At 31.7% G+C, this 51861-nt stretch overlaps 1 protein-coding gene across 2 annotated transcripts; it reads right to left on the bottom strand.

The window, feature by feature from the left end:
* Positions 1-12591: 12591 nt before the first annotated feature.
* On the bottom strand, positions 12592-51418 carry LOC144854069 (acetylcholine receptor subunit alpha-like 1). 2 transcript variants are annotated; one of them, XM_078711953.1, is made up of 7 exons: positions 51298-51418; positions 18528-18656; positions 16691-16830; positions 16368-16412; positions 15939-16048; positions 14390-15380; positions 12592-13291 (listed from the first exon to the last, which is right to left on the bottom strand). In XM_078711953.1, exons 2-7 carry the CDS (start codon positions 18571-18573, stop codon positions 13145-13147), a joined length of 1479 nt encoding a protein of 492 aa, XP_078568079.1. In that variant the 5' UTR covers positions 18574-18656; positions 51298-51418; the 3' UTR covers positions 12592-13144. The 2 variants fall into 2 exon arrangements, with proteins under 2 accessions (XP_078568079.1, XP_078568078.1); XM_078711952.1 differs by lacking the exon at positions 51298-51418 and adding an exon at positions 38411-38769.
* Between the last annotated feature and the right edge of the window lie 443 nt (positions 51419-51861).

The raw sequence follows: 51861 nt of genomic DNA, 5'->3' as shown, positions 1-51861 counted from the left end.
TCTACCAAAAGCAAATGTACGCACTACGGTTACAATGATCAGAGTCGGTTGATGAAATCACCGAACGCTTGGCTAACGCATACATCTTTAAGTGAAAAAGATAATTTAATTTCTTGGAACTTCCCAATAAATCGATAGTATTTTGTAACTAAAGATGACCATTGTGGTATACGTGTTACAATTAATTTGTTCAAATTACTTTAAGGACATTTAGGAACAATACACACGCCACCAATAGTTTTATTTATCTCATTATTGACTGAGCTTGCAGCGGCCAAGAAACTGAGATTTGAAGGGCCGTGGAAGATCCAAGGGGCTGTTTACTTACACTTCTTATCAAATTTATATAATGAACTATGAATCTCACCAAATTCTACTCGCTGGGGTGTCTCATTTTCTGGAATCAGAAAAGGTCAGACACAAAATGGAAATACATTATTTATCAAAACCTACAGCTAGCATGACCAGGTACGATATTACAATCCAGAACTTAAACTATGCCAAATGTTGGATATTTATGAAGAGAATTTAAATTATCGATAAACAATACCGGTAGTGTAAAGCAAATTTAATTTCTTTTTTATATAATCAATATTAGACATTATTAGCATACTGAATAATTCATAACTAAAGTATGCCTTGAAGGTGGATTCTGTGATTTTCCAAATATTTAATTTTTTGCAGTGTAATTTCAACTATTTCTTGACACACTCTGAAGAAATATGTAGCATAGTCTGATAAATTATTTTTCTAAAATGTTTTTATGTTTCATGCTCATGTGAGGATTTAAGAATGTTACAACTGCAAATATATTTAAAGTTAAGCAACTAAGCTTCAAAGAGATAGTTGTATACAACATCAAGTAAATGAATCGACAATGACGTCAGATATTTCAAGTTAACATGACTGCAACAGAACTGTGTCTCAAACAGCCATTTCTATTCTATAAATACATCCAAAGGTATATATTTCTAGAATTGATTTTAGACGTACAGTACCTACAACAGGCCTCCTACCAAATGATGTTTTAAAGTAAAACAAAATCAATAAAATTAGTCGGAAGAAATATTTGTATGAAATAAATTATTTAAACTGTTATTACTCTAAAACTATTTTACAGTAAAGTGATTCAGAATGTTTTCCAAAGGGTTTTCACGTTTATACATTTCAGAAAATGTTCAGAAATATGTTCACTTTAAATATTTTCTCTAGTAGGCCTATGTTTAATGCTACGTTAAAATCATTTAAAGAAAAAGCACTGTGTCGAGACAACAAATTTACAAATAAAATTAATAGTAAATACCAAAAAAAATGTGCATTTTGAGAACATACATCTACACCAACTGTCACTAATTGCATGATCGCACTAAAATCAATTTGTTTTAACTTAAATTACCCCCATGCTACCTTTAAGAAGAACATATGTCGCTTTAGCCATCGTTTTTTCAATAATACCCAATTTGCTGTACGTACCCAATCATATCATAAGAATTATCGAGTTAGGCTACAATATGAAAATGAGAAAATGGACGAAAAAATCGGTATGTTAGCTTTTTGAAATGATTACACCAATTAATTTTATTTTAAATTTTTGCAATAAACAAATAAATAAAAAAGAAAAAAAGTAACTTAGTGAAGTGAACGACAGTTATCTTATATCACAACATTTTAATTAAAGTTAACCATTACGTTTATTTCCGTAAACGTGTTCTTCGAGCTATTAAACTCACATTATTTTAAAAAAAATGTTGTGTGATAAATAATTTTTAACTAGGTATAATTTAAGTTACACATTGAATGTCCGGGCCGAGGTCTTTTGTTTAGTTTCTGTCATGCCTCCAGTACCATACCAAATACCTTTCTAACGCCATTACTTATCCTGATGATCAATGTAAAACAAAAAAACAGTTCCTTACCTCTGTTAATTTAAATAACTATATTATTATCACGGATGTTTGTGACCTGATCAAATTCATATTTTTTAATAACCAAATCCAAATCAAGTGCATTTGCATATTTGCTGGTATAAAACAATGTTTACTAAGTTAGCTAAGCATCATATCATATTTTGCCAGTGGTGTTTTAGCGAAAGATAATAATGTTTCTGTTAACAATTAATTGCCTGATGGTATTGATAGATTGAATATTTACATTAGTTGGGATTTTGTAAAGATTCTAGTGTAGACCTTTCCAAAATTAATAGATTAAAATGGGTACTGTGTAAAATAAAAACAAAATTAGGCCGTAACTTTTTCTTCAATAAGCTATATCTAATCAATCAATACACATTCAAATTATCGACACAAATTGTTGATAAAATGAATGACCTAATGTATAAAGAAAAATGTAAACTAAATACCTGCCACTGCTTTAACTGGTGTAAAACGCGAAGGTGTGCGTGTTAGCACGAACAAGTTGAGGTAACGCTACAAAATCAGTCTCTCCACGCGTGTGGCATTAAACCTCTCGGATTCGAACAACTCTGATGTTAGGCGACAAGTTTACCAGAAGTGTGAACATAACGCTCTGCGTTTTATACTTAACAGGCAATCATAACATCTAAGATAAACTGTCGATGCAGTATATCTTTTTTATATAAGAATATCCATTTTGGAGAAGATTGCATCACGGTTATCTCTAGCCTCCGGATGAAGATCTTTCAAATATGCCCCTAAACAGTCATTAAGATGACACAATTGAACATACAATTAACAGGCTTCTAAATGACCTTACCTTTTGAATGTCTTGATGGTAGTCGGTGATACTAAGAATTAGTGGGTACAAGAAATATATCAGAATTTAGAAATGACCAATCCGATAGAAACAAAACATACTTTTATCTATTCTGTGGATGCGGTTCTCTCGATGAGATTTTGGAAATGCCTTGCGCAGAATTGAGTGTTTGTGCTAGAGTAGTGTATTTGAGTTGGTGTTATTAGCGAAGTGATGAGGTAATCGATATAATTCCATTTTCTGCATGTACCTAGTGAGATCCCAGAGGATTTCCTTGTCATTGATCCTAGTTGATATTGTAATCGTTTATTTAGGCTGCTACATAAACGTGTTGATAGAATTTATCTTCATTAGAAGTGTTAAAATCAATTATGGATAAATCGTACCACAAATGTTTGTCCAGTGTTTGTCAAATCTAGGTACGCAACAAATCTTATCGAAATGTTGACACTCACCGTAAATATGTTTTCTTGGTAAGTTATGAGATTAATAAAGAAGAAAGCTACATAATAGTTTTCCGATCATCAAAAACCACAGTAAATATATTTCATCTCGTAAACGCGAACAAAATAAATGCTAAAAAGGCTGTAATTAATTCTTAAATAAAAGTGTAGAGAAATTGTATTGATTGAAACAACATGTTTATTTACTATATTGATTCTGATCTGTATCATGGCATAAAAACATTCGCTGTTAACTTCTCAACTCCTTGAAAAAAAAAGTTAACATGTTTTCCCGGAAATGATTATTTTGTTTGGGTTTGAATATTTCAAGTTAAATCCTCTGCTGGACAATTCATATCATAACTGTATTAAATAAAAAAAAACCTTATCCAAAAGCATTCACTTTGTTTTTCTTTTACACAAACATCCGCGGTAATGTGCATATGGGAGCTTATGTTTGCTGGTATTAAGTAGGTAACGTTTGTGACCACACTTAACAACATTTATAGGCATAACTTAAGCACATTGAGGTGTTAACTACTGCAATTTCCTCGGCGATATTCTTAAAGTAGGGTAAATCTTAAAAGCATATTACAAAAATAAATCACATTAAGTTTGTACTGTATGAATTGTATTAGTTATACTGAAGTAACAAACCATGTAAACAAACATTTTAGCATACACATGTATCACTAAACACTTATATAACACATATTGTCGATGTTATAGTAGGGCTACCTAAAGTTCAAAGTTCACATGTCTGCTAACTAAAAAAATGTCTAGACAATTATCATAATTAACTTAGGTAACCATTTTTTTTTATTACACAAAAATGTTCGCTATATTTGGTAGGTCTATCCTAAAATATTACTATAAGCTAATTAAAATGTAGAGGCCAACAATGTTTTATTGGTTAAGGCATGGATTGATGAATAGATCAATGGTTAAGGACAAATAATTATTTTCGACTCATTATTCTCTATTCACAGCTACGAATAAGAATGACTATTGCGTTTTTACATTCTTATACTCTATCAGAGGAATAACAATATGATAAGTATATAACAATATCTTCAAATGTAAGACATTTTGTTTGGCATCATTTCAACTATAATAAACATACCTTTTGACTAATCTTTTTTGAATTGTAGACATTTATATTATGATTTGTAAAAAATAAGTATGGCATCCATTTTGAAAAACAATACTGTGGACCTTAACTAGGATATTGCAATCGATAGATTTAAATTTCCTGACCTTGAAAATATACACAACGTTTGAAATTGAATATGGCGACTGGCTACAGAATATTGCATATGAAACATTTGGATTTGTCTACCTTAAAATCTACACTTTGCTACTTGAACGATCGAAATAATTATCAACAAATCTGGTAGACTCCTTGCTTTGAAATGTAAAACATTCGATGTAGAAATAATTTGTAACTCAATACATGTATCAAACTCTCCATTTCGAAGATGTTTGTTTGTGTGAATTCAAAGAAGTTTATTTGTCTGAATTCGTAGATGTTTTATAAGTAAATATTTACCTTACATTGTACATTATCAGTGTCAGGAAATTCAATTGTGGTAATTACAAGAATTAACTTTTAAAATTGTATATCTATTTTTATAAGTTAAAATTCACAGCATCGACATTTTTTGGTTGAATACAGACCCAATGTTATAAACAAACATGAGTTAGATTATTACAAATGTTTTCACAGTTCTTGGATTTAAAAAGTGGTTATTAAAATTTAAAAAACGAGATTTCAAAGATATTTATTATTATTGAAGAGTGATTGGAAGAAAAATACGGTACTTGATTTTGTTAATTTATTTAGCATATGATGCTCTACATACTTGATATTCATAAATCATAGTCACTGAATATAGATTTAACTCATCTGATCCCAGGGGAAGTGTTCCTACGTATTCAACTAATTCATTACTAGCAGATCAATTTGATTTCATTTCCAAATAATTATCAATTTATTCACGTAAAGCAAATGAATGAATCTTAACAGAAACATTAATACTACACATTCGTAATCTCTCTGTTAATATTACTACACGAATGGGGGTGGGTAGTGTTTTAAATTAAGGAGAGTACACTCGCGATTATGTTCAGATCTATGTTTACTGTATTTCTTCACTCGAAGGTATCGTGCACATTTGAAGCTTATGATTCTAAAAATACGCAATCGTCACGCATGAATGCATAGAGAAGAGAATTCTTTGGCCACATTGCTAAACATAATAAAATTAAATAAACTATAAACAAGTATGTGGATTAATACCAAAACAAGTGAAATAATTATAACAGTAAGCCCCGTCTGTCGGTCATGGAGTTATAATTTCTCCACAATTAGGCCTACACTCTCACAGATTTTCTCATCTTTGCCTTTTGATATTACAGTAGTATCTACTTCAAGATTATTGCTTGGTATAGATAAACATTTAGGTTGATAAAGATAAATATTGATCACAAAATTCCAAAATAAATTTGGATAGTAAATTTAATAAATTCCGGGTCTCAAGTTCTTACATAATCATCTCCTGAACTTTCTACTGCTAGAAACATTACAAGTATGAACAATTTAGGCGCGAAAACGTTAATGAAGCGGACGGAATGAAATTAGCAGAAAATAATTGGTGTTAAACGCGGAGTGTACAGCTGTTAGCACGAATCGTCTTGCATCAAGCATTTCAAGATTCTTGCAAAACAAACAAGACAGTATTTCTGTACGGAATGAAATTAATATCAAGACGATAGTATAAAAATGTATCGTGGAATGGTACTTAATTCGAAAAGTTTACTTTTGCTTAATACGTGTAACTTTAATAGTTTACTGTATTGAACTGCCAAAATGATTATGACGATGATGATAACAAAATATTAGTTACAAAAATTCCTAAATATAATAAACTGATTAGAATTTTACCAGAAAGTTGCTAATTAACAAGATCGAGGGCGCTTTTCTGAATGTTGCAAATATATAATTATTATCGATACAGGAAAACGAAAATATCTCCTAGCTGAGAACAAACGTTGCTGCCAAATCTAACCTACTATGTAAAAACAATAGTTTATATCCCCTGTAAAATGTTGTCAAACTTTCTAAAATTAAAATAAGGGATCAATTTCTCGGTTGTCAGCGACTCTGTGATAGCCTAAATTCATTGTAAACGGCGTTTACACTGCATCCAAGTCGCGAAATAGTTACGTTATTATTAGCGTACTATTTAAACTAATTTTAGCTTATTAAGTATAAGTCATTATCTCAGTTGAAACTATGTTTTGATAACTTTTACACCTAACATCATAATACCGACCTAGTTAATAACATTATGGCACATTTACGCAATATTGTTTTTCCATTTATAGTGAAAAATAATATGTGTTTACACGTTTTGTACTAAGTGAAATATAGAATTTTACATTTGGCTAAAATAATCACAAAAGGGTAATTGCTAGGAAGATATTGTATTTGCTAAATCTCACGAGAAACGGGCTCCAAACCACAAGAGAAAACATGTTCTAATTTTGAACTGATATATAATATCAAACTGGTAAACCATATTGGAACACACAATTATATTATAATAATATGTAGTTGGCTGATGACGAGAAATAAATTGTAGTTCCGAAATACAATTATTAGTACCGGATACAAGTTCACCAAGCTATAATTTCTAAAACTTAAGAACGCAACTGACTGCTTTAGAGAACTATCATCAAAACTAAATACATTTTTGCAGACATATGGTATCTATAGGCCCTACCAGTGTTAGCAAAACCACCATTCAAACTTGACATCGTTTGTATTATTTCGCTTCAGCAGTAGGTAGGTAGGTAAACGATACAGGAAGTGAACAAAGAACGAGTGGGGAAATAATAGATTTAAACCCACTTTCGGGACGACCCAATTTACAGAGGGGTGCACTATGTTGTTGATTGGTTTCCAGTACATGCTTAGGTAAAACGAAAACATCGTGCTCCAGTCACAATGATTAAAGTTCTTAAAATGTAGTATACAAAATATTATCTGCGTACTGTACATCATACATCACAGGGACGGTTCTTTATCACTTTCTAGGCTTACTGTATTATAAGGTCTGTTTTTTAAGATAATTAATATTATATTTATACTATTTGGTACGGCTGCAATGATACTATTGTTCGTATTACGGATCACCGTGGTAGGCCTGTTTCTTACAGTTCCATTTTATCGCAATGTATTATTATGGTAATCATTTCATTGAAGTCTTAATTATAAAATCAGTACACTATCTTACAATACCTGTCTAGCGCCCTCATCATATCCTGACGATGTCATCCAGCCGTGGTATCTTGTTTGTTTTGTTGACCCTATGGATATGAGATAATCACAAATAACAAATAAACGAAACATAATTTCACTGAATTTTGAGAATTAAATTGTTAAAGATAATTATATGCTGATAATTAGCATGAAAAGTATTAGCCGCCATCCAAGCAGGGCCATCCGAGCATACGGTAGGCCTACCGTACCACACAAGGCCGAAAGTGGCCTTTGCCAGGCTTGAATACAGTTAGCCGGCTACTAGCTGCTACACTACAACTTGGGGCTAAAATGGATAGTTTTCAAACAGAGTGTAAACATATAATATCCAATTTCTGGCTAGTATTAGTTATCTAATTCATTAATATCTTTATTTACATAAACCATGCAGCTACAAATGTCACATTCTGAAATACTATTAAGGAACAAAAAACTAACTTTAGAGAGGAGTACCGTACAGTATGTTAATCATAATTCACCGCGAGACACTAGAAGTTAATACGCATCACTTCACATGGCTATGTAGAGACACAGGTGTAAAAATTGCCTGTTTACCATGAAGGTATTTTACAAAAAGTTTGGAATTTGTGTAAAACTTTATTTACGTTTGACTACTTTTCATTTTAAGGATTCTACAATTTTAATTAAAATGTGCTTGGTTTTATGATTGCTAATTTAAGTTTTAAGCAATAACATTTTTTGTTCAAATTATACACATTTATTAATATACAATATGTGAAACATGTCTATGTAATTTGCAATATTGATTTACTTACAGCAATGGTATGACGATTTCCGTGTCACGCCATGTCACGTGAGTGGCATAGAGTCTGTTTGATTGGCTCACCTGTTTGTTATTTACAGTTGCAGCATTGAATTAATCAATCGATATACTTTAATACAACCAACTAGCCTAAATATTTGTTTTCTATTAAAATCCACAATACCATAAATTAACGGGACATAGCTAAAGCATGATTGCTATGCATTTGGTAAACCTGAAAAAAATGTCTCCGACCTTGTTTTCTGTGTGTAATGTGTCGCTATGTGAGAAATGATGCTAGATGTTATATTAAGTTGCATCGAACTTAAAGTATTATAAACTTACGTATTCCATTATTTACTTTATAGGCCTAGTCAGTGATCTTGTAAAATCAAATTCATACCGATAATGATGCAAAAATAAAACTTCTTATTGACATAGGCATGACTAGTAGGCCTATTTGTAATCAAATATTCATATTTTGTATTGTATAGGCCTATAAAATATAAATCTTAAAACTGCTCGTTCAATGCTATTATAATTAATATGAAGCTTTATATATTGTTTGTGAAAAGTTGGACGTTTATATCTTTTCCTCGAAGTTAGAATAATAGTTCTAATTAAGCCTATTGTGACTGTATTGGACAATTTTTAGATGATGTTGAATAAATAAATTGAATTGATTATTTGCTGTATGGTACGATACGAACAAAATACATACTAGGTTCAATACAATTAATATACGATCAACATTCGCCCAGTTCTGGGCATGCAACTATTTTATTTATTTAGGTAAACATGGAAAACTGTCTGTTTATAAACAACGCATACTTGTTTTCACCTTAAAAACTATAAACATAACGAAATAATTGAAAACACAGTAATCCAGTACTTAAATATACAGTATTTTACAATATAACAAGAAAATACATTATAATCGGTATTCTTGTATCTATATACCACTATGTAAAACAAAAATGGATTGCGTATAGCCGATTCTCGGTAAATTTATTTTATCAAAGAAAATACAGTAGGGCCTAATACAGCATCACATGTGTTCCAGATGTATTATAGACCATAATATTATCATTAACATAACCTTTCATGATACAGGCATCACTTGAGATGTACAGTATATTACGGAATTTTCCTATGATCTGTCATATGTGGAGATACAACACTAATAATCAGGTATAATTATGTTAACTATTGTGAAACAACATTGAACAATTTTTCAATGCAATGCTAAGGTTTGCCTATCAGTTGTAATACTTCACTTAACAGGCTATACTTGTATTGTCCAGTAATTAAAGTCGTATGTTTTTAAATTCATTCTCGTCTAATCCAATAATTATTAAATCATGTTTAACACAATATTTGATACGGTAGCAGTCTTAAATTTGTATATTAGCAAATAAATAAAAAATGAGCTATTGACTTGGTTATACCAAAGATCATCAACTTTCGAAAACCAGTTGAATAAAAAAAACATTTATTCATTGTTTTTTACATTAAAAATTCTAAAATTTGTCCCACCGTATTCCAAGTCTACTTATAAGGTATGTTTGGACACGTTCTATTGATTATCAATTTAAATTTGCATTAAACGTCTTTCAATACGATTAATTCAAATTTACTTTATTCAATCAAGTTTTACAGTTAATCAGTTTACGTATTAGTTGAGAATATATTTAAAATGGGATCTACGATTGGTCAATTTACTCTTTATAAACGAAACCGTATTGAATCTGGGGTAAAAACGCGTCATATGTTCCAAAATTTGATTCTATATAATGGTCACGATTTTCAACAATACAGAAAAAGATCGAGGTATTACTATACTCCGAAACGACCAAATATATTATATAACTAAATCAAAATAAATAGTAAATGTTTCGATCACTTAGCGCCACCAATGTCAATATGAGTGGCACATTTTTCTTCTATTTCAGTACAAAATGTATCCAAGCTAAATTTCCCGTTACCACAAATATTAGGAAAAACGCCTCCTGTCATTTCAACGTATTGAGTGCTCTGTCGGATATGAATCCACACAACAAGATGCATAAATGATCTAATGTCAAATGTATTTGATCTTAGGCATTCTACTATTGGTATATTTGCAACACCATGGCGACTTATATATATTATCGAATTATAGATTACAGATGATATCACTGGAAGCCAATGGAATACCTACTTAAACTATTTATAAACTTATACATTTTTATGTATCATTATAAATGAATAAATATTCTTAATTCTAAGAAGAAAACAATTTTATTTACACAATGAAATACATGTTAAGAACAATAGATGATAATTATAAAGCGATTAATTCACTTTATTCAGTCATATTGTTTCCAAAAAACTGTAATATGACCAGCATATTGTAACTTAAATAACTATGATCTGTTGAATCGTTCTGTTTATACACGAATTGTAGATACAATTACTTTGTACATTTACAACTTTGATTAATCTAACCAGCTATTATTAAAAAATTATGATATTAAAAGCTTATTATGTACACAAGATACAAATTTTAATTCTGAACTGAAATTATGAATTTTCCAAAATTGAAAAAAAATCTCCAAACTTTTTTTTTATTTAGAAAGGCGACACAAATTGTAGTCAAATTAAATTCCTAGCTTTCAAATTGTCTAAACTTATTCAACGATTTGCTTTATCTATTTAATGTTAAAACGTTATTATTATTATTATTTTTATATTATTGGACGCGAAGTATGGGAACTGTGTCGATTCAACATATATCTCTTTATTGTCAAAATGTAAAATAATAATAATAATAATTACATTGCTCAACTTATTTGACAAAAAGACCAAATAAAAACTGGATTTGGCCTTGTAAATGAAATATAAAGTAAACGACGCTAGATATTTAAGTTATTAGTTATTTTGTACTACAAAAATAATGTTATGAAATTATAATATCTTGATGTTATATGATAGATGTGAGAATTAAATACATTATTATACAAATAATCAATGGGAAGAATATGTTCATGAGTTTAAAGATGGATTGTTCTACTTAACTCGGCTCCAATTTAAATCGTAGCTCGAGAAGGTCATGAAGACCACTTAAAACGGTACAATCCATTTTAAGAATTCTATAAACGGGATTCATAATATTTGCTTGAATATATACAAATAAACAAGTAAATAAGAAATAAATAAACAAGGATACTAAATACTTATCAGAGCTATAATAACTTTGGTTGTATCTATTATAGTAAACGGTGAGGTTTAAACTCGAAATATTCTGTGGATTGCAGACTCAATCATTACTAACAACAATACAACCGTCATGATACAGAAACAAATCCGATTGGATTGAACTCCTCTTCATTCATTATTGATTAAGTTTAGGGTGGCTCAATTTATATTAGTCCAATGACAATTCAATTTAGATTAAAAGTTGATATGAGATTGATAAAATGAATTAATATTGAAATTGGAAGATAAGCCAATGCTTCATTCATTTGAGAATACTCTCATAATATGTTTTTTTTTATAGATGTATATTCCAAAAATAACAGTGACGTAAGCCTAGAAACACGAAGACAATATTCGCTAATTTGAATAAGAAAGAAGGCTACTACTGTAATGAATATGCGCAGGCGTTATTGTAATTATATTAGTACTGATTGCTAGCTTATTAATATCCAGGCTATTGGACTGGGAATTGTTCAAAACATACTAATGGATAAATACATAAATAGCATTTTTACAAGGATATACTTGTTTTCATTATTATGTACATTATGTATCAGAGTGATACGCTAATAATGTTTAAAGAATTTAATATACATATATACTTATATACAAATATCGTATTATAAATATATAATGAACGATATAAAGTACATTTTTAGGCTAGTGTCGTATCTGCATCGAGGGCCAAAAGAGTTACTGTTTAAACTAGCTTTCTACCTCTTTATGTAAAGTAATCTCTCTACAGATATGTATGTTGTTCTTGGTTGTAGATTTACTATAAACAAGGAAAACTGAAAAGTAACGGACAACCTCACATAACTCAATATTTATGCGCAGGACAACCAAATTAAGATTGAAAGGAGTGACTATCCAATCGGACTGGTACCATGCGGTCAAAATGGCAAATGTGAGTTACGCTTTTAACGCTAACTTATTGTATACATAATGCAAGTCTCCCTTAATGTAAAAGAATACAATCTATTCTTTAGAGTTTTTTTTTCACCCATCTTTTTAAAGTCAGTCTGTAGCGACTTTTATTTCATTCATTCCAGATACTTAGGCGATTACACCATTTACGATAATTGTAACCACTCATATAGAGTGAAAACTCGTCCTAGTCAGGGAAGAGTGAAATTTGACTTTTCCCTGCTCTAATAGAGGGAAAACAGTTTCACTCTAAACAACGAGTGGAATTTCACTCGTTTACAAAAAGAGAGTAAAATATACATTAATTAAAACTATATAATTAGTAGATTTGTTCTATTTTCTTTTACATCACGAATCATCTAATAAATTGTTCACTCTTATTCGTGATTGTTAAATCGATTGAATAGCTTTATGTTCATGACGTTGTTGGTAAGAGGTTATAATTATAAAGATAATAGGTGATACAATAATATGTTAATAACCTGAACCTAATGTTTGCTACAACTGTATAACACACAAGCCAATTCAGTATCCTTCTCTAACTTGCACATGTAGTTTGGTTAACAATTCGCTTACTATCTTTGTTTTAATTCAAAAATACAAAGTTATTGCAAGAAAGTGACGTCACATGTAGCCTAGTCTCAATTTCCTAGTTTACACTAAGAAATACCGTCGTTATATTATTATTACACAGTAGAAAGTGCTGAGTGACTTTATTCAACTTTTTGCTTGAGGTTCGTACGATTGAAACAATAGTGGTGCAGATAGGATTATTCCACTTGTTCCGCAAATAACAGAAATCAGAAAAACCCACAGGAATATTCTGTCGATTACCATTGCAACGTATTTCCAATCTTCACTCACCTAAAAGTAGATATAAGAAACAAAACAATCAGTTTTTGTTGTCACGAAAATGTATATTGTATTACTGCACAAAACACAAAACAGCTACTAAACAACATATTAAATCAGATCGTAAAATTAGGGGAAGGTGTAACGATGAGGGAGGAAAGAAAGGTAGAGAGGTGGAGAGGAGGAAAAAGAGGTGGAGAGGACGAAAGGGAGGTAGAGAGGACGAAAAGGAGGTGGAGAGGAGGAAAGAGAGGTGGAGAGGAGGAAAAAGAGGTGGAGAGGACGAAAGGGAGGTAGAGAGGACGAAAAGGAGGTGGAGAGGAGGAAAGAGAGGTGGAGAGGAGGAAAGAGAGGTGGAGAGGAGGAAAGAGAGGTGGAGAGGATGAAAGAGAGGTGGAGAGGAGAAAAGGGAGGTGGAGAGGAGGAAATAGAGGTGGAGAGCAGGAAAGGGAGGTGGAGAGGAGGAAAGGGAGGTGGAGAGGGGGAAACGGAGGTGGAGAGGAGGAAGAGAGGTGGAGAGGAGGAAAGGGAGGTGGAGAGGAGGAAAGGGAGGTGGAGAGGAGGAAAGGGAGGTGGAGAGGAGGAAAGGGAGGTGGAGAGGAGGAAAGGGAGGTGGAGAGGAGGAAGAGAGGTGGAGAGGAGGAAGAGAGGTGGAGAGGAGGAAAGAGAGGTGGAGAAGAGGAAATGGAGGTGTAGAGGAGGAAAGGGAGGTGGAGAGGAGGAAGAGAGGTGGGGAGGAGTACAGAGAGGTGGAGAGGAGGAAAGAGAGGTGGAGAGGAGGAAAGAGATGTGGAGAGGAGGAAAGGGAGGTGAAGAGGAGGAAAAAGATGTGGAGAGGAGGAATGGGAGGTGGAGAGGAGGAAAGGGAGGTGGAGAGGAGGAAAAAGAGGTGGAGAGGAGGAAAAAGAGGTGGAGAGGAGGAAAGAGATCTGGAGAGGAGAAAAGAGAGGTGGAGAGGAGGAAAGATTGGTGGAGAGGAGAAAAGAGAAGTAGAGAGGAGGAAAGAGACGATGGAGAGGAGGAAAGAGAGGGGTAGAGGAGGAAGAAAGTTAAACATGCTAAAATGGTGAGGCTATAGATCAATTTAGTAGTTTAGCAAGAAAATCTTACATTTTCATATATTTCTTCGTTCTTTAAGTGATTAGCAATGAACTTAACGCCCTCTACAGCTTGTTGAAATTCATGTGAGCATTGACGCGGTCCTGTTGTGCCTGGGACATCCTTTCCACCAGACAACAAATCTTCCATCCTCATACGACTGAACCCGCCAGAGTGATGATTTTCAAATAAATCTCTTCCATTTGATTTCTTAATATCAATGTCTTTATGTATTATTTCATTCATTTCAAATTGTTTGAAATTGATTTTTTCTAGCTTCTCTCTCCTGCTAAGATATTTTTTGGGTCTTGACATACAAAGCAATGGAGGTAAAGTTTCTAAAAATAGTTTTTTCACCCACGGTTTCATTGTGTGTGTGCTTGGCGCTCTGTAGTGAATATTTAAAACAACCACTGTAATCACAATTGATAACGTTACAAGAACCATCGTAAACAGAAGATAACGACCGATTAGGGGGATCAGAAGTGACGTTGGCGGGATGATATCCGCTATAAGTAAAAGAAACACAGTAAGCGCCAAGAGAATAGATATACATAAAGTGATTTTTTCACCTGAATCCGATGGTAAGTAAAACACTAAGACGGTCAGGAATGAAATCAACACGCATGGGATGATTAGGTTTACTGTATAAAATAACGGTTTTCTTCGTATTTGTAAGTCAAACGTAATGTCGACGTAAACCTGATCGCAACAAGGATAACGTATGACTTGACGTTTGGCTGGTGAGCTGATAATGTCCCATTCACCGCTTTCCCAGTAGTCCTCTAGGTCAACTTGCTTTTTCCCTGGGTTAAGATCGATTAGAGATCCATCGTAAGTCCACGATCCGAATTTCATAATACATTTCTGTTCATCAAACGGGAAGTAGCGAACATTTATTTGGCATGAACTCTTATAGATTGCAGGTGGTAGCCAGTATATCAATCCATTGCTATACACTAAGCATTTTGTCATCAGTGTCACTTCATACTGACCGTCTGCACTAAAAATAAAAATAAGTTCAATGTTTAGTTCTGAGAGGAAATCATAATGATATTGATATGATGCTTGTTACATTGTAGCATGATATTTTAACAGCTTAAGCAGCTTTGCTTTAGGGTTTGATGTACGCACAGTACATAAGTACAATTAACGTTATAGATATGATAACGAATAAAATGTGATTAACACTATCACAGCCATTATCATCCTCTATCATCATTTTCACATGATGCATGTACATATTAGCATTATTTTATACATATTTCTAATAATAATAATGTTATTGTTGTCGAATTTATATAGCACTTATCCTGCTTCTCTATGTATTCATTAATTGTGATTAATTTTAATTTTGATCACATATTATTCAATAAACCGTGTCAATTGTCAAAATGTTTACAAAAGTGTATTAGTACCATCTTACCGTGCAATAGAACTAAATAATGCCCGACATTAACGAAATCAATGATACGAAATCAACCAATCAATAGGCAAGGCTACATTTAAGCGCCATCAAACATAATAATTATTTATCATGATAATACAATGAAGTATTTACTTATTATACAAAACCAGATCTGGAAGCCATAACATTTCAGAAGGAACTCGAAGAATGGAGATTCCATTATAATCTGCAGGGTCCCATGTTAACTTGTAGTCATACCATTGCTGAAAAAAAGAGAGAAAATACTTGTAAGCACCCTCTAATCATTATTCTGTCATCAGAAATATAAGTTAACCTCACTGGGCTAGACTGAAATGTTTCCCCTCTTCAAAGATGGTTAAAATAAAATAAATTAAAAAAACGGCAAAAAAAAAAACCCCCTCCGTTGTTCTAGTCACTGACGAATAATTGTCTGCTATAATCAGCTTTCAATATGCTTATTATAAATGGTAATGTTCTGCATGGTAATATGGTATATATTTACACTATTGTCTTTATTTTCTGTAAGTTATTAACCCAATGATACCTAAAGCAATACTTTACCTGTTTAAGCCACACGTTTGTCGTCATGATTTGGTTCTTTTCATCCTTGAATTAATAAAAATATATCAGAAATTAGCCACAAAATTGTATTATGATAGAACTTGAGTAATTAGTAGCTCCATCAGTTTTCTGATCTAGAAAAGTTGGATGACAATTTGTCGGTTGACATTCTGCTGCCGAACACTTTTTTAAATGTTTACTGATGCGCGCCCTCATGATTACCAAAGTGTTGCCTACTTGCAACTATCGTTTTAAAAATATTTTATCCCATTAAATACATGAATTACACAATATGGTTATGTTGGTAATGATTTTCAACTTACCACATCAATTAACTGTGACATAGTGAGACTGAACTCCACTTCTAGTTTTTCGGAATTATTCCTGACTGGACGAATTAGCCGATTGTAACCTGTGAATAATTTATTGAACAGCCGCTCCTCAGATTCTGCTCCCGAAGAACCTAAAAAAAGATATATCACAGATCAATGTTGTGATTACAAATGCATTGTTTTTTGCATTAACAACCATAAACCATGTCTGAAAATTCACGTACAATGTATATGTTAGATGAACTAGACAATCCCCGCATCTGCCAATACCGAACAAAATAATTATATGCCGTTCACTGTGATAGACTACTAACATTTTCTTTTATCTTTTCATATTTTATTGATCAGATATATGCCTACTATTAGTCGTATTTTTTTTCTAGCAAATTGTTTAAATTCTAAACGCCCCTCCATGTTTTTATTATAGTTATTAAACTCCCACTCTTATGTTTTTTATAATTATAAATACCCCACCATGTTTTTATAATATTTATAAATACCTCCCTCTATGTTTTTTATAATATCATAAATACCTCCCTCTCTGTTTTTATAATATTATAAATACCTCCCTCTATGTTTTAATAAAGACCCATTTAGTACCGTTATCTGCTGTCCGCCTGGATTACCAGGATACGCAGCTGCAGCACGTGATTTGTATTTGATGTTCACTCTCAAATAATGAAAATGTTATAACAAATCAATAAGTACAAGCAGAATATGTACTTATAATTAATGAGACGATAGTGATTAGGATGTAGAGTCGATCTAATTGACTTTTCATCCCCATGGAACGCAAGCTTCATGCATCGGTCAGTCCCAACGGTGAGCAATTCAAAGTAATTGATTGTAATAAGTTGGATCTTTCTACGCCCATCATGCAAACCAGGCTGGCATGAGACGAAGTTGTCTGGTTCGAATAATGTTTTTTAAATGATAAATTATGTAGGCGTATTATACTAATATTTTCTCGTGTCTTTCAAATCGTTACTAATGATTATACCAAGGAAAAAATGAGATTAGGTCTACACTCTTCCTGATTATACTCTATAATTTCAATATGCAATACTGAGGTATTCACTTGCCATAACTGATTTGTTTAGAAAGGATTTACCCATAAGATATTTTATTACAAATTGTTTCTGTGTGCAGGCAAATTACTAGTATTGTCAACAAGATATCATAGACAAGGACAAATATCAGTATCTCTACATTAAATAATGATCTTGGGCACCATACTTCAACATACGAACTGTCATACATAATTACAATATCAACATTGTAATAATAGAAGGAACAGAACACATTTGTCTGTATTAACATTACCCAGTAACAGATGCATTATCATATTTCGTGTGTGCCAATATATCAGATTTAATAATGTGACTGCTTCCACATTTTGCATTGTAACAAAGTTTATACAATGATACATTTAACAAATATTATATGTAATGGGGTCGGTCAAACCACGTCCGAGTAAGCTTATTTCTGTTTCACTAATGTATATTCGTGTGTTTTAAATTTTAACTCGTAGTTGGATACTTTTTCAATTATGGAATCTAAAATGCCCGACGTATTGTTGAATATACGTATTATGAACTACCACAGAACAATTCGATAGTTTTGTCTGGACCTGACCTTTAGACACGATTTGTGATATGTACCAATGTTTTAAAGAAATTATTAGCGCCCTCTATGTTGACATCGTTAATAATGTTCATTAGAAAACATTGTGTGGTTATTAACTTGGTTATTTAGCCAATTAATGTGAAGTAAATGTGCCAATTTAAATTAAGTAAAATTGGAAATAGAAAGACAAAAAGTAACTTACCTTTTCCGAAAGACAGAAGGCAGACAAGTAAAATTAGCGAATCCATTGTGTAGAAAAACGTAGGCCTAACTTGGTAATTAATATCAAAAGGACTACGTCTTCTCAGTTAACAACACAACGGGTTATCATCTGTAAGATAAACACAAAATGAATTGATCACCGGATAATCATCATCGCCATGTTTCAAAATGTACTCCTCTTTTCTTCCTTGTTCTTTTCACTTACTCTCGTTATATTTTCTGTATACAGTACAACAAATTCAAGTTAATATTCAAAGCCTCACAACACTGCCTTTCTTTCATTTTCTACTACAACATGAATAAAGAAGGCAAACATTTCTAAAGTGAAAATGCACATTAATTATGTTTCTCATTTCAATATGTCTATATAATAGTTATTTATCATATATTTTGAAACACGAGTGCCCATGAAATACGTAGATTATGAGTCCCCGTAACCAGCAACATTGTATTCGCTTACACAGTTTGATATAAATCTCATTTATACTGTAACACACACTATAATGCTAGACTATTATACGTCAGATACATTACAAACATTAACGATACATTGTTTACAAGGAAATCAGTCTATGGTGCTAAACTAGATATTATAACTTACCGTTGTATGATGAGACAAGCATATTTTATGCCTACATGTTATTTTCCGTTATTATTTCCCTACCGTTCATTAGATACAATAATAAAGTGTGTTTAATTAGGCTAAGATTAGTCTCAAAGGATCATGGACAATTCACCATTATCATTCAAATTTAGCTCAGGCCTTGTTATGTGTACATAGAAAAGCACAGAGCGTTCGATACATTGACAACAGCATACCTTGTATAAAACATAAAAGGAGCTATTCAATTTATCGGGTGATTTGTAATGGACGTAAAAGCATAACCTTATTATGTCAAGGTCATGATGGTATTGTGAAGAAAACATTATTGCGACCGTTAAATAATAATAACACGCCTTGTTATCAAATGAAATAGGTTGGTTTGCATCTTTTCTTTAGAGAGATAATTATTAGCAATAAAGTCACAAAAGGCCTTAAAAAAAAGGTGTAATATAGGCCTTGAAAATATGTAGGCCTATCGTGCATTTTTAGGTAGGATACATCATGTATATTCACCCCATTATTCACATTGTAATACGGCCTTATTCACGAGCTTATATCTTTATATTATACAGTATAGGTCCAAAATTTCTACTAAAATATTCTAAGCATTTCAAGCATCCAGGGCAATGTTACATTTTATCACTTTACGAATTGTTTCGCTTCCCATAAATTCTCAACTTTAAATGCTATTTGGTAATAATGTGTTGTAACATTTAATAGTGAAAAACTTTAAAATGTCACTCATTACCCTCATAAAAAAAACAATCTTCTAGTAATAGGCTACTGTTTTAGTCTGAATTTGTATACATACATTGAAGTCTCAAGTTCAAAGGTTAGATTTTGTTTTAAAGACAGTACAGTGCATTGTTAGCTGTAAGATAATGCCAAACATGATATATGACGAGTTATAAGACAAATGTTGATGTTAAATGATGATTGTGTTAATGACATAAGAACCGATGATATGACACGCCGTTAATGATCTCTTACGATAAAGACAGCCAAGATAAGATTTAACAAATTATAAATAAAACTGTAACAATATTATTGAGCAGGCTTCATAATAAACCAACCATCATTTGGACTGAGGCGAGAAAAATCGAAATAATTGGTTAGTAATTTAAATTTTGTAATTTTAGGGAGATTTTCGATTGGTAAATCTATAACTTTCCTACAACTGCTATTTTTAAATGTGACATTTCTACTCAATCCAACAGTTGTACTATTGAAGTTTGTTCTCCAAGAATAATAGTGTTTTTATGGTGAAGATGGTACTGTAATATGACCTGATGGCACCTAGATGGATTATTTCTGTTGTTTGAAATCCATTAAAGTAATCATTCAAGACATTGCTGAAGATGCAACGTTAATGGTTAATGTCTAACCACTTACGATTCTCCGTTCCCCCTGTCTTGTTAAGTATTAACTTTCCATATTCGTTAATATTTTTTAATAGCAGAAACTTGTGTTCAACTTGAATACTCGGTCTAGTAAAATTAACAAATGCTACAGAAAAGGTTAAAATGTCAGAGTTATCAGACCAAATGTACAAAAACAATGAACAAAGCGGAAATGAAAATCTTGAGAAAAGTAGTTTAAGATGGTTATTTAAAAAAAATTAGCATAAGACATGCAAATAACACATCTTCTCTGACGTCATTGATCATTGAGTACGACATTACTATTGTATTGGCAAATAACATCATGCAAGACATTACTGTTGATTAGTTTTCTGTCTAAGTTCCAAATTAATAATTGTAATAAAATAATACTTTATGACTTAAGAAACATACTTTGACAAATAGCCAACGATTCAGAATTCACATTAAGCTCATAGCCAGGGTCGAGGGGTCAACGAACGAACCCCTTCCTTTTTGCTGAAGTGGCCCTTTTTAATGAGACCAGCAACAGCAAAAGATAGTTCTGACATGCCTAACTTATGACACCATTTGCCTTATATGGAAAACACTCTGTATATATAACACATGATGAAAAAAAAAAAATAAAGAATGAATGATATTATTCAACTAATTACAATTCTTGACTCTATGAATTCAGCAGACTGAGAACAGATACCTGAATGAATTTGAGAAACGGTATCTCTACAGGATACTTAGACAATGTCTTGATTAATGACACACAGCCAAAGAAACAACGTTAATAAAACGTGTGTATATGCACATGTTGAAGAATACTAACGTCTCATCCTAGACTATAAACAATTCGTAGTGCTTTAAATTATATCTTTATTGCAGTATGGTAGGTCTAGGTATGTGCAGCTCCAAATAATCCACGGATCATTACAAGGTATTTGAAGTTGATTCGAAGTTGGAAGAGCGTGAATAAAGGTAAATATCATAAGCAGATTCATAGGGTATTACACGATGGTTGCCCCATTGAGTTTGTTTAATTTAAGAACATGTGTTGAGTCTAACTTTCTCTTCCTGAAAAAAACCCCACGAATATCTAGACACTATAGAGTGACTGATTTCAACCGATATAACAAGAGCTGACTCTTCGATTAAAAAAATGGTAAAGTGAATAACTATTATGTGACATTAAAATGGCCTATTCAACAACCAAAATGTAAACAATTATTTTTTCAGGACAATATTTAAAGATGTATTGTCCCCCTAAAAAATGTTGTTTTACATTTTTTTTTTTTGAATATGCCATTTTAATGTAACATAATAGTTATTCACTTTGACCTAAAATTAGATCGGGAAAAAAAATATTTACCTGAAAAAACTGTAATTTAAAGCAAAAAATAGACAAATCGGCTGCCAGCCAATAGGTTTTTGGTTGAATTTAACCGTTTATTTTGTCATTTTATAATATAATATATAATATAATATATTATAGTTTTGTTAAAACTACAAAATGGCCTATTCAAAGTTTGATTTTATTAATCTTCATTTCATTAATCATTAATTTTCATGTTTTTTGGGGGATAATAAGTTTGACAGCCAATAGAATGATTCAACACCAATGATCAGTATGCCTATATTATTAAGCAGTACAACTACTTCACCAAGATTGATGTGCTTGTAAAAGTATTAATCAGTAATAGATGACGTCACATGGTACAGTGACACAACATGTATAAATGTCAGATTTATTGTACAAGATATTATTATTGAAATGGATCGATAATGAACTCTAAACATAATGCATTTTGGTGTATTGTTTGGATTGGTTTACATCGTGGTAATAATGGCCAACTACTCAGCTCAGTGTGTCAAACAAAGAACGTAGCTTGTCTGAAATTGTTATTTTATATTTAGATGAACAATAAAAATGCTTAATTTCTGCCATTATCCAAATGTCACAACAAAGCCCATTCTCAAATAAATAGGCCTACAGATATTTTCTTCACACATTTTTTATTCTAGCTAAGCCCAACCAAGCAATCATAATCCTTTTACACTCTTTTAAAGCAAAAAGTATAGGCCTAATCTTTCTCTACTATCTGCGCAAAACACGTTCGTTACGATTCGCCTCTAAGACACCAACATCGCCCTTCCAATATTAAATTTACAAATAGATTTGATTAATTTAGACCATTTCAGCAAATTACTAATTCTCGGTGTGCGTGTTCATTACTGTACGCATCTAAATTGATTCATATTTATCGATTACAACACGCAGCCCATTATAATGATGTGAGAAGGACAACAGTGGTTAAAAAACAATCGTTGACATTTTCATATAGGAATGCATGTACTTTATTAACAATCTTTTAAATAAACAAACGCATTCTCTGTGATTTAAGATATACTGGTATTTAAAATGAAGGGTATGTTGATATTATAAGTTTCAAACTAAGTATTTTATCTTTCACTTGAGGAATTTCCAAATTGATGGTGCCTGTATACGTTGTTGGACATTTCTTAACTACTTCTAAATTAAATCAGCTATGACATATGGATGAGTTATAATAGTTTTATTCAAAAACGTTGTACCAGAAGTATTGAGGTTCTCTGATATAGTCGCCCTTAAATTTAACATTTTTGTAGCAAAGCCAATATTTTAAGGCAAGATATTGTTGGTAGCTGAATATAACCATGGTTGGGTTTACATGCACGAGAACATATATTTAGACGTACCTTGATGAATTTTATCGGTATTGTCGAATGCAATGCTTTAAGACAACTTTAAATTAAGTAGGTCTTCAACTTTTTAAAACTAATTCATCAATCAATTGAACATATTGATGTCTGAACATTCTCCGAAAAGAGTCACTATGAAACGCCACAAGGGCAAACGGAGTCATAGAAAAATCAATAATAGGCCTTAATTGAAATACAGTATTATAAATCCAAAGTTTCGTCAAAAAACCTTCGCGGTTTCTTTTTATACGTATAGGCCTATCCATATTTATTACTTACAAATTCAAAATTTTGTTTTGAAATTGTGAAAAAAAATAAATTTATTAGATATTTATGGATATAGCGCGGCGTCTGAGAAATAATGACGAAAGTTAAAATATTGTTTGTAGATGTATTTCTAATATGCAAATGCGAGACAGTGCGAGACAGTCTAAGACTCGCCGGGCAGAAACAAAACATATTGTATAATGGCATATGTTATTCATGCTACTCCGGTACTAAATTAATCTTTCAATAGTAATTTCAAGTAGTTTTACATAACACTCTAAAACAAGTACCCAGTAAATCATGAAATTGCTCTTGTCATTGATACGGCATAGCATAAACAGTAGACGATACTTGCTGCTTTTATTTGAAGCATATCATTTAGGGTATATGACTCGTTGCGTAATCTGTATTCTGTCATATTGTTCTTGCTAATTTCCTTGTCTGAATGGAAAGGTTGGACATTATTTTTAGCAGTGGCGTAGACAGTAAAAGAGTAGATTTGCCTAGTTTAATTTAAAGCCGAATTGACGTCCAGATCGTATTTTAAAGAGACACACGTAGATATTTAAGTTATTATAAGATTTAAAGCATTTTCTTATCGTCCCAATATCATTGGATAATTGTAAAATTCTTTCAAAATACAACAAGTTGTAAGCCACAAGCCCGGATTTTTATTACATTGATTTCTTTTTTAACTTTATGTCTATTTTTCTTTAGCTTCATCATTCAATAATTGAAACGCGTTCAATATTAGAATTAAGGTGAAACGTAATTGAAACTTCTACATTATTCCCCTTCTCTCAATCATAATTATAAACCAACCGTTTATAAGTAGGTTGTAAGAGACAACAGAATACACAGAGAGAGGTACCGCAGCAAAGGAACAGATATACATGTATCTACGAGCTCTATTTGGCAGTAGCAAGAAATCAATGGCAGAGCTATAACTTATAATCAAGAATATAAACATTTATAATATAATTGATGTATGCTCTAGTTCTATCTTGGAGAGCATAATTACCAAACTCAGCGATATACATGAGATTAGAGCATCTCAATTACCTAGTTTACTTTGTGTTATTGAGACCCGACTAAATGCTTCAATAATTAACTCGGAAATCATCCATAACTCCAACAGTATTATCACTCAAAAATTAAAGACATTTTGAAAAACAAGCTGATGGCGTTGCTTAAAAGATCTTTAACTACTGTGGTTGGTAAGAGGACCAAGTGAGGTCAAACGGCGAAGTATGGAAGATGGGTTTGATAATATCCATGATATTCTGCCATCATTCTAACTTTTTCTTATTCTTTTTCTTGTTTTTCTTGTTTTAAAATGTTTAAATGTTTTTTTAACTGTATATTGATTTTTAATTTTATGTAGTTAAGTTTTTCTGGGGCAACAGACATTTCATGGTGACTCTGTTGCTTTTGGGGTCTCAGGACATGATGTCGAATATATAAATAAAATGAAACTAAATCAGTTTACGATCAAATTGTTTGAACCATTAGCCTCTTTCATCACTATTTTGTATCATCATTATTATTATAACTGCTGATTCTGTTTCTAAAAAGTTAGAAATTGATTTTAAAAACTATTAGTAATTTAATAAGTAATATGAATATTATTATTAAATATTTACATTTTTAACCCATTCAAAAATTGGCAACTGGGCTAAACATGTTTGGAATAGCAATTTATCGTATTTGCTGCACGGAACTCTTTCACGGGAGAAAACAGCTCTAAGTAGTCTCTAAATTTGAAGGCGTCTTTAATCTTAAGCCTAGGCTAATACAACGGGCTGTGGACAAATGGGAAAACGCAATTACAAGCACTTTATTTTCGATTTAGGAAAACACATTTCAGCATCATATTAACCAAATGTCTATAGCATAAATCTAGAAAAAAAACCACGATTCTCTCGCCCTATATCCCTATTTTCTTAATACACTATACTATATATTCCAAAGGACTTTACTTGCGTCTGTGTACATTTGTTATACGAGACATATTTATTAAGACGATATGCATATCTTAAGAAACATTATATTTGTTGAAGGTCGATAAAAATGTTGATATCATACTTAGAATTCAAATATTATAATTTATTACCATTATTATCAAAATTGTCTGTATAATTTACTTCGGTTGGTAACCCCCATCCCCATGGCGATTATTGTGTTGTTTAATTTATCTTTATCCGTACATTTCACATTTATTATTGTGTTTTATTACCTATTCTCCAGAAAATTCATTTCTTTATTATGAGTATTTCTTTATTACAAGCATTTGTTTTTGATTAAATATTATACGATGTTATATATTGTTACTCATTATTAATATTATATCCAAAGCACTAACACAATTTGAAAATACTATATGAAAATTATGTATTATTTTTTTATTCGATGTCTTACATAGAGGTACCTCAAAAGATAAATCATAGCACTCATAGGCACCTCATTGGACAAGCAACTACAATATGCCTACTTCTACTCATTGAAAAAAAAGTAATAAATAAATAAAATAAATAAATAAATAGCTGTGTTATAAAAAATAATCGGTAGCCGAGCATGGGTACTAAATCTATATTTGGTACAGTATCATGGAAAATTATGTGGTGCATGTCACATGTGACGCCTGTATCATAGGCTATAGCTTGACACATCCTTTGAATCGAATTATTGCGACTAACCGTAATACACATATGAAGAAAAACACGAAGCAGTCAGTTCCCTTTATCGTTGCAAAAATGCATAGTTAATTTTTAACAATTAGACGGTCAGTATAGAGTAGATGAGTACATACTGGAGAATCGTAAAATGTATGAGTACACATAAAGATACATATATTAAAATTATATGTATGGCGACTAGATTTATCATAATGAAAACTGCCCACTAGAAATCGGATACACACTTTGCATGTATACATGATAATATAAAAAAAAATATGTGATATGTTTTTCTTTGACCTTTTCTATAAATCACAAAAATGTTCGGAAATTTAAATTATCTTTATAAATTAGGGCAATATATATGAACACAGTTTAAAGGAAAAATATTAAGACACAATGTATTCGTATTTACTTAGCATTTAGCTCAGCTAATATTTATACTGGTCATAGAAATAATGCAAACGTTTATATCCCCATTGCTTTAGGCCTATAATACTAAGAGTCTTAAAATGCATGTTTTAATTGTTATTTTGCCTTTTAAACTAACGTCTAGTTTTCGCGGTTCTTTTAAACTGAAATTGGACCACGTGTAAAAGAAACTGTACTGCCAACAATCGAAACAGATCGAAACGCGATGAGATACGAGTAGTTAACGCTTCATTTTTCACAACGAGTCGCGCGACTACTACGTAGCTATGCTATTGATTCCAACAATCATTATGCGAATGCTCAAATGTTTCTGAGCGTGCGCAGAATTAAGTAAATAGATGCATGGCCTAGTGGTCCGCCATGAAAACAAATGATTCCTAATACTCAATTATTGATACAAATATTCATGTTTACTTGACGCAATTAAATTATTATTATTATTACCAAATCATATTTGAAAAATAAGGACATTCTGTTTTTGTATCATAATTCTCATCCCTTGTTGTATGATTTAACAGTAGTAAAGTGACACTAGTATTTATATATATTTTATTGAATAAATTCTGACTGACTTAATGAATGATTTACGACAGTTAGTTTTATGTACGGGCGTATAACAAAATCGTTGAAATTCGGTAGCTGATGAACAAACATGATGATTGAAATGACAACGTTTGTAATATTGATTTAATCAACTAAAATGTTTGACAAGTTATTGTTAATCATATTTGTTCATCAATTGCACTATATGGTGGTACCCGCAATACAAATCAATGGTACATTGCACAGCCGGCAATGACAGCAGCTCAAGTGAACGCGACCTGATTTTCATTCGAACAACCACAAAAAAAAACCACACTGCTTATTGATTAAGGATCATTAGAAAGAGCAAGTATTTCTATCGATTGCTTGTTAACTGCAAACGTGCCGGAAACTCGACAAATTTACATCTAACGTTCAAACAAAATGTTAACATACTTTGGTGTACGATGAAAATGCTAGGCGGTAATGAATGTGAGTTACAAATTACATTCATATAACTTATAAAAGTTGGTTGGTCTTTTTCCTAATACTTCACTCGGATTAAATTAGTTAAATAAATGACGAATGCCGAGATACACAAGTTGAATTATTTTCATTACAGCCTCGTTATTTATTATATTACAGCAATTTTAAGTATCAAAGAACGCGTATTTTCTAAGTAATATAGTGCAGTAAATAAAGAATAATATATATGATCCTCCTGTTTGGACTAGCGTTTCATTATTAAAGTGAGTGAGAAAATGAAAAGACAAAACATGACAGAGACAAAACACGTCATGTCATATCAAAATATATCAAGATAGATAATGAACCCTCAGTAGGCCTAACAATGTACACATTGTAAACACCAACGTAGACAGCAAATACTAAATTAAGATAATTTTAAATCTCTGGACGACGTGAACCTATCCTAAGGCATATTTAACAGAGTGTGACTTTCTACAGCTGGGCGCTTAAGCATGGCAAAATAATGGAAAGTAAAAGGAAAATTGTCCTTCAGAGAAAGCTGGACAGACGTGTGAAATGAAAATGAAACAAATCTATAGAGTACTATAGAGAGATTTTATTTAATTGTTAAGGTTTGGAGCAAAAAAGAATCTTTAAGTCCCACATTTACGAAAGCTAAATTGCAGAAACAACCATGCACTAACTGTGTGATGTTTATTTGATGTTTTCCTATAAATAAAACGTTGCTGCAATCACATTAATACAATCTCATGTAGGCCTACTCATAATAGGCCTATCCATTGTAGGGTGTAAACTGTAAGCCTACCCATTGTAGGGTGTAAACTGTATGTAAATCACGGGAAGGGGCTTGAAATCTGTAGTTTAATTAAAACGCATTATTAAGCTGACTGGATTAATTAATTAAACTTTAATCGATTGAGATGGCAATCTTGTTACAAGCTATCAAAACACTAATTCTGAAGACAACCCATTACAACGTTGTGATTTCAGTAAATGAAGCATTGCCACATAACATAATGTTAAATACTACATCGATGTACGACTCATTTTCATATTGATTGTGACTACAAAATAAGCCTAAGATACGTCAGTTTCTGATAATGGTAACACCTTTATGGAGACTGTAATCTGTAAAAATTATCATCTTTAACCTGATCGCGTTCAACCATAAATCGAGTGGATATGTATTTTTACTACAGTACATCAATAATATATTATTTCGAAGAATTAATCATTAAAAAAAAATACTGCAGTATTTGATTCCTTGGCACAATGTGACACTGTCATACAGTAGTTCGGATATCGTTACATAACAGTTTCTATATCTATACACTGTAATACGTTGATTAACGCCTCTGATCTGAACCTCACTCTCATAATACACTTTCCAAGAACATATTACTAATCCTTTAAAGAACATAAATAAATCGTAACAATAAAAAGGTAAAATAATCGAATCAGACACAGCGTGCTAATATTTCGCTGTAGTCTGTATAATTCAACTGGACTAGTTGGAAGAAAAAAAGAAGAGAAATAAATGTTCTGAAAAAAAAAATAACGCTGTTAGCTCAAGTAAAGCTGACGCACTCTGACGTCAACATTAGCCCTATGTTTAGTATTATTCATACTATTGCTAACAATTGATATAACCTACATTCGCTTTTTTCTGATTTTACAGACAGCCTGTATATTAATGCTCTACATTTTTGTTGAACATCCTAAGATTGGTGGGCACAAGGCAACGACTAGGCGTTGGCCAACTCTCACTTACATTTTGCTTAAGCCGCGTAAGCAACAGCTGGGGTGATCCATCGCGTCATGGTTCGCGGCGCGCTTACGTTGCGTCGCGTCCATGTGGGAACCAAACTTTAATTCCATGTATAGGTAGATCTATCATAAGCGTTATTTTATGACTGTCAATTAAAATATTTATTGATTTCATGAACTAGATTTTGGAAATTAATTTGGCCATTTTAGGTGACAAAATGGTTCTGTAAATATGAGAAACGATCCAGTCTATTAGGAAATAATCTTTTGATAAGTACTATTAAAATTGTTACAATTGCCATATGTAATTAGGTAAACAGTTGATTGAATTTATCAAAAGTGACTATAGTATTACTTTTTGGGATCGTCTCTTGTCGTCTACATACCGTTATAGAATGTTTCAAATGTTTGGGTTAAGGAGACTATGCTACAAGATGTATGTAAACTGTATAGAATAACTTTTTAAGTGAAATATATGACGAATATATAGTTCATTCCATTTGTTAAACAAATAGTCTGTTATTAAATTATTCTTAATACCCTGTCTATATCACAAAATAGTCGGTTATTAAATTATCCCTAACACCCTGTCTCTGTCGGGTTCTGATTGATCATACATTAGCGCATTTTAGTTGTCAGTACTCAACCAATTTGTTTGTCCAATCCAATTTGTGGTATAGAGTTACTTTTTATTCTGATAATTTGTCTACAGGATAACGTATTATTATAGAGTCCCGTTTACATTATGCTGAAATTAATCGCAGGCAGTTCGACTCCAAGATACATTCATTACAAACTAGCATGTGACCACTTTGATATCACTGGAAAGCGCCACTGACGGTTAACAAAGCACGCCCTCTATAACATGAAATCATTGCAACTTCACGCCATGCCATTTAAAAAAAATTTTTTTTTTTTATAAAACATATTTTTACAGGATAAAAACATTGTACAATTTAAGTTTAAGATTAAATCAAATGCACATTTTTGGATATAAAAGAATGTGTTTCATAACCAATAAAGAATATTTATAATTTTCATCAAATTGGCCTACTCATTGTGCTGCACAGTACTGTATAGTAACTATTGTTACAAGGTTTCAAAATAACTGTCGTGGATATGTTGCCGATCAATAATTACCTATTATGATAGCCATTCATTTTTCAGAACTAATACATTTATCAGGTTGAAGAGTCCAAGCAATTTATAAGCGTTACTTATTAAATCGTAATTTGCGTTTGAGTGATTCACACAAGTGGGATACAAGCATACAAACTTAATTACGGATGACTGATTATTGAACATGACATCGGGTCACAATATTGTATGACAGTCATAAACTGATGTTAATACGTCATATTGTTACAGACACTGTGCATTACATATACAATAGTAATATTAAGTATAGGCCTTTTACTATATTTCAGGGCGTCTAAACTTAAGCATGATCCAGAGGTCATATGGAGTGTTAGAAAGGTCAAAATTCATAGCAACAAACGTTGCATATGCAGTTACCAGCCACACCCATTGGTCGATTTAGATATTTCATGCTTTCGTGTGACACAAATAGTATTTATAATCTATGATGAAATAGATCGAACCATCGATTTCTTATTATTTGGGTTAATCTGTATCTTCATTTACCATTGCTTTGTCATATGTATACTCATACTGGATATTTTGCAGATACAATTATTTTTCTTAAGGCTAATAAGACTTCAATAATGTGTTAAACAATTAAGCTTGAATTTATTATACAAATAATATGAAATTAAACATTTATTTGTGACATAAAATATGCATAAACTCCACAGCCATGCTTAACATATTATTTTTTTGTTGCTATCCATAACACAAATTAACCTTGGAACATTTTTGTTCATATTGATTGTCAGGCTAGAACGAACAAATGATATTGGTCATCTAGATAAACAGAATCTAAAGTTGCATTGTTTTTCAGACCTAGTTTTGTTTTCACACTGCACGAGTTTTGATTAAAAACAAGTATTCTATTGTTGTTATGTGCATAATTCATTATTAAATATGGAGTACCGTATACGAAGGAGACGGTGATGTTATACAACAGACGGAATACAATATAGAAAATATTTTTCTCTCCGTCTGGAACACTGCTTGCTAATAAAATGTGGCACCATCAATTGTTATACAATTAAAATAATTCAGAGAAAACTTAATTCAGTATACGATACTCACAAAATAAGCATTAAATCTAACCGAAAATATTAAATTATTTCACATTCGTTATGTACTACCATTGTATGACCATGTACATTACCATCATCAGCATAATTGAGACAGACCATTCAATACATGTTAAAAGAACTAATAGAAATACTAGACATATTTACTGAAATAATAACTGCAAGGGTGGCATAATCATAATTAAAATACAACCATTTTAAAGCCTCAGATTCCTCACCGATGAAGGTTATGCTCTATAAAATATTATGAAGAGACACCTGGTGAAAATGGACAGTTAGGTAAAACAGCCATCAAGGTAAAGTAAAACACCTGTCTAAAGTACACATAGGTATAGGAATACACTTGTAATATTGAGTGAGGTTGAAAGAGGATAAAACCCCCCAGTGTGCCGTTACTGATAATGGTAAAGGCAAACGTAGGATGTTGCCCCGTCTTTTTCATTTGCATGTACAACATTCCACAAAAACATATGTTTCAAACAACCAGGTAAGATTAGGATTTCAAAAAACTTTCCCTCAAAACATGTAATGACGTGTCCAGACAGAAATGTCAACTTCAACCCAAATGCTTTATAATTTGTAAAAAATATCAAACGAATACTATGGCAAACTTATGAATACTTAATAATAATATTATTAAGTATCTTAAAGATTTGTTTTTGTTAGGAGTAGGTTCTGAGATCCAAATACCACACTCCAATACCAATTTAAAACTTAAATAAGAGAAAATAAAGAATTATTATTATTAACAGACTTTGGAGAAAACTCGAAAGAAAGTACTAAAGAATGTGAGTGATTTTAGAAATTCTGAAATCTACTTGATGATGGCAATAACTTCTTACAAGAATATACGACAATAATAAACAACAATACAATGCCTACATGCTTCATACTATGAAGCAATGTATATGTAAAACTAAACGGACTGAGTGTATTGAATATATATTGTTAAAAGGGATACTTTTCAATGTAGAATATTAGCATCTACCATCAAACAACGCCGCTAATTCAATTTCAACTATTTCACAAGAACATTCTAAACATAAGTGACAACCGTTGACTGATTTGGAATTTCTAATTCTGTTCACATACATTTAAGATATATTTTGTGTTTTTTGATTACGTTCTTAGAAAATTGTTATTTAGTTTTCATCAAATTAACAGTATTAAGACGTTGAGGTGTTTGAAGAATTCAAGAAAATGTTGAATTCGGTATGTCTTTAGAGTTTATAGTTGATAACGAGGCTACACTTTATGACAAATCAAATTACAAAACTCAGGTAGGCCTATACATCTTTTTCAAAATTAAAATGGAAATTCTAATTTGGGATAAATGTTCACATTCTGAACCCCTTCCCATCTCACGGATGGAAAGAAAACTATTTCTGTATAATAATCTTCTTATGTATGTATTGTAGGTATATTGCCACCAAATGCAAGAATCTAAGGTAAATGATGATTTTAGGAAAAGCAAATTTAACAAATTTAAACCTCGTAGAACCAGTGATTAACACAAGATTTGTTTAAATAAAGGTCCAGAAAGACAACCCTGGTTAGGTCCTACAGCTTGGGAAACAACTGATTTATTTTTGGACCACTAATGTAAATAAAAATTGGCAAAATGTAGGTCTACACGGAATACCTCTTTTAACATAACGAAAAGTGAGAAAAACATACTCATATTCATAGATGCCATTGATTACCTTATTAATTATCTTAGTTATTGGTTACTTGATTGATTATTACATTATTATTAGTTATTATTTGTTATTTTATTAAAGGATTGTAATTCCAAACGATTGATAGAATCTCAATCTTTTGTTTTGGTCGCTTGCTAAAGAAAGCTTTGTAACCTAGAAACAAATCACATCGGGATGTTATTATAATGGAAACATTGATAGCGAAAATTAGATGATACAAAATGGGAATTAACTACATGTTTTATAACCTTTTACTAAAATAACACTGAAACGTTACAATACAAAAATTGCAGTTAATTCCGCGCCTTGAAAGGGCAAATTCACCGTGCAATGATCCGTAAACTACTAAAAGAAAACCACCACTATGGGAACTATTTAGATTCAAGCGTAACAAAAAGTAGTGGTTAAAGGGTTTAAGTATGATTAACCAACGATAAAATATGTGTACACAGAGAGGGAAGACTCGGGTTGTCTTGGATGGAATGCCTCTCAAGGGTGACATGAAGATGCAGGATTTCAATGATCTTATGTCACTGTAATGTAAAAATATGCAAATAATCTCTAGCCAACCGTTAATGTGCGGAGAATGGATAAAATATAAAACGTATACATTGATGTACAGTGGGGTGTCTTCAACCTGAATATACAATGTCATCTGGTCTATTTATTCAGCTTCAAATTCAGCTTATATACGTGTAAATACTAAATGAATTGGCTTACAAAACAAACAATTGATAAGCTTTCATACATTATGTGAAACAAATAATAATTTGGTAGTAATAATATGAAACATTAAAACAAGCAAACATTTCGTCTGTTCATCAGAACAGACATTTTTACATAACACATATTATGTTTACATAACACATATATTTACATAACACATATTTTAACATAGGCCTACCATATATTATTTTTACATAACACAATTTAACAATTTTAAGGAATACAGAACAAAACTTCTAGTTTTACAAATGATTATAATCAAATACAAACTAAACAAACAGTTAATTTAAAAAATAACAAATTATTTATGGATTAAAAAAAAATTAATATTGATTTGTAATGTTAACTAACATAAACATTTGTTGTTGTTATGATGATGGTTATTGTTATTATTAGACGAAGATGCTACATTATTATTTAGCATTCGACGTAAATAAGGAAAATATGATCAAACATTTTAAAGTATGTTTGAAATGCTTGAGAACGTAGACAATTTCCGTAAAATCTAAAATTACAATCTAAATCAGTGGAGATATTATCCTCTTCCTATTCAGTACGAAAATGAGTTTGCTAGGCTTAATTATATTACATTGTACTACAGAATAACATTGTTACATTACTGGTGATTATATCAATGTCATAGATCGACGATTATACAAGAAAAGACCAGGTCAGATATTAATAGGCATATTTCCATAATCAAATCTTTTCTAACTATTATTACTAAATCTACATAAAAAAACCTATTTATCTATATTCCTCTACTTTTAAAATTTGCGTTTAAAATTGGCTTATTCGTTTTATTTTCATTATTTATTTTCTGTTTGTTTTTTTGTCTCTTAAATTACTTTATTACACAAGTTTCTTGTGTCAGAAATGATAATTAGCATAATTAATTAACTGAAGTATAGTGTTTAACTAAGATAATGTTGGTCTTTCTGCTGAAAGCATTTATACCCTAATTAGAAAATGCTTTCTATCACTCCATGAACTAAAATCACGACGTCATTATAAGTAAACTCATCGTGTTCAATAATTTGCAATATTATATCATACGACGTACTAACAATGTGTGCTCACCAATCTCGACATAAATAGATATTGATCCACTATTATTTATTTTGGGGCATACGAGTAAGCCAGCTGTATTTTGAACGCGTTACGTTTGTGTTGAATAAATCTACAAATTATAACACATTTATTAAGCGTATAATAATTGACGTGGATAATTCTTTACATATGAAACTAATTTGTACGAATAAATCTTCTGAACATTGTTCAGAAATGTTATATTTATTAACCTATCACAGTATCTACTTAATTTTATTTTTTTTTATAATTAAGTTTTAATTTAAAAAACAACTGTTTGAATTTCTGGTATTTTGGCAAAATGCTCAAAACATTTTCCAAGAATATTTCTTGCTCTGTATATTGTATGTTTTATTGCACGATGACATCCAAACGATAGATAGATAGATATATACCAAAAGACAATGCCTATAGATTTTCAAAATCTTTTATTCATCACAAAAGCTTGTTCAAATCTCGAGTTATCTGTATCTTTAACACAGGCCAAAATATTAAATAGCACGCCCTCTGTCGCTTTATGAATTTTGAAAAGTATTCTGTTCAGTTTCTCTTATTTGGGTATAAAACAAAATACAGCTAAAGGCTAAACGTAATGCATTACAAAAATATAAATGTGTGTAATTCATACGTCATAATATCGATTCGGCCTACGTACGTCGACACGGCTATGGTTTTACTATTTTATTAACGTTAAATTTGAAACCGAAAGACCAACTAAGAAAATCTTTTTTTTTATCATAATATCACACACCGTAACGCGTAAAACCTTTCATATTGAATCGAATGTGAGTAGACAAATAGATCGCGGGAGGAAAATGTCTTTTTCGTAATTTGATTAATTTGATTCAAACTGACCAAGTTTAAAAAAATATCAATCAACCAAAGACACAAGCAAAATGATTAATACGTTTGTTCTTTTTATTGTGGCTCCTATTAAGAACTCACGTACATTGGTTCTGGACAATATTTTAGTATAATAATGTTTGTAAAAAGCATAATAAATCACTTTGAAACAGGCTGGAATGTGGCTTGTACATTTTATGTGCTACTTTTCTCCCCAAAACATTGTGATTTATTTATAAACTGCATACTATAGCAGTGATTACATTAAGATCGGTTGAGGAATGGTGTAGCCGACTTCTATAACAGTCCACCTTTTCACGGGAAAGACTATTGGCTCTTCAGCCAACCTTTATCAAAAGTGTGTTCTAGTTATGAGCAAAAATGAAACAAAATAACGTTTAACAGAGTCAAAGAAGGAGATAAATGATGGGGTGCGAATCAAGTCTTCACAAGAAAATTGGGAGTGTTAAAAATGGACAAATATTTGACACAGTAAACAACCCGAAGCACCCGTCGAATTATTTGTCGCATCTGAATAAAAAAAATGGAACATATCAAATGGTTTTACTTTGTAGTTCATATTAATATTATGCCGCTGCTAATGACAGGTATCGTCACCTGGCATCAAACATTTTTGTAATCACAAGATCATCATTTAATAAAAGATTTCGTGGGAAAAAATTTAGAAAGATTAAGTAAGTAGGCCTAATTCACTTTTTTTGGAACTAAATAAAATATACATATATTAACATTTAAAAAAAGTTATAATTTGTTCCAAATTAAATAATTAATCTACTAAATATCCTGCTGTTTATATTATGCATTATTTAAAAATAAATAATGCCATATTTTTTATAATTCTGACCGAAATTGGTTTTCTCCTCAGAAAAAAATATAATTATGATTTGATTTATTATTAAAGCAAAAAGGAAAAATGATAATTTGCCAGGATAAAACATGTATTGCTGCAGTTGATTGGAAGATGAATTGTGGTGTCCCTTAGGAATCACTCAATTGATGAAGAAAACTGATCCATCACAAAAAAAAAGAAATATAAATATTATAATTTGAAAAATAGAGGTAGCCGATCTTCAGTACTGTATCAACATTTTTACATTTTGTCACATGTGTATCAATAAGACCCTTACCTAACCTGTCTTAACACACGCTTTTATGATACAGGCATCACATGTGATACACATGAGATGCTGTATTATGGAATTTGCCTATGATACTGGCCGAATAATGTTTATATGTGGGAGATACAAAACTAAGAGAATCGGTTGGATAAAAGCGTTCAACCGTTTTCGCCCAATGTGGATCACTGACTATGTTATGTTAACTCAGAATTCAATTAAATCAAAACAATACAGATTAGCAAACGCGTGCGTTGTTTTGGCTGTGACGTTTTTATCACTAGCTATTAAATCTGTCATCTTCACATCAGGTGCTTATCTATTTTATAATTACATGACCCGTATTGGCAAAATAATAATCGAAATTAACCAAATCAGCAATTTTAATATTTAAGTCTAATTATATCAGCAATAATTATTATTATGATAAAATAATAAAAGTATATGAATGACAGTGTAACACCGTGATTATTAATGTATTATTGCAATAATACGGTATGACTGTAAATAATAATAATACAAAAAAAATTAAACAAAATCAAAACTATTTAAGTTACTCTTATTTTAATAAATTTATTTTGATAAAAATCGTATTGAGAACAAGATAATTATAATATATACAATTATGATAATAATATTATTCATAGTCATTACCATTATTATCATGATTAAATAATGTTTGATTATACACAAAGCATACTGACTGAAGAACATTGATTATTCAAGAAAATTACATTCGCACTCATGGGTTGTTACAATTGCGATATTCGGACACATGGGCTTTATGTTATGTTCACTAATTTGATAACGATATTATTATGAGATACATTTAGCAGGTGTCATGAGATGGATCTAAATTCGCTTAACTAATTATGGAAATTTAATAAAGCATGAAAATTAAAATAATTAAAGTATATGTGGGGTAAATAAATTGCACAGCTGTGAGGACCAAAGCTAAGATTTGTCAATTTTGGTAGGCCTATAATAATAGAGTTCTGACGATTTACAGAAAACGTTATAATACAAAGGCTGATGACAGACGGATTCTTTGCTCAAAGGCAATTGATTAAATCACAGAATATTCAATTATTTCACAGCTTAATGAATTAGGCCCGGTCGGCCATGATTGATCGACTTGTATTCACGTTGTGTTAAACAATTACATCATACACCACAAATTCCTTTTTATATATTTTTAAAATAATTCAAATTAATTAACGTTCATTATTTAAACATTTTGACGTAACGAAGATTAGTAAAATACGAATGTTCGATGACTTACCTGTATGAAATAGAACGAGTTTACGAATACATTCCTTAGAGATGGGTACACTTGTATGTAAATCAATGTATTTATCACAATTGAGAAATTAAAAATGCGAACAAAAATCCCTAAAATACGTCACAATAAATCACCTCTAGAGATTTACTTCCAAGTTAAATTTTCTTCTGTTATAAAACAATTTTTGTCGTCTTCAATTGCTCAAAATAGTTTAATAACCTTCAGAAAAATGTCCCGTGACTAGATATCCAGTGAGAACTACTTAACTAGCCCCTTCAAGCATGTCTATAACAGCAGCTGGGTCGGGCCGACAATAGTGAACGTGCGTATCCTACACAGCATGAACGGGTTTACGCCACAATCGCATTGGACTTGTAATCGGGTCTCAGACCGATGGCGCATGCCGAGAGCGAGAGAGCTGCAAACGATTGGACGAGACTATTTCTTTTGCAGGTTGGTTCACTTCTAAACGATAATTAAACTGGACCAAATGTTAAAAAATCCCCAAAAACAAAACAACAACAAATAAAATGTGTTAATACTAGGGATATTTATCGCACAAAATGAGTGTTCCGGGAGAAAAAATATAGAAATAATAATGTTCATTCATAATAGAGAATATTATTAACGCACTTAACATGTACTATTTCTAACCTTCATACAAAATAGAAGTTTCTTTTACTTACAGAAAGTGTCCAATGCGAAAATAATGTAAAGATAAGGTCCATTCACACTTGTTCCGTTTCACGGAACGGAAGACGACATTTGGTAATGGAAATTCATAGAATGCCGTTTTCTGTTCCGTGAAACGAAGCAAGTGTGAATGTGGTCACTAGATACACCGTCATTTTGAAGGATTGTGAGGTTATTAATAAATTAATATAATTCTAAACGGTATATTTAGGACATCTTGATTTGATTTATTCAATTTCGGCATAACAATTTTAGAAAAAACCACAATAAAATATAAAACAGAATGTTACGGATTGCCAAAAGTGAGCCCAATGCTACAAGACTTTCTTTTAACAGAAATGCATAATTTTAAATATATTAAAACAATTTATAAATTAAAATTATAGAAAGAGCAAATGCAAGCATTCCTTCTCCATGGTTTGTTTATTTAGTATTATTCTAGTGTTGCACATGAAACAATGATGAGAAATGTATGGTATTATTTACTTATTGATTACCTAGTCATCTTTTTTAAATCTCACGAAAGGAGTGGGGATTTATTGATGAGGAGAAGCTAATAGCCAAAAGGATATATAGCGGATTAGAAAAGTAATGGATAGGACATAGAGAAAGAGAACTATGAACATTGTGATAAAGGAAATATGATGGGAAAACAAGAAGAAGGAAAAGGATTGCTTATTTGGCAGAAAGATTAAAATAAATAAAATACATTTTCCCAGCTAATTATGGAGGAAGAAGACTGTCATGAACCTGTCAAATGGCGGATGACAAGAGTAGTATTTATTTGGGATGTTGGTCTGTTTTTGCTCGGAATACTCAATTAATGATGATAGCTTTATTCAGTGACTACATTAAAGGCATACCTACGATACCTAATTATTAAAATATTATTAGGATAAACAATATATCAATATAATTATACCATGTATATATTTTAAATTAGAGTGAACACTGTGTACGTATAACTCAATTTCGATTGATACGTCTACATTATCAATCTAGTTTGACCAAAAAGTGTGATGTGCCCAAATATGATATTGATAGATGTACCCAAATATGCTAGTGATATTACATCATCATGGCCATATATGGTCACATCACACAGAGTTTTAATTTGATTTAAATTTGTAATGGTTAATTGTGATTTCTGACAACGATTGTTTTTCCACGGTGTTGTATTGATATTAAAAAAACCCGTAGACTTTGACTTTAACACGAATAAGAGAGAGAGACGAGAGGACGAAAAACAGAGAAAAAAAGATAATCTTTTAAAAATGTCACAAAAGACAATAAATACAAGACAATGACAAATTTGCCAGGAAAATGAATTCATTTTTCCTGGAAGCTAATTGACTCATTTTCTTAGTTCCCATTTCCCATTAAGTTATTATCCTAACTTTGCTACTAAAGTTGTCATTATACGAACGATAATTATTATTCACACACATCAAGAATAAGGCACTGATCGCTATCGTATCTAGCGATTCACCGATCCATTGTTGACGAATCGAGTACTGTTCTTTATAGTAGATATTTTATGCTAATAATTATTATAAACACATTAAATTAGAAATCGAATTGAACACACACCGTCCTCCGCACACGGTGTTAATGACATTTGAAACGCCATAACCACAAAACAATCACATCGTATTTGAATTAATTTTTCCTTGATTTTCTTTTTGTAATAATGGTAATTTGTTACAATACATATCTATGTTAGAACATTGTTACCCATCTCGCCAGGAAAATTTACGGAAGCGTAGATTCAGGATATCGAAATAAGTTGACATTAAATGATGATTGATGATTCAAATTGTATACGAATAATGAAGTGGCATATAGAATGTATCCGATGACAGTTGACAATTGTTTATTAGAAAACTTCAGTGTCAGACGCATTTATACAGTTCGATTGTCAAATTAATATACAAAATAAAAATGATTAATTATCGCTAATGATTTAAATTGTTGGTGGCGCTGTATCAATTGTTTTTAGAGTTCTACTCTACATAATTTTATCTGGCTGCATTTTCAAAAATAAAAATTGCATAACCACATCATTAAAAAAATCATAACAAAAATTATGTGGTAAGTTGTTGCTTGAACTTTGTGTCAACTGTTGTACCAATTTCTGGTGATAATCATCGGGATTAAACCAATATTATTGTATTCCAATGTAACTTACATTACAGGCTTATAATAATAAATAATAATTGTATAATAAAGTATGGTCTGTATTGGTTATTTTACATTATGGTGCATCGCTTGCGCTTTTGTATCATGTGGAGTACATAATAATCTGATTTATGATATAAAAATCATTTTATTGCTTTTGCATTATGACATATTTCAGTAGCACTAAAGTTGATTAAAATCATATTTCGCCCTGGTGAGATGATTTTCTTTATCGAGATATAGGTCATATCAATCAAACACTGTCAAATATTGCGTATCGCGTGTTCGTCACACATCGATACTTTTCTCGGCTTATACCAACCGACAGCTGGCCAATAATACGCTCAGTTTAATGGTGTTGGGACATTAGGTATAGAATCGAATTAAGTCCTACCCGTTTCCAAGGCAGCTTACGAGATTAAATCACCTAATTTAGACCTTAATGATGTGCTTCAGAATATTATGTTCATTTGCGAATATGATACAGGAGAGACGGTATCAGAATACTATTATCATTTTGATAAATGCAGATAAAATTCATCACAAATTGGAAGCTATGGTAAACTATAATACAATACTTAAATTGCATCAGGGGCTAACTTACTATATTAAAGTTATACATTATAAAAACCCACGAAGAACATTTTATTATTACGTATTAATCGTTGATTCGATATCTAGGCCTAAACCATTTATTTAGTTATGTTTGATTTCCAATTAAATATTTTAATTACTAAAAAAGTTGTTGAATAATTATGCTATTCTATTCATTAATTTTGATCAACAAATGGGTCTAAAAAATTATTTGCCTAAAAAATTTAAAGCAAAAAGTAGTCAAATTGGCTAGGTTTCAATGGGTGTGTTGAATTTAACCGTTTATTTTGTCTTTGGAGACATTTTTGTTTTTTTAACGGAAGTGATTAACTGATTTAACTTAAATTAAAACTACAAAATGGCCTATTTAAAGTATGATTTCAAATTAAGTTTCATTTTCCATGTTTTTTTTGTTGGGGGGGAGATACATCTTTATACTATGTTATTCTGCCTACAATGTCTTTGACGTTGTTTTCATCAACTGCACCGTATTGCGTAGGAACAAAATACTTATATATGCTTAGGCCTAACCTTTTTGTGATCTCTATACAATTATGTTTAGCATAACTGGTACTAAACGCCTTGGTTACTTAGAATGTTTCAACCAAGGGTTTGCGTATACTTTTGTTGATAGGCCTATACAATATGATAAAGGTGCCAGTGACAAAACATAATCAATCTATAACCATATATCATACACACTTTCGTCCACGGTCTTCTACGCGTGAAATATTTCATCCGTGGACCGACACGCGCAGCTGTCGTGACAAGAACTACGAGTTCCGATTACCTTCCTCCCCGTGACGAGTATTTCAATGATGTGATATATTTGATTTAATTGAAGCCGTGCTTGTATCTAACCATAGACATTTCGCTTCTATTATCATCTAATTGGGCCTGCAGCTCTCTCTCATAGATAAAGTTTTACTGCCAATGTAAGGTATGCTGAACATTTTATATAATGTGTATTCTAGTTTAGTACTACCAATAAAAGGGTGGTTTCAAATTTACGAACCGAACAAATATGAATACTTGCTTAAAACTAATCTGATTTTCCACCATTGAATATAAATGAAATTAAACGGGCCTAACCAAGTAAAGTAAACCAACAGAAACAATTAGTATATATGCAGTCTGGTCTTAAATGTTCGATGGAGTTTCAAACACAAAATGTTCTCATAGTGTTAACACCACTAACACACTAAACTAATATAGTAACTTACATTCAAATATTTCGGTAAAAATGTTCAAACATTTTAGGCGCCTCTCGTATTTACCTAGGCAGGCCTACGGTGCATGAGGGTCTTGATCGTCCTCATGTCCACTCGATATATTATGTATTTCACCATATTTCAAGCGAGTGACCCTGTTTTATGGGCTCAAAAACAAGATAAAATATAAACATATAAAAAAGTACTTATTGGAAAGCAAATGATAAAAGATTAAAATGTTTAATCATCAAAATATAAGCACGTGCAGCAAGACTTTTAGACGCAACAGCTTCGTACTCGCATAACGCGTTGTTGCAACGAACTATCGCTGAAAATGTCAGCATGCGCAGAAAGCTGTTTAGACTCAATAGCTTTGTAGTCGCGTTAGGCGTCGTGGAAACGAAAGTTCACTAAAAAATATGATCATACACAGAAAGACTTTTAGACTCAATAGCTTTGTAGTCGCGTTAGGCGTCGTGGAAACGAAAGGTCGTTATTATTGTTACAGAGAAGGTAGACTTTTATAGATACAGCCATTACTAGGTGTTATATTATCAATAATCTGCCAAAGTTAACTCTGAAATTCGCATTTGGACTGTTTTACGAGTGACAGTGACATATTTATTTGACATCTTATTGCCTGCTATTTCTAATGGCACTAGGAACGAACAAGCACTATCTTGTAAAATATGTTTGGTATTGCAAGTTAAGTACATACATTCTTCTGTAAGCAGACCCAAAGGAACTGATAATATCATGTAATAGTGTGAATGAATTACATTCTAATGTCTTGGGCAACAAAGTGCAGCGTTCATGCCTGGGGTCGGTTACATACATTTCTATAGACAGAGATGTGTTGTAGACTACATACATTATAAAGTACCGTCCTGTCAAAGTCGATTCATGAAACATTTCTGTTGCAAAATTTCTGTTAGAAATAATAATTTGGCTAATCAAAATTCAAGAGACGGATCATCACAATTGTGACTTTTGATTGGGTCAAATTACTTGTGTTGCGCACCGCTCCGAATAGACAACGTAAAGCTCTGTCTACACTATCAAACTTTATGTGACAAAAAAATGTGATGTACCCAAATATGGACACGATGATATCATATCACTACTATATACTATATATATACTATATTTGGGCATATCACTACCATATTTGGGCACATCACATTTTTTTTTGTCGAACTAGACTGTAGACAGAACTTAATATCAGTGAAGAGTATGCTTCCCTGGTAATATGTAGGCGTACCAAGGTAAATTATGAGACGCTCCTAAAATCAACTCAAGACAGGTATGAGGTGCTGACAAAGATTGGCTCTGCTTGCAAATTGTTACAGAAATATTTGAATGTTATTTACTGTTGGTTTAGAATACCATAGGCCCTAATTGACACCATGTAGCATTAATTAACAAGAAAGGTTAACGGACTGTTGGCTTATTTGTTATTACCTATCATTCCGCCTCTTAATTAGTTGTCTAATTTCACAATTAGCCAGACAAGATAGAGTGCTGGTCATTTTTCAACTACTTGCGCGAACGCGTCATGCGGTTATGTTTAAATCAGTCGATTAATGAGATTTTGATGGCCAAGGGAAAAAAGTAAAATATATTTTAATGTTGATATTTATCTTATATTTTATATGATACCCGAATCATTTATTAAGACAAATATTGCAAGAACATATCACTGTACTATATTTCTTATTTTACAAATGTTTAATTTACACCCTGCACACATACAAATCACTAAATGGGAAAAAAATATTGTCATGAATATGTTAAAATGGAGTAGGCCTATTGCAATAAAGTAGGACAAACCCACACAAGATTCAAGATTCTTTTATTGGTCAACAATTAACAATTTACTTTCTTTTGGCAATTATAGGCCTACATATAAAATGCAACAAAAGCTGCAAAAAAATAATAAAAAATAAATAAATAAAACAAAAATGAAGGGATTAGAATAGTGTGCTTAAATTACAATTAATGTTAACAATGTTAAAAAAATGTTCTTAAAACTTTACAGTATTTTTAAAATACTACGTATTATAAAGACTCGGTTAGAAATGAATTATATATTTTGCGAGAAAGATTCGTGGTACATACTATCTAAAACCAGAAAAAGTAGTTGTAATTTCAGACATAGTTATGAACATAGTTGTCATAAGGAAGTTACGAGTGATAGTGAATAATGGGAATGTTGATAGCACAGTGGATTTCAGACAAGATCAATGATAAGATACTGTTTGACACGTGGTACTCTAGAAGAAGTGCAACGTTGATTTAGTGATAAAGCGAAATCAGGACGATAATAGAAATATATTTGGCACTTAAAAAAACCAAATAACTTTTCAAAACGTATGGTATAGTAAACTCATATTTGTTAATACCATTCGAGAAAGACATCATTTAGAAAAAAAAAATTTATTTTGTGTCAAACTAATTACAACATTTAACTACTGGTAGACGAAAGAGACATTTTTTAACAATAATAAATAAATACATAAACACCACAGGCACAGAACAAATTCTAAACCGCTCGGTGATATACTGGAAATGAATTAATTTTTTTGAAATGGTAAGATGAGGAAATCTGTGAGAATGAGAAAAATTCGCCCTAAACCGAGATCCGAACCCGGAACCTTCTGCTTGATATGCAGATGTCTTAACCATTATGTTACTGATAAACTTACAATAACTGTGTATAGAAAATCATCAACAGACAGATAGCCTATCATTCGACATTGTGTAGTTTATAATATGTCTGCGAGATCTATTAATTGTATTTCTATTGGTGCCGATTTGTTTCTAACCTATTGTATAGTATAAACACGCTGACAAATAATTGGTTTCAATCACTTAGAAAGTAAAAAATACACAATAGTAAGCTTTTTTGACAAACATTCTAAACCAAATCCAGTATGATATGATTGACACGTTGACTACTTCCAAACTGTAATCTAACATCACTCTGTATAATTGGCGACATTACAAAGTTGTTTACGTCAGTTTAAGTCGTAAAAATACTAAACTACATTATGATAATTACTGTACAGTATTCTCAGTTAGTCTGCAATGTTATTGGCAATACTCCTATATGACAAAGGTCGGCTATATCGGTTATTCTTTTGAAGATGGTAAACATTTGGCACCAAAATATAACCATTATTGCCTGAAGCATCAACAATAAAATATTGTTAAACGTATCAAACTTTTTACGCGGTGAAATTACAGATTTAGGAGTACTCACTCATTAGCATTTTTATATGCCTATGATTTACCGAACTTAATCAATAATCAAAATAATATAAATGTCAATTTTAAACAAATACATATCTATTTCTTCTACTAGTTGATTAACTTTATTATATTTGAAAGGTTTAGTTTAGTTGATTGATTGATAGGGCCTATTTGTCATCAGTTTATAGATTCTACCAATACAATATAATATAAGTACAGTTGTACACTATTTCGCAAATGTTATAGAGACCTCTACATTTCATGCCATCTATGACCAGCGGTTGAATGTAACGGTACATTTAACTTTTGAGGTTTTGTCGTATCGTCACATAATTCTATATTCTGTATGTGGACATCTCATGCACATTGCGTGCCATTCTCTTTACGTGAATTAGCCTGCACGTACGGTACCGCTTCGACCTTTAATCAAGCGGTTGAAACATTTCAATTAATTAGGATATTCTTCTAGATTTAATGACCTTACAATTTCTAGTTTTCATCTATGAGTGGTATTCTAACTGATGTCAGTGCGCCGATTCAATTTGTCTATCGACCAATTTCATCAAGTGCTGCTTTTAATGAAAATTGTAGGTCTGCCGGCGAATAAGGCAGTGCTATGTCGTTTCTATTTAATCTAATTATCTTTAAGAGAAGTAAGTACATTATTTGGAATAACTAATTTCAGGTAAAACTATGAACGACGTAATCTAACCATCCCTAGACGCTCAATATTGTTACTATTAGTAATTTGTGTACTAATGATATTTTGCTATATGACTGAAGGTCAAATAACATCTAAGAAAAAAAAAAGAAAACAAAAAAGCACACAAAACAGCTTTACATTAATGTTAGCCCTTTGGTATTTTCATTTTAAAATCTGTTTTTGTGCTAGAAATAGCCATGCCAACCACCATTTGTTTTAAATAAGAGATCTTTATAATAAATTGGCAAAAAATAATGTGCAATAGACCTCCAGCTCAAAGTTCTTATCCAAAATAACTTGTTCTACCACCATCTATAGCCCGATTATCGGTGCTTTATCTCGCCACAATGACAATATATCATCAGTATCTGTATGTGATGCCTGTATCATGTAAAGTAGGTTATGGTCTATCATATTAGGTGATTCATGTGAAACACATTATGATGCTGTATTCCAGTAAATGGAACTCGATGATGGGTAGGGTACGATAGTCCGAATTAGCATTATATAATAGGTGGTTGTGTAAACACCGTTTATTATTATGTATTAGTCCTTCGTGGGTAATGGTGAAACAAATAATATGCCTATGCCTTACAAAAATAATGGGATATCATTTTTGTATAATTATAATAATAATAATAATAATATTTATATTTATTTTATACTACACATAATTACTATGAGGTCACATGTATGTATGTCACTAGTATGTTTCCTGATATGAGAGGATTGAGGGTTATACGAGATACAATAATAATTAGTTAGATAATTTAGGTTGTAATTGAAAGTAGTACAGTACTCCTACTGAATTAGAAACGTTTGAAAATTCCGCGGCGTGTTCTGTCAGTTGTACGATCCAGTAGTTGCCAACGATGTGTTATGAGTACCGGCAAACGATGGCGTCATTTATAGCAAGTCCTTATTTGGATACCATCGTTATGAGTGACGTCACACCCAACACAATTATATATTTTAATGGGGCGAAAAACAGTTTAAGAGTCACAATTTCAGTGTAAATTTATTATTAAATGACCAGTGATAGGACATCTCACCTCTTTCAAATTTGTAGCTCCGGGTGATCTGTCAGACAAGAGATACAGGGAATGTTCATGAATGCTTCGATTTTTGTTTACATAATTTAATTTAGTGTTCTTGTGCCTTTGATTGCTGCGCATGCCTCGCATTAAGCAATATCCGGGAACATTGCGTTTGATACAGTACCGAGAATCGGTTGTATAACTGGCCATCGAATAGACAAAATTTAGTGCTCATAGTCTTCGTACGGATCATTAGGATTATGACGAGAAGTTTTATAAGAATTGTTTGTACAATCATTCCTTTTTAATAATTATGTTTTGCCATGGTCTATTTATTTTTTCCAAATCTTGTGCTGTTATAAAAACAGTGTGGATCAAGTGTACATGCGAAGTTATTAATGAAGATTCACAATAAATCTGTGAGTTCTAAAATCTCAAGTTCGTTAATAAAAATTAACAAATATCTTTTTTTTTATGTCAAGACACTTTGAGTTTAGTAAAACATAATCGTTGCTATGCACATTAACAAGAGTCACAAGAACACACGATGCATTGTTAACATGTCAGCTTATCCGTTGTCTAATCACCATACACTCTTAATTATTCATATTATAATATTCAAATCAGTAGATATTATATTATCATAATGGAAATCAAATGATTATATTGTCTAGCTAACTTAGACTTATATATTAATGTATAACCGAAGTCATATGCATGTAGAGAATGTTTTGGCTAGTAAAAGCTAAAGCTCAAACTTGTGACACAAAGATGTGATGTGCCCATTATGATGACGTCATATCACTATCATTTTATTAGGCACATCAAACTTTTTTGTCAAACTAGTTTGATAGTGTGGACAGAGCTTTAAAGAATAATGATACCAGTCACCTCTTTGTTTACCTATATAGAATTCGAACGAACCCCTCCGGTAAAAAACTTAACAATCAAGCCCAAACTCTATGTGCCTTGACACGAATTTAGGCCTACATTTTATATTTGATAACCAATGGTAATTATTACCAAAACCATTCCTACATACATATGATATAATAATACGATTTGGCTGAATTGAATTAATGTTTTGCATGATAATTGCACCGTCAAAAGCTAAAAACGTGAGGAAAAAGTATAAACAAAATGTTTAAAATCAAAACATACATTTACAGTATATACATACCTCTAGAATTTGATTATGAATATTTCCAAAATGCACGTCATTTTATTTGTTTTTGTTGATTTTTCGATAGACATTATCCACTATATTGCCATCAGAAGACAATATTCGCGTCATTAAATTCATCATCTTTAAAATTTACCACCAAATTCGTATCATCTTGTACTTAAAATTGCCACATAAAGCAAATAGAGCGTATGGTAAGCACGTATACAATAGGAATAGAACGATTATCTTTACGTAAGTTGACTACGAGAAATATATACTAGTTTACGATATGTTATCTCCAACGACATGTCATATTAAACTATTATTGTATATTGTTAGTTCATTTCCAAGGATGTCATCTATTGATTTACTTTCAGATGGTTAACGATGTAAACAATAACGGCATGCTGAGAGCAGACGGTGTAAAATACCCCGCTTCCTTCTATTGTTTATAACTGTGGATTTATTGAACGATATTTACAGTTCACACAAAGTGACTCCTCCATTTCGTTGACGTCATATCATTATTGAACCATTTTTATGTCAAAAAAGGTTAGCATTCGGAATGCTTAATGTATATTGTTAATAATTAGTCATTAATGGTGGTGAATCCTTGAGAAAGCCTCGAGGCAAATATTATAAGTCCTTAAGGCGTTCGTTATTCAATTCTCGGTTCGAATGTGCGGTTATTTTTAGTGTTACCTAATTGTATAACACAGACTGGGAATGAATGGAATACAGCAAGTACATCGAAAGCTCTGGCTACACTATCAAACTTTATGTGACAAAAAAATGTGATGTGCCCATATATAGATAAATATGATGTTGTCATATCACTACCATATTTTGAGCATATCACACTGTTTTTGACAGTGTTGACAGAGCTTAATGAGTATCAGTACTATTAATATTTAACAACGCTTAAAAATGTGGACAGGAGTTATCTATATGAAAATAAGTCGACTTGTTTTGAGGTAGTTAAATTAAAATTATTCTTGTAGTCTGGCTAAATATAGGTGGCGCAATTAAGTAAGCTAACAATTCACTCACATGCTGTACACCTTATCTTTAAACACTTGGGACATTATTTCATCAATCAACATTATTTTTAATAAATCGATATTTTTTTCAATCAATCGAAACCGGTATGCCTATCAACAATCAATCGGTCAATATATTATGTTTTCAATCAATGGATTTTTTTTTCTCAATCAATTTATATTCTTTTCAATCAATCTATATTTATTTCAATCAATGAATAAACTCAATTATAGGCCCTACTTTATCTCGTGATGTTTATCATTATCATAAGTCACATATTTGATACTTTATTCAATTCCTCTTCCATAAAAATGTAGATATTATGTAACGGAGAAACTTAAAACGCAAAACGTTGCGTTTAACGTATCAAATTCAGCTACTATGGCAATCACAATATATAGGCTTAAAGTTTAATGACACGAGGCATGGAAACACATCCTTTAACCAATTATATTTATCCCAGATTCCTCAAACATCTGCTGGCTGTTAACTGCCGCGCTCGGAAGACATGCCACGCGACAATGATGTCGTCGGCTCGCGAAAGCACGCGATCTTCTTCCTCGGGCGACATATCCGAACTATATCAAGCCACATGCCTCGTTTCATCTGCCTAGGGCAGACAGGGCTCGATCGATCGCACGGGCCTAACCTGTATAAAGGATACACGACTCTATAATATTATACCATCTTGCATAGCTCACAGATTTCCAAATGTAGAATGTGTTAACATAAAGTATTCGACTTATGTGAAATGTACTTACATATTTGATTTGTATTTATTCTTAACATTGATACTCCGACCGACATCAAACTAGAATGTGTATAATATGAAACTATTTAAATTTGAATACGTGTTTAAACTCAATTCACAAAATGCCCCATCACACGACAAACGCCCTAATAATATAATACATAGGCCTATTACCATTTGCATTTTGGTCCATGTGTGATTCACTCTTTTTCTTACACATACGGTTCAGTAAATGTTTAAATGCCTTTCGTGAGTATCTTACCTTTAAACTTAATCGAGTTGAATCAGTTTGATATGCAGTAGACGACCTTATCACTTAACTGTAAAAGTTTATTTACTTTTACACTCAAATTGCTATTATTTGCGTGATCGCTAAAATGTTATGTTTAGTCTCTTGTAAACAACATCTGCAAAATTTGCATTTTAGTTCATAGCACGCCCTCTCTATACTTCGTTTAAAAACAAAAATAGGCCAATCAATATGCATTATAGCGATTTACACATATAGTTTATTTGTTCTTGATTTTCCAAAATAATTAATTCCTAAAAACATATGTCTGTGCTTTAACTGTTTTCAATTTTGGAGAGTGTTTAGGAGAGCTCTCCTCAAATGGAAACTCAAACATTTGGACGTGTTTTGGTCTCATTACAGCTGTTATCTCCACCAACGGACGATCCTTCCCGCCCCAAAATATTGATGACATCATCATCACGGTCAAAGGTTAAGCAGATACAGTAACTTATGGAAAAAGAAGTGTTTCTATGAATCTAATTTTAAACAATTAACAAATTATGGTCAACAGATAATCTTACCGTCGACAAATAC

Source organism: Antedon bifida, chromosome 10 (genome assembly GCF_963402885.1).
Source record: "Antedon bifida chromosome 10, ecAntBifi1.1, whole genome shotgun sequence".
In the NCBI taxonomy this organism is placed as follows: Eukaryota; Metazoa; Echinodermata; class Crinoidea; order Comatulida; family Antedonidae; genus Antedon; species Antedon bifida.
Note: the sequence above shows the minus strand (reverse complement) of the source record. Positions and strands in the feature narration are given on the sequence as shown.

Coding starts and splice junctions, on each gene's coding strand:
- LOC144854069 (XM_078711953.1), bottom strand. CDS start 18,573: ATGGATTCGCTAATTTTACTTGTCTGCCTTCTGTCTTTCGGAAAAG. Junction 16,831..18,527: donor CCTTCTGTCTTTCGGAAAAG/GTAAGTTACTTT, acceptor ATCTTTTTTTAG/GTTCTTCGGGAGCAGAATCT. Junction 16,049..16,367: donor CAAACGTGTGGCTTAAACAG/GTAAAGTATTGC, acceptor TCTTTTTTTCAG/CAATGGTATGACTACAAGTT.